This window comes from Apium graveolens, chromosome 9 (assembly GCF_009905375.1).
Source record: "Apium graveolens cultivar Ventura chromosome 9, ASM990537v1, whole genome shotgun sequence".
NCBI classification, from domain to species: Eukaryota; Viridiplantae; Streptophyta; class Magnoliopsida; order Apiales; family Apiaceae; genus Apium; species Apium graveolens.
The window spans coordinates 3,479,069-3,549,304 of NC_133655.1; the positions used below are offsets into that span (position 1 = coordinate 3,479,069).

The 70,236-nt window shown below is 34.2% G+C and overlaps 9 protein-coding genes and 1 long non-coding RNA gene across 12 annotated transcripts; 3 read left to right on the top strand and 7 right to left on the bottom strand.

Moving 5' to 3' along the window:
• Positions 1-6,819: 6,819 nt before the first annotated feature.
• On the bottom strand, positions 6,820-7,623 carry LOC141683731 (uncharacterized). The gene is made up of 2 exons (XM_074488484.1): positions 7,381-7,623; positions 6,820-7,299 (listed from the first exon to the last, which is right to left on the bottom strand). Exons 1-2 carry the CDS (start codon positions 7,621-7,623, stop codon positions 6,820-6,822), a joined length of 723 nt encoding a protein of 240 aa, XP_074344585.1.
• A 3,753-nt stretch (positions 7,624-11,376) lies between these two features.
• On the top strand, positions 11,377-14,258 carry LOC141682800 (uncharacterized). The gene is made up of 6 exons (XM_074487494.1): positions 11,377-11,717; positions 11,827-11,907; positions 12,003-12,123; positions 12,883-13,182; positions 13,557-13,622; positions 13,779-14,258. The coding sequence occupies exons 1-6, from the start codon at positions 11,527-11,529 to the stop codon at positions 13,872-13,874; spliced, it is 855 nt and encodes a 284-aa protein (XP_074343595.1). The 5' UTR covers positions 11,377-11,526; the 3' UTR covers positions 13,875-14,258.
• A 1,857-nt stretch (positions 14,259-16,115) lies between these two features.
• Positions 16,116-20,395, bottom strand: LOC141687242 (ras-related protein Rab7). Its single transcript, XM_074492452.1, has 7 exons — positions 20,214-20,395; positions 19,632-19,658; positions 19,235-19,334; positions 17,609-17,755; positions 17,371-17,451; positions 17,129-17,274; positions 16,116-16,534 (listed from the first exon to the last, which is right to left on the bottom strand). Exons 1-7 carry the CDS (start codon positions 20,264-20,266, stop codon positions 16,468-16,470), a joined length of 621 nt encoding a protein of 206 aa, XP_074348553.1. The 5' UTR covers positions 20,267-20,395; the 3' UTR covers positions 16,116-16,467.
• Positions 20,396-23,793: 3,398 nt separating this feature from the next.
• On the top strand, positions 23,794-27,501 carry LOC141683646 (putative proline-rich receptor-like protein kinase PERK6). The gene is made up of 9 exons (XM_074488395.1): positions 23,794-23,813; positions 24,067-24,682; positions 25,077-25,613; positions 25,737-25,823; positions 25,909-25,979; positions 26,059-26,135; positions 26,249-26,393; positions 26,641-26,802; positions 26,947-27,501. Exons 2-9 carry the CDS (start codon positions 24,172-24,174, stop codon positions 27,178-27,180), a joined length of 1,824 nt encoding a protein of 607 aa, XP_074344496.1. The 5' UTR covers positions 23,794-23,813; positions 24,067-24,171; the 3' UTR covers positions 27,181-27,501.
• A 139-nt stretch (positions 27,502-27,640) lies between these two features.
• LOC141683647 (putative nucleoredoxin 1-2) lies at positions 27,641-30,626 on the bottom strand. Of its 2 annotated transcripts, XM_074488397.1 has the most exons (4): positions 30,147-30,626; positions 29,549-29,576; positions 29,040-29,317; positions 27,641-28,941 (listed from the first exon to the last, which is right to left on the bottom strand). In XM_074488397.1, the coding sequence occupies exons 1-4, from the start codon at positions 30,357-30,359 to the stop codon at positions 27,958-27,960; spliced, it is 1,503 nt and encodes a 500-aa protein (XP_074344498.1). In that variant the 5' UTR covers positions 30,360-30,626; the 3' UTR covers positions 27,641-27,957. The 2 variants fall into 2 exon arrangements, with proteins under 2 accessions (XP_074344498.1, XP_074344497.1); XM_074488396.1 differs by having other exon boundaries at positions 29,040-29,576; positions 30,147-30,625.
• A 675-nt stretch (positions 30,627-31,301) lies between these two features.
• Positions 31,302-32,349, top strand: LOC141683734 (F-box protein At3g07870-like). The gene is made up of 2 exons (XM_074488487.1): positions 31,302-32,201; positions 32,287-32,349. The coding sequence occupies exons 1-2, from the start codon at positions 31,302-31,304 to the stop codon at positions 32,347-32,349; spliced, it is 963 nt and encodes a 320-aa protein (XP_074344588.1).
• A 1,196-nt stretch (positions 32,350-33,545) lies between these two features.
• Positions 33,546-37,991, bottom strand: LOC141683649 (guanine nucleotide-binding protein subunit beta-1-like). Of its 2 annotated transcripts, XR_012560388.1 has the most exons (7): positions 37,691-37,991; positions 37,424-37,518; positions 36,396-36,820; positions 35,231-35,588; positions 34,879-34,992; positions 33,885-33,994; positions 33,546-33,782 (listed from the first exon to the last, which is right to left on the bottom strand). XR_012560388.1 is itself a non-coding variant. In XM_074488398.1 (6 exons), exons 1-6 carry the CDS (start codon positions 37,794-37,796, stop codon positions 33,959-33,961), a joined length of 1,134 nt encoding a protein of 377 aa, XP_074344499.1. In that variant the 5' UTR covers positions 37,797-37,990; the 3' UTR covers positions 33,789-33,958. The 2 variants fall into 2 exon arrangements, 1 of the variants encoding a protein (XP_074344499.1); XM_074488398.1 differs by lacking the exon at positions 33,546-33,782 and having other exon boundaries at positions 33,789-33,994; positions 37,691-37,990.
• A 1,083-nt stretch (positions 37,992-39,074) lies between these two features.
• LOC141683983 (cyclase-associated protein 1-like) lies at positions 39,075-44,707 on the bottom strand. The gene is made up of 10 exons (XM_074488797.1): positions 44,249-44,707; positions 42,702-42,870; positions 42,553-42,617; positions 41,807-42,116; positions 41,569-41,719; positions 41,375-41,484; positions 41,197-41,252; positions 41,061-41,117; positions 40,710-40,853; positions 39,075-39,570 (listed from the first exon to the last, which is right to left on the bottom strand). Exons 1-10 carry the CDS (start codon positions 44,516-44,518, stop codon positions 39,484-39,486), a joined length of 1,419 nt encoding a protein of 472 aa, XP_074344898.1. The 5' UTR covers positions 44,519-44,707; the 3' UTR covers positions 39,075-39,483.
• A 2,411-nt stretch (positions 44,708-47,118) lies between these two features.
• On the bottom strand, positions 47,119-50,937 carry LOC141682508 (putative receptor-like serine/threonine-protein kinase At4g34500). The gene is made up of 7 exons (XM_074487203.1): positions 50,368-50,937; positions 48,896-49,000; positions 48,682-48,804; positions 48,275-48,445; positions 48,045-48,174; positions 47,738-47,947; positions 47,119-47,467 (listed from the first exon to the last, which is right to left on the bottom strand). Exons 1-7 carry the CDS (start codon positions 50,859-50,861, stop codon positions 47,408-47,410), a joined length of 1,293 nt encoding a protein of 430 aa, XP_074343304.1. The 5' UTR covers positions 50,862-50,937; the 3' UTR covers positions 47,119-47,407.
• Positions 50,938-57,662: 6,725 nt separating this feature from the next.
• On the bottom strand, positions 57,663-60,531 carry LOC141687429 (uncharacterized). The gene is made up of 2 exons (XR_012561016.1): positions 60,341-60,531; positions 57,663-59,259 (listed from the first exon to the last, which is right to left on the bottom strand). It is a non-coding gene; the product is annotated as an uncharacterized LOC141687429 (long non-coding RNA).
• Positions 60,532-70,236: the final 9,705 nt, after the last annotated feature.

A 70,236-nucleotide genomic window follows, 5' to 3' on the forward strand; every position in this document is an offset into this window, starting at 1 on the left:
TGGGTTAAGGAAAGGTTTTTGAAGGAACAATATGGAGCTTTAAAGGAACAAGGCTCAACGTAGGTCGAAAGCCGACATTCATCACAAATCAATAAAGGATCAGAATAGATCTTTCAATAGAGGAAAGCAACAGTATTTCAATATATGGAATCAATCATATGATCAACAGATTTAAGAATCAGGGTTCTCGAGCTTTAAGCTTCACATTAACATAATCAACTCTTTTCTAAGCAATATAAACCATTTTCATTTTCAAAAATCAATTTACTGAATAGAAAGTTTCAGTTCCCTTTTTAAATAATCATTTAGAGCCCTTGATTGGATCACTTTATCTTTCCATTTCATATTAATACGGGTGATCAGACCGTACCGACCTCCATCCGGTCTTTAAGGTACCAATCGGCATAATTTCAGCCTTAAGTTGGACTAGCCCCGCTAGCCTCTTACCATGACTGGACTAGTCCCACTAGCCTCTTACGTCCCAATCCAATCCATCAGGAATTCATTTGGAAAACCTTGAGTTGGAAAAACAAATAGGTTTTCTAAAATTCATTTTACCATTACCAAGAATTTGAAATCATTCGGACTTTTTCAAGTCCAAACTCATTCTTAATTCAGATTTTAAGGAAACAAAGTTCAAGGGGGTGATTCAAAGATACGCAAGGAACAATTCATAAGAATTCTGTATCAGGGATAACAAAGCACTTAAGTTAGAAGGATCAACATCTGTTTAGGGATCAATAGGGTGATCAGGAGGAACAGGGTATCATTAAACAAGGTTAACAAGGATAATCAGAGGGTTCAATATATTCCATGGCTCAATACATAATTTGAACAGAAAGGACAGATTATCAAAGGGTTGAATCATTAAGTTTATCAATAACAGTTTAACAAGAACAAAGGCAGGGTACCTCAAATCAATATCAAGGTTTCATAATTAAACAGTTCAATACTCTACATGGTATGAACAACATTCTCTTTATAACCATTTGCACAAGTAATCAGAGTTACTTGCCTGGATTTGCTTTCCTGAAGGTTGAACTACTGCCACCTAGTAAATCATTTTCCTTTCCTAGCCAGAATGCCCTCACGCTCCGAATCTACAATAAAACCAAAACCTTAATCAGATTCTCAACTCTCGTTCCCGGAATGTTTACTATTTACACTAATCCTATCAAACGATTGACCTTAACTATACGAGTATAGTTACACAAATACACATATCATATAATATACTTCACTCTTACCCTTTATACTTTCAAGTATTCAACGAACAACTTATATCTTAAAACACACTTTTAATTCGACTTTAAACCAAATCAAGCAACCACGACTCACATGAGTACACATTTCATTGAAAACTCAATTCCAAAATTCTATAATTCGAACCAAAATTAGCAAATAATCAAACAATTCCTAAAATTTTCACATGCAATCACCTAGTTATCTTCTATAATCAAATCCATCACTTAAATTTGAATTTGACTTCTTAAAAATCATGATCCATTCGGCCCTACTATAAATACCAATCAAAATCAATCAATTTTTCATACCAAACCCACATAAACACATAAACAATCATTTAGACATATAATCCAACTTAATATTCTTATCAAACAATTATACCATTCGAATTTCTCAAGAAATTCAACATACAACTTTAATTTAATCATACAAATGACATGCAAGAGTATTTTCATGGTTTAAACCTAAATTCTAGTTGATTCAAGCAAGAATAACACACCAAGTTGCTATCTTCTTCTATATTAAGCAAGAATTCGAACCAAACATAACACAATCCCACATGCATACTCGAATTTAACCTTTAATTCAATTTAGGCCCTTAGTTAATCCATCAATTTCAAAAACAACTATCAAACAATCATTTTTATCAACCAAAATCAATTTATTCTTTGATAACCCAAAACCCTATTCGGCTTTTACACCAATCAACACATGCATGGACAATTTCGACCCTTTACACTACCTATCACTCTAATCAAACAATAATTTCTAAGATTAAACATTAACAACTTATTTTCATCAACTAACATCAACTTAATTCTTTTAAAAATCAAAACCCATTCGGGTGTTTTCAAGATTAACACATGCAACAATCAAAAGAACAAGTTTTGATTTTAGCAAAAAAAAAGAACAAGTTTTGGTGTAGTAGAGTTCAGTGGTTACATCATTACTCACCACCGGTTCACCGGAGTTCATCACCGGTGGCGGTGGCCTCACGGTGGTGCCCTCATTCGAGGGTATCCTACCATAAAACCTCCGATTATTTTCTAAAATCACAAAACAAACACATACAAGACAAGATCACCACAAGTTTACTTCATCTTATTTTTATAAAGCAACAATTCGGCCTAGCCGAACCTACACACACGCACACAACCCACATGCAAGTATCAAACTATGTATGCAATAAGATTAGAGCTCATATATGGAACAAGAACGAATTTCCATGGAAGAATCCATAAAAATCAAGTGTAGAAGAGTGATATATCGAGTGGAATAGAGAGAGAGAAGAGAGTGAGCTTCGAGAGTGAGAGAGATGAGAGAAAAAGAGAGAATGAAAGTGTGGTCGGGTGGAAAAAGAAAGGAAGGAGGAGGAAATGAGTGTATATATATGCTTAGAGGGCAGGGGCGTTTTAGTACTTAACTAATCCCCACTTATGTTGATTAATCTTTTTCTTTTTTACTCAAATAAGATAAAAACTAAATATAAATTATATCTCTTTCAGAAAGTTGAAAATTATTGCAAATGACAATTTCAAAACGTAGATCTCGAAATTAGCTTTCCAACCATTACTCATAATAAGGTTTTGAGCGTACAGTTGATTTTATATGAATTTCGCAATCTCGCCTTAATAATAACATTTTTCCACATAAAATCAATTTAAAAAGGCAAAGACCTCCAAATAAATCCACTTATTATTTTTAAAAAGTCTCTAGGACTACTAAGAAGATATCAAAACAAATCTCATGTTTTTATCTTACTCAGATAATTTTATAAAAATGCACGAAGGTTAATTAGACCTTTATTTAAATCACATAATTCCTTAAAATTCATAAAAATGTCACAGAACACATAGTCATGCACACAGACAACAATCTCACATATATAATCACATTACGACTCAGGTCTAATTATGGAATTTATCCTTCTTTAATCTTTATCCTTTTATACGCGTACCGGGTCACGTTCAGCCTGACGGCCCGACGCTCAACGTTTCGATTACGCTTCTCATTATCTTTTCCAATCAACACGTCACTTAGGACGAAATACTTTATTTTCTCATTCATTTCATTCAATCACACATAATTCATATTATATATTCTTTAATTCCTTATTAGGACGGGTTCCGTTCTACCTGACGGCCCGACACCACAGCTTAACTTCTAAGCTGACTCTTTAAATTGGAACATTTTTATTTACGCTCATATACTCTAACATACAGTAACGACAATTAATCAACACTTAATCACATAAATATAATCACATCACATAACACACTTTATTGACTTGATTATGTCGCAAAATTCTCAGTCGTCACAACAACACTATGTTACTAATACATATGCTTGAACATAAAAAATACATGAAACATGAAAAATATAGATATAAATTGAGGTCTCGGCTTTATATTTGACAGAAAACGCCCAAAATATGACACAACGTGATGCTTCCAATTTTCAGGCTTAATCATATATGATATTTAATTAGTATATTATAAATACTAATAATTAAAGATATTTTAAAATTAAATAATGAATCTTGCATTTAATAGATATGTGAGACCTTAAATAGTTTCATAGGTTATTTGTCACTAACTTATTATTACTTTTATGGTTGTTGGGAACTTATTGCCTATAAAATCAAAACTTATAGAGTGACACAATATCAAAATCTATATTGCCTTTAAACAATTCATTATAGAACAATGAAGTTTTTCAATTTTCTTTTCGTTTTCATTGTACTTTTTGCAGTAAGTATTTTAAGATTTAAAGTTTAAACTTACTCCCTTTCATCACAGAATTCAAAGACTTCCATTGAAAATGAGATCCAGAAAAAATTCAATACAGACCCTCAATTTTTTAATTGTGAACCTGTAATGAAAACTTAAACTTGTATCGATGTCTTACCTTCACGATCATGGTGTGTTCGAATTTTATATGTAATATATAAAAGTTATTTATTGAAAGAAAATTTTATATGTCATTATTATGCATTGTTTTTCTACCTTAATTGTTTTGCTAGTATGGATAAAAAAGATAGTTTCATATCTATTTTTTCAAAATCTTTTCTGAATAAAATATAAGTATAATTTCATTACGAAAGTTTTTTGAAAAATAAGATGTCACTAGGGGTGTATTCATTCAAATTTTAAACGATTGATAATAAGTTATGAATTTTAAAAGATTCTTCATGAAAGATAAATATTTTTGAAGGTTGTAGATTGATTCTTCATCAAATAAATGATTTGAAGGTTCAACATGTTCGACAACAAGCTAATAAATTCTTCATTTATAACCCTTGTTCCCAAAGGTCCCAATCCCACTACTGTGAAGGACTATCGTCCTATCAGCCTTATCAACTCTAGTATGAAGTTGTTGATGAAGATATTGGCTAAAAGATGTTAGGAGTTGTCTCACATCGTTTGTGGGAGGGGCAGTTTGCTAGAATATTAGCAGCCAGACAACTCCAATTAGTATGAGGCCTTTTGGGAGGTGCCCAAAAACAAACCTGTGCGGGCTCGGCCCAAAACTAATATGGAGTTAGGTCTGCTCAGCAAGCCCAACAAGTGGTATCAGAGCTTCAGGTTGTAACGGTCCAAAATAATCTCAGATGGGCTCCAGAAGTGACCTAGGAAGAGGCAGATGGAATATCATACTAATGTGGAGTTAGGCCTGCTCAGCAAGCCCAACAAGTGGTATCAGAACTTCAGGTTGTAACGGTCCAAAATAATCTCAGATGGGCTCCAAAAGTGACCTAGGAAGAGGCAGATGGGCTTGCCCCAGAATGGGCTCAAGGAAAAAGGTAGACGGGCCTTCCAGTATGGGCCTAGGGGGAGCAGATAGCCAGATGGACTTTCAGTATAGGTCGAGGGGGAGCCAGATCACACAATCAGGTGGCAGAATCGACAGGTGTCGGGCCCGATGTGTGAAAGGGGAGATTGTTAGGAGTTATCCCACATCGTTTGTGGGAGGGGCAGTTTGCTAGAATATTAGCAGCCAGACAACTCCAATTAGTATGAGGCCTTTTGGGAGGTGCCCAAAAATAAACCCATGCGGGCTCGGCCCAAAGCGGACAATATCATACTAATATGGAGTTATGTCTGCTCAGCAAGCCCAACAAGTGGTATCGGAGCTATGGTTAAATCGATCCATAACAATCTCAGATGGGCTCGAGAAGTGACCTAGGAAGAGGCAGATGGGCTTGCCCCAGAATGGGCTCAAGGAAAAGGCCGACGGGCCTTCCAGTATGGGCCTATGGGGAGAAGATAGTCAGATGGACTTTCAGTGGGTCGAGCGGGAGCCTGGTCACACTGAAGGAGGCAAAATCGACAGGTTTCGGGCCCGATGTGTGAAAGGGGAGATTGTTAGGAGTTGTCCCACATCGTTTGTGGGAGGGTAGTTTGCTAGAATATTAGCAGCTAGACAACTCCAATTAGTATGAGGCCTTTTGGGAGGTGCCCAAAAATAAACCCGTGCGGGCTCGGCCCAAAGCGGACAATATCATACTAACATGGAGTTAGGTCTGCTCAGCAAGCCCAACAAAAGACTCAAAAGAATGTTACCCAAGCTGGTTTCTGATGGTAGACACATTTCAGATGGAATTTTGATTGCTAGTGAAGTAGTGGGAAAGTTAAAGGCTAAACAAAATCGAATAAGATCAATAAAAAGCTGGCAACTTGGAAGGCGAGATGCATAAATCAGGCAGGGAGATCAATTCTTTTAAAGGCTGCCCAAGATAGTACTCCGGTCTATTGGTTCAATTCGTACCTTATGCCAAAGGTAATCGAAAATAAAATTGACAGGCTCTGACGTAAATTTTTCTGGGGTACCACAAGTGCTGGTGACACAGAGAGAAGTAAGTTGCATCTGTTTAGTTGGAATTAGACTTGGAAACGTTCCGTGTCGTGTACAAATGTTCCGTGTACTTTCGTGTTTTCGTGTATCAAACCTTAAACCCGAACCCGACCCAGATTTGTATTCGTGTACCGATTTGGTGACACTAACCCGAAACTAATATATTCATGTTTACCCGCTTTAGTACACTAAAGTACACGGATTATATACAAAAAATATTAATTGTTAAAAAATGTAATAGATAATTAAATGGTCAAGTGCTCACTCACGTATTCAAGTAACAATAAAATATATTTTAGTACTTACAATTATATATATGTTATTTAGAATAGGTAAAATTCACATTTAGTATTTAGTATATATATGTATATTATATATTTTTAAAATTTTAATTATTTATTTATTCCATGTACTTTCGTTCTATGTCGTGTACCTATTTTGGAAACCCAAACTCCACACTAATTATATTCGTGTTTTTTCGTGTTCGAGTACTTTCGTGTTTTGTGTACCAAATTTTCGATAATATGGCACAATGACCACCCTGTCAACCTTATATTATTAGTATTTTCATTTGATAGGGTGGAACTAGGTAGAAGTTGAAGCAACTGATGCAGTTGCTGAGGAGATAAAACAACTAGTTGTTGTGAAGAGGTTGGTTTTGAGAAGTCAACAGAGACATTGGCAGCAGATGGACCTCTATGTGGCACATAAGGCTTGGGATTAGGCCATCGAGACGAAGCAGATGCCTATTGTGCAAGAAAAAGGCCTATCAGTGCTAGCAGAACTCTTTGTGAACATAACTGACATTTCATTCTCATAAGGAAAGGAAGACTTTAAAACATCCCTTTGAGATTCTTCTTGTTGAATAGCTGCACAAGCCATCTCAACACTAGGTAGTGGGACAGTCATTAACAATTGACTGCGTTGGGGGCCATACACATCATCTAATCCATTGAGAAATTGAAATAATTTACATTCTTCCTTTTGAGTGTGAATAGCTTTCAACAATTTTGAGACATCATCACTATCAGTAGTAATAGCAGGCAATAAATTCATGGAATCTAGTTCGACCCACAAGCTACTCAAGGAAGTAAAATAATCATTAACAGGACTCCCATTTTGTTTCAAAGCATACACTTCTTTACTCAATTTATACTTCCTAGATCCATGAGTTAAATGAAAACGAGTCTCTAACTGTTTCTATACTTCAGATGCAGACGTAATAAATAGCACATATTGTTTAATAGAGTCTGAAATATTGTTTTGAATCCAAGAGGTTACCATACTATTACAGGTGTCCCACTGCAAGGCTTCAGTTGCATCAGTCACACTTCCGACCTCTAAACCTGTGACGAAACCCAGTTTTCGCTTTGAAGACAGCTGAATCTCCATAGAGCGCTTCCATGTGCGATAATCACCAGCTCCTTGAAGTTTGGTGACACTAATCGACAATGGATTATCAGACGGGTGCAGAAACAACGGGTTCCGCATATCACTAAACGAGAACTTACTCCCAGAAGCCATTACAGTACAGCTCTTAAAGAACACTGCAACACAGCAACACCGAGATACAAAACAATGAGCTTCCAGAAAAGGGAGACACACACACAAAACATGAACCAAAAAGAGACACTCTATTTATTTCACTCTTTAAATCTTCATCAGCGGCTCTGATACCATAATACCTTTTCAGATTAATGCTAAATGAAGAAAATAGAGCACAAAAACATAGAGCAAATACTAGGTTTAATAATTCAAGAAAAGTAGATCTGAAAAACTGTCCTAATCCCCTCTCATCCACCAGCGGTAGCCTGTTCAACTGTAGAGGCGGAATATCGTTCAATGGCGGTGGCCACATGTGAAATAACTTGGTTGTCTTCTCTACCTAAGGACATGGGTTTGCAGGAACTACCTCCAACTGCGTTACACTGTGATAATCAAGCTACTCTTGCCATGGCAGCCAATCCCGCGCTACATGAATGAACAAAGCACGTAGAAGTCGACTGCCATTTCATTCGTGACAAAATCAACTCTGGTACTATCGTCCCCAGACACATTCCTTCTCATTCCCAACTTGCAGATGTCTTCACAAAAGCTTTGTCAACTAAACAGCACTACAAACTTCTAGGCAAGCTTGGGATCGTAGCAGAGCTCCCCTCCCAGCTTGAGGGGGAGTAATATGGCACAATGACCACCCTGTCAACCTTATATTATTAGTATTTTCATTTCTCAGACTTATTACCTGTAATATTCTTAGAAGGGCATTTCTGTCTTTGTAACTAAGGAATATTTTCTGTTATTGGAGCAGTACTATTTTGGGGTGTTATAAGGCTGGTGGTGGATGAGAGGGGATTAGGACAGTTTTTCCAATCTACTTTTCTTGAATTATTGAACCTAGTATTTGCTCTATGTTTCTGTGCTCTATTTTCTTCATTTAGCATCAATCTAAAAAGGTATTAAATCTAAACACTAATTATTCGTATCGTTTCGTACAGTATCCACGTGTCGTATACCAGTATTGCCAAATCTATTTGGAATAAGGTGTGTTTGCCAAAGCAAAAAGGGGGTCTTGGTGTTGTCTCTCCCAAACAGCGTAATTTGGCGTTGTTATATAAATAGTAGTGGCGTATTGTTAATGAGAGAGACAGTTTTTGGGCTTTTGTCTCGAGTTGGTGGAATTGGAATCAATGTGTTTTCAATAACTTCTCTCTGTGTACTGTTATGTTATCCAAACCAACCGATGCTTGTTTTAAGGTATGGCCAGTGTTATAGAAATCGGAAATCGGGATAGATCGGTTGAGCTATCGATTTGCGATTTATCGGAAATCGGGGATTTATCGGTATATAAAATCGGAAAAAAATCGGATGTATTTTAATATTTTTTATAAAATATATATATATATCCAATTAGATTATTATTATCATTATATACATATATATATATTAAAATTTTAGATTAAAAAAAAATTATATAAAAGGATTTATTATTTTGTCATTATAATAGATTTGTTTGATAAAATATTAATTATACTATATCAAAGGACGTGATTGTTCCGTAAAAAAAAGTACATGAATGAATAAATTAATAAAAAGAATTCTATATATATAATTACTTTTATGCCCTTTATGTATATTTGTATACAAAGGCAGAGAGTTCTGGGGAGTTGTGCGTGGCTTCGTCTTCTCCATTCTTTGTCTATTATGTTCGTATCTATATATCTATATGTATAACTTTCCTTCATCTCTTCAAACCTTGTCATCGATACTCTTTCATTGTTATGACTCTCCCGATTTTAACCCGATTTATGACGATTTCCCCCTGATTTTCAGAATACGTTTTTTCCGGCGATTTGAAGATAATAGATCGGTAGTTTACCGATCGTCGATTTATCGGCCGATTTATCGGCAAAATCGCCGATTTCTGGAACAATGGGTATGGCACGTTATTGTTGCTTCATTATTATGGGCAATGCATCAACTCCATTTCTCATCCATATTTGCACAGTTCTTCTATTCATCTTTCTTTTTTTTATGGATAATTAGTGGTTCACTCCTAATAATGAATAATGGACCAAAATGTCATTTCTGAGTGTTAAATAGTCCAAAATATCATTTTTAAAAATAATGTCCCAAAATGTCACTTTATAACGGTACTTCGTGTTACGTTTTGTTATTTTGATGCAAAACGGTACATAGTGTGTCGTTTTGATACTTTATTTTTTTAAAAAAAAAATTATAATGTGCAAAACGTTAGTTGAAGTAGCGTTTTGGCTCAAAACGGTATATCATATAGCGTTTTGTACCAAAACGGTACTTTATCCACCATTTTGCGCATAAAAAAAATCAAAATGTCAAAACTGTACACAAAATTCCGTTTTAGGTCCTTTATATAAACGTTACACGATGTACCATTTTAAAGTGAAATTTAGGGTCATTTTTAACCGCAAGTGACATTTAGGGTCAACACCCTTAATAATGTTATAAATATCAATGTGCATGGGGTGTTCATGATGTCCCATCAGGGATTGGTAATCTTAATAGTGTTGGTATCATTGCTATGGGCAATACACCTTGCAATGAAAATTGCTTTTGTCAAGAATACTCCCCGGGTTTATATTGAATGTGATAACATTTTTGATTTTAGAATGCTGGTTAAGCAGGATATGGATGCTTTAGAGGAGGAAGGCCTTCTACTTGTAGCAAGGTAAGTAGTACTCCCTCCGTCACACTGCATTGTTTACGTTACTTTTCGACACACTTTTCAATACTCGTTTAAAGTATACTTCCATAATATTTTTTTAAAAAAAAACAATTCTGAAAAAAAGTTTCATGTTTAAACTTTAATTCAAAAAAAAAAAAAAACATTATAAAACTATACTTTATTGAAACCTCGAAATACGTGCAAACAGTTTATGTAAATTATCCAGCGGAACGGAGGGAGTAGTATTTATTATGTTGTCCTGCAACTTCTAGTTTCAATGATATCATATGTTTGTCGTTCATGCTTATCTAAAAAAACAAGCTAATAAGGTAGCTCATGATATAGACAAGGCTTCCTTGTAAGTCAGGAACTGTGAACTTTTTTACTTATCCTTCTCCCTGTTTGTTGGAGTCTATATTGTTGAATTATTTCTTGGATTAATGGAATTTTAGTTCAAAAAAAGTTATGATTTTTTTAAAAAAAAATCGTTTATTTTAATTGTTCGCAGATTTTGATGAAGTTTGGGGAAAAAATCTTACACGAAGTCTTGATGATTTTGTGAATTTTTTCAGGAAACCTACAAATTTTAAGAGATTTCAAAATAATAAAAATTGTACCAAAAATCCATCAAAATTCATCACTTTTCAAATAAAAAAAATCCATAAACTTTTGAATATATTCAGATTTTGATGAACTTTTTTAAATTCTAAATAAAATACCACTAAAATTTAATTTGAATACATCCAGATTCTAAAAAACTTTTCACAATTCTTATTAAATGCCATCAGATTTTAAATAATTTTTTAGAATCCAAATATCCCGAAATTTTGAAAATCCATTTTTTTAAAAAAATTTCAATTAGATAAATCCCGCAAACTTACTTTTTTTAAAAAATTTACCTCATAAAAAAACTAAAGTGACAAAGCCTTTTGGACAGGGGAGAATAGAGAAATTATCCACTTGCGTTTTTTAAGAGGGCCATGTTTTGGGCCCTGTTGGGCTTTTGATCTAATGTCTTAAACCCTAGACCCGGCCTGCTTAAACCCAAACACAAATTTTCAAATCCCTAAAACGTACATACATAATCTGTATCTATATCTCTGCTACATCTTTTTCCAATTCAACAAAGCCATAGACTCTGTGCTCGTGTATCTATCTATTCATCAGTTTATGCCTATTAATTTTGTTGAAATTTTTGTGTGTGTGTATGTGTGTGTATTTTACAGATGAGGCTAAAGAGGCAAAAACGTCACCGTAGAACTGTGAGATTTTTCACAGCATGTTTTGGATTTAGAGACCCTTTTAAGGTTCTTTGTGATGGGACTTTTATTCATCATTGTGTAGCTCATGATATTAGTCCTGTTGATACTGTTCTTGCTAATCTTCTTGGTGCTGAAGTTAAGATTTTTACTACTAGGTTTGTTTTTTTACTGTTTTGAGATGATGGGGTGGTTTATATTTGATTCTTAGAGATACCCTTTTGGTGGTTTTTGATTTTGACTGTTTATTATTTTTGGGTTGGTAAGATGTGTTCTTGCAGAATTGGGGAGGCTTGGTGGTGCTTATAGTGGTACTCTTAGCGTAGCTCGGAATATTATGCCTGCGAGGTTAGAGCTGTTATTTTTGGTATTGGGAAAATGTTAAGATTTTGTATAAATGTTTTTTGTTGGTTTTATGATATGATGATGAGGTTTGTTTTTAGGTGTGACCATGATAAGAGAAAGAGTGCGGTGGATTGCATTACGGAACTTATTGGCGAAAACAATGCAGAGCACTTCTTTGTTGCTACGCAGGATGCTGATTTTCGGAAGAACTTACAGGAGGTCTGTGCATTTTTATTTATCTAAATGAAATGTAAAGCGATAATGTGACATGTGAAACATGGATAGAATCTTGGAAAATTGATGATTGAAGCTTGTGATGGTTTTTTTGAAAAAGTTTTCTTGTTAATTGGTATCTCAGTTCACATTTTTTAGACTTTTATAATTTTTTCTTTAAGCGGACGCCATAAATCTAATTGCAGAAGTGTCTTTCTTTAGAGTAGGATTAGCTTTTGCAAGTTAAGAGTACAAGGGCAGTCAAGCCTTTTGGTTTTGGCAACTGTTTTGGTCTGCCTAATATTTTCTTTTATTTAAAAAAATATATAAAACATTTTTAATGTCCAGTAATATAGCTGCAATTTTGTTTATATAATGATGTTAGATGATCATTGGCTTCATGTTGTGTTTTTCTATTGGTTAATGGTATGACTCTTGGGTCTTTACTTGTATGCAAGGGAGTATTCAGGGTAGCAGTACCCACCCGTATTTCTTCTCTTTCCTGGTGTTCCTCTATCCCATTCAGTCATACCAATTATACTAAGCATTCATATCACCTCTTGCGGAAACAATAATCTTTACCTTCCAAGAACATGACAATGCTACAAACTTGTTATTTTGCTGTGGTTCCTTTGTAGTACAATGTACCTTACAGTTTTCTATATTATTATCTCTCTGAAGGGTAATATAGTGCTTAACTATTATCTGTTATCTTGTTCAGTCTGCATACCGTGTCTAATTAATTTGAATGTTTTCTGATTGCAGATACCTGGTGTGCCACTAATTTTTGGCCTGCGAAATGCCCTACTCCTTGATCCGTTGTCAAAATCTCAACGCGATTTTGCAAAATCTGCTGAAGAGGAACGGTTGCATTTAACTGACTTGGAGTTGAAAATGTTAAACATGAAAAAGTATAGCGGACCAGTTATTAAAGCAGCAGATTCCCCTGATATGCCGGAAGGCGTGGAACAGAAATTTCTGGGGTCCAAAACCCTCAAGTTACCTGGCGAGAAAAAGAAAACAGATTTAAAGGATAAAGTCCAGTTTAAGAGAAAAAAAGCTAAGGTTACGTCCTGCTACCAAATCTTGCCTCACTCTGATTTTACTCCTTTATTCTTTGTCCTGAAGTTCGGTTGTTGCTTACTCTGTCTGGTCATAGTCCTTTTTCATATATATGAAAAACCCACTATTATCTAAAATTTGGAATAACCTCCTAATGTGACACTTCACTTGTGTAATACCTCGAGCTGTCTGGTGTGTTGACAGACACACCAAAAGAGTGAACATACTTGGTGATCAGTGTTCTTGGGGATTTACATCTGTGTAGCTAGCTTTGCGGAGTGCTAGCTAATAGCTCCACTATTTGATTTTTTTTTTCTTTTGTGTCCTTTTCTTCTCTATGATGACTTTTCTGATTATTCCTTCCTTGTACTTGCCAGGGTCCCAACCCACTATCATGTAAGAAAAAGAAGACTCAAGGGAACCAGAATAATGCTCCAAAAAAGGTGAGTGTTTATGTATTAATGAAGCGCATGTATCATAAATTTCGCTGCTCGTTAGTGATTATATAGAGACTAAATGATAGTTCAACCTTTATTGTACATACTGTATTACGATTCGAAAGATTACTTGTAAATTTCTGTATCACTGTGGACATGCAGGAAAGTAAGGATGCTGAACAAACAGTGAGAAGCAGGAGTCGGAAAAGAAAAAGATCCCGTAAGAGCAAAACTGCGGAGTCAACTGTTAGTCAATAGGCATAGGTTAATGGCACAGAATCGATGAAGACTGTTATTGGCATGAGGGCCCAAGTCAAATTTTTGTAAGGCACCACAGCACAATTGTATCATTAGTGAACGGATGGAAGTTACCTTTGAAACGGGGTCCCAACTTTTGGTAGCGGGGGGACCGGATGTTTTAATGGCTGAGCTACTTAATTCCTGTAAGATGCAAAAAAGTTTAATCTGCTTAGATAAGGAGCGACGGCCATATTTACGAGATAGTAGCCAAAAGTGTGGTTTTAATTTGTTTTCATTGCAGTTTTTGTAATGGCACGTCCTATTAGTTCAATGGTGAATACTGAACAATTTGCCAATTATCTTGATTTAAATTTATTTGCAACCTATATTTTTCTTTTGACACATTATTTGCAACCTATATTTTTCTTTTGACACATTATTTGCAACTTAGATCCTGTGCAGAATTGTCAATTTGACCTGTAAAGCTGATTAGTGCATGATCTCTGGGTGCTTCTATGTAATTCTGTCAGTAATTCTACTTGTGTGAGCCTATGCAATGAGGTGACGCGCACTGAGGCACTAGGGTTCCTTGGAGCCTAGGTGATGAGGTGAGGCGCTCGCCTTGATGGAGCGCATTTATTAAAAAACTTGGTTATATATTATAGAACTATGCAAAGTCCAAAGACTACAAACAACTATATGAAACTTTAAAAAAACATAATTTAAACTTTAGTTTCAGAAGGAAAATGCTTACTAATAATCAGATAAGACGGATATCGATTCAAAATCTGAAATTTTGCATTTACTGAATCGGATATGTGAAACTTGAATTTGGGTATGGAATTAGTATTAGAACCAAAAAAATTTTGGATTTGCATTTTTTAGAGGTCATGATCTTTGTGAAAACAACTTATATAATCTAGAAAGTAGAAACTCAATCTCTCCATATCCTACCAGATAAGTTTAGTTTGATTTACTTCAATATAGTGTTTTTGTTACAGGGGAGTATGCCCATTTTGATATTTGGAAAATAATAAAAATAAAAAATAAAAAATGGTCTATAAATAGCGCTTGTTATGATCATAATACTTCGATGCAACTTAGAGGCTCTTGTAAGATATTCAGAATTTGTATTCAGTGTATTCAGATAGAAATGCACTCACAATTAGTTTCATTTGCTCTTCTTGCTATCCTCTTTATAAGTAGAAAGAATTCCCTAGCTTCCTAATCTTAAATTTCGAATACTCCCTCCGTCATTTTCATTTGTTATCGTTTGTGAGGGAGTGTTCTTGTGAGGGAGTGTTCGGCACACATTTTAAGATGAATATGAAGTATAGTTTTATAATTTTTTTAAAAAAATTATTTTTGTGAATAAAAATTGAATGTTTAAATCTTTTATACATAAAAAGATTTTTTTTAAATACAGTTGAGAACTATACTTTCCATATCTTAAAATGCATGTTGAACACTCTCACAAAAACAAAAACGTTAACAAATGAAAAGGACGGAGAGAGTAGTTTTTATCAAATTGGGAGTTATTTGTTTCTTTCTCATAAACCTTCTTATTTTAATTCCTATGCAGAATGCAAGCACTGCATATGCAAGGCCTGCTCCAGAACAGTATGATCATGTCACGAAAGGCGAGACGTGGAAGAATCAAAACCTTACCGACGTAAGAAATTCTGGTTCCGACAAGAAAATGAAGAGTGATACAAAGGATGAACTTGTTGAGTATGATCTGCATCTTCCTGTAGATTTTGACGATCCTCTTTTGAAGGGAAAGAAGACAGTAACTAATGAGGAATTCGAGACATTCCCGGATTTTCCCATCTATGATGAGCCTCTTCTGAAGGGTAAGAAGACAGTTGGTGATGAACCTAAACCATAAACAGATAGTACTAATCATAGGTAAGAAGATAGTAGCTCTTGAGATGCTATAGAATGTTCATAATTAGCTGTTAATCACTTAATAACGACATTGCGCAGGAGTAACATATAGCAGGTGATATGATGAGTTGATCTCAAGAACTTGACAAGTAAACAACAGAACACAAGTTTACTGGTGCAACAACATGAAGGATATTGTGACTTGAACAGAAACTCCACAAAGATGACTAGCTGAAACACACCACAAAAACATTACAGATTTAAAGAAATTGCGATTACTGGATTTCGCAGTTCAAGGAATCTCACTGTATCATTATGGACTAGTCGGTGTATTCTGGATTATAGTAGTTTCAGCGGTTTAGATTGTGCAAGTTGATGGAAGAGTGCCACACACTATTAAATTCAATTTTTTTGACACACGATCATTCCCCAAATACGGGGACGATGATGGGAAAATATATTCAGCATGAGATACATGTTACCTTTTGCAATCAAAGATAACATCTCAGCTTTTGGTGCATTGTACAAATTATACAATTAAGTCTACGGGTTTCCCCACTAAATGACCTCCATAGGATTTCAAGGACATACACATACAGATGAAGCAGTATAAACCCACCAAAATACTCCTGGCCAAACTGATACAGATTACACAAACTGATAAAGAATCATAAGCAAACTTGTCTGTAGTTCTTTGACAGATTTTCGATTGCCAAAAAGTGTATCAGCACTCGCATCCAGTAGATCTCTGCTGACTGCTGCTTCCAACATCGATGGTATCTGGCAAGTATCTAAAAGTCGAAAGGAAATAAAAAATGTCACACCATGTCCGTAACCCTATGTTAACAATACAGAATAGCAAGTCTAGTGTAACAACTATGTCAGGGAATCTAATCAAAGTGGGTAAGGAGAGGGTATTTTCAAAAATAACTATGTGCACAAGCACTATAAAAAATTCATTCTTCAGTGAACTTGTCAATGGAACTCCCTCCATACTTTCATACTTGACATTTAACTATTCGCCATACCTTTATAGATAACATACTCCCTCCATCCCTTTCAATTGTTTACATTTTTTAGAGAGTGTCCGACACGCATTTTAAGGTGCATATAAAGTATAGTTTTGTAAAAAAATTTTACAATTTTATTTTTCTGAATAAAAATTAAAACATTCAACTTTTATTCAGAAAAAGAAAATTGTAAAAATAAGTTACATAACTATACTTTTTATGCACCTTAAAATGCGTGTCAGACACTTCCCCAGAAATGTAAACAATTGGAAGGGACTGAGGGAGTAATATTTAACTACTGTTTAACACAAGGTACAACAAGATATCATCAAGATGATACATGGAATACGGAAGATGGGCGTTAACACAACTTACATTTCCTCTTCTTCTCCGCTCTTCAGTGCATTCTTTGCTATACACTGGAATGCTTCTTCCACGTTGATGCCCTCCTTAGCAGAGGTCTCGAAGTATGGAATATTACCCTTCAAGGCACACCACGCCCTCGCTTTTTTCTCAGAAACCTGGAACAGACCAGGACAAGTGAAAACAGAAGAAAATACATTCAATAATCAATCAATTTATTTTGTGGAAAAAAATAGAATTCAAGACACCCATACCACTCTGCTATTTCCGCCATCTACATCTGTCTTGTTACCCAGAACAACAAATGGAAAATTTTCTGGATCAGAAGGACTTGCCTGCAAGAAAAAAAAACTGGACCATCATGTCATATCCTATATACTTCATTTGACATATAGTTAATGGGTGTTTATTAATTTAATGATAACGTTATTCCAATTTCCAAAGAAATGGATTAAGGTTTTTTAGGAAATACAAAGGGTAAGAGAAATGTGCCTGAATAAGAAATTCTTCCCTCCAATTATTTAAATTGTCAAATGACTTCATCACGTTAACATCATATACAAGAACACAACAATCAGCACCACGATAGAAAGCAACACCAAGACTCTGAAAGCGTTCCTGTCCAGCAGTATCCCAAATCTGCCAAATATGAAAATAGCTCAAGCATTCAATCTCACTTCACAATAAAAACGCCCCGTGAGGCCATAACAGAACACAAACTAAGATCAGATTGCCTACATAGATAGTTTAACGCAACCTTCAGGAAAATGGCAAACTAAAAAAAAATCACTCCGTTTTATTGCACGAAACTATCGCGATTTTAGAATATAGCTTCTAGGAAAATATTCTTTTTCCAAAAAAAATTTATGTTTATTTGTTTGGGTATGATTATAAAAATGAGTGGGACAACAATTTGGCAACACAAATGGAGCCAACTGTTTGCAAACTTTATTCCTCCAATGCTACCATTTCCCGCTCCAAGATACGACTTGAATTAGCAGAAAGACAGAGCAGAGAAAATGAGTGAATCTGTTTTGTATGTGAGAGTAAGAGAGACGGAGAAAGTGACAGACGATGCAGGTTTCCGGCAAGGGGCTGTGGTATCGGCAAGGGATTGTGAATTGTCTAAGGAACGAAAAGTAGGAAAACCGGTGGGCAGCATTGATGAGAAAATTGAAGGCTTCCGGCAAGGAAGCAATGCCAGTGGAATTGAGTACTGAGACAGCTTACTGAATGATGAACAGGGATTGTTAAAATGAAAGAAGAGGATTGGGAGTCTAAAAGTTTTGTATCGTTTTGACGATTTGAAAGAAAATTTATTGTCCCTTATATCATAACATTCTCAAAATATTTTTTCTTAAACCAAACAAGCATCAGAAAATTGAGAAAATATTCAGCAAGAAAATGAAGCCAGTGTAGAAAATTAAGTAATAGAAGAAATGTTGAACAAGATAATCTGTCCTCCCAGTCATATGCATTAATGTAAATAAGCAGCATCCAATTCCAATACTTGTCACAAATATTTTTTGAAATAGCCAAAACTTACAGTAATCAATTGTGGAAGGATAACAGATGAACAAAATATTGATCTAGCAGTAGTTTCTATATAAACTGTTAATGTTCAAACAAACTCTCAATCAACTGAAACTGTCTATTTCATAGTCAGAGCTATGATTAAACTACATGGTTGACAAATTCATAGTCAGAGCTACATTCTCTGTCAGAGTATGTGCTCTTCTCTCACAACACCACACTCGGACTGCTAAAAAAACTTAATCTCAAAGACTAGGAAAAGAAAAACAATTCAAGGTCTTGTCAACAAAACTAGACTCTTAATAATTAGTTCTCTCACCAATATTTAAACAATTCGATATCTAAAATAATAGTACAATTAAGAGTTCTTTCCGGAGAACTTTGGCTGTAAACGAACCGAGTCGACTCAATAAGCTTAACGAACATATTTTTTGTTCGAACTCGAGCTCGATTTCTTAACGAGTCGAGTCAAGTCGAGTTAAACGAGTTGACTCAAGTCAGAGTCTGAAGACCAACTCGGTTCGTTTACAGCCCTACGGAGAAGTAACAAACCCAAGGATTAATACAATAACCTGAATGACAAACCTGAAGAGTGAAGAGCCTATCCTCGAACTGAATCTCCTTGGTCAAGAAATCAGCTCCAATAGTAGCCTTATACTGAGTACTAAACTTCTTATTTACATATCTAAAATGAAATCGTTAAAGGCAAACCTCATACATAAAGAGACCATTACTATTCATTTCATCCTAAATATCACATACTCAACATTTACTATCTAAACAAGCTTGATATGAAATAACTTAAATATATCGAACCGATCAAGGCAAACTAAACAAACGACAGCATCTGATTCATGTCATCATAAAAACATCACATACTCAAACCTAACAACGAAACAAATCCTAATTTCATAAAATTACTAATATATATAATTGACAGATCCAGACGAAATTAAAAAACTGGAGTAGCAGGTAAGGATACTGATTCATCAGTGAGGTCTTCCCAACCCTGCAATTACATCGAAAATCACACAAACACGAAATTAACAGTCCACGAACCAAATTGCATAATAATCAAACTAACCGCATTAGTACAATACATTGAATTAAAGAGACGATCATCTGTTGCTCTAAATAATTAAACCAATAAGTAACAAGTAAACAACCAGCTACTGTTTTTTTAGTGTGTTTATGTGTGAGAGAGAGAGAGGGAGTAGAGAGAGATACGAGAGGGAGAGGGATGAGAGAGGGAGTCAGGGAGAGGAGAGAGAGATGAGAGAGGGGGAGGGGGAGGGAGTCAGGGAGAGGAGAGAGAGAGAGAGTCAGGGAGAGGAAGAAAAAGAGATGGGAGAGGGAGGAAGAGAGATGGGAGAGAGATAGAGGGAGTCAGGGAGAGGAAGAGAGATAGATGGGAGAGCTGAGGGAGAGAGATGGGAGAGAGCGAGGGAGAGAGATGGGAGAGGGAGAGAGATGGAGAGAGGGGGCGAGAGAGAGAGAGAGAGATTGGGGGGGCGAGAGAGAGAGAGAGAGAGATGGGGGGGCGAGAGAGAGAGAGAATCGTTACCCGCTATCGCCGAGAATGATGACCTTCAAAAGCGTACGTCTACGGGAAGGCATGATGATGATGATGATGATTGTGCAAATTAACACAGAGTATCTGGATGGATCTACAAGCTTTTTCACCCCTCAATTCAATTGCCTACAGTTCTTTATTTAGGGTCTATGTATGTATGTAATGGTTTAATCATTTGACCGCGATTATATATATCAACAGCGTTAAATGGACCGGATGTATATGATTTTAAGACGGACATTTTTATTTTTATTATTTTTATTATTTTTATTTTTGGTTTTGGAATTTGTGTTTGTCTACATTTATTTACGCTTTTCAGTGCAAGGATCTTTCTGGAAAACTGGTTTGTGACTTTCGATTTCCTTTTGCACACATTCAGCGTAATAAAAATTATTATTTTTACTTTTTTAAAAATGAAAGTTTAAGTTATATATTTTTATTCAGAAAAAAAATTAAAAATTACTCCCTCCCTCCTTTCCAATTATTATTGTTTCTAAGAAAGTGTTCAACACGCATTTTAAGATGAATAAATATTATAGTTCAATAACCTTTTTTTATAAAAATTCTTTTTATGAATCAAAGTCTAAACATTCTATTTTTATACATAATTTTTTTAAAAAAAGTTATAGAACCATAATTTTTATTTACCTTAACATGTGTGTCGGACACTTTTTTAAAAACGATAACAAATAGGAGGAACTGATGGAGTATTATTTTAATTATGCGCTCAAAATATTTTGAAATGGGTGCAGAAAAGTCCATTTCATAATAACTTGTCACTTTTAAAAAAATTGTGTATATTAAGAATTTTAATATTAGTGATAAAATTGTATTAGTCTTCATATTTATTGTCGTGACTACATTAAATACACATTATTTATGATACAATAAAATTAGTTTTGAAAATAATAATTGTATTTGGTGTATACTTCATCTTGGAAATATAAACTGAATTTTATAATTTGAATATTGATATTGGAATTATAAGTGGACAATTATCTTGAAACATTTTTTTTTCAAAATTGGATAGTTATTTTGAATCAGAGAGAGTATTTTTTTTGTGAAAATTAATTAAAATAATATATTAATAAAATTTAGTTAATTTTTAGAGTCTTACTCTTATTTATTATTTATTGTATTACTTTTATTTATACGTGTAGTAAAACAACATTAAAAATAGGGATCGTAACATGTCGAGTTCAAAGTATTATAAAATCTAAATTCAAATGTTTTTCACGTTATCCAAATTCAAATCCGTCAATTTTCGAATCATTTTTTTCGGATATCCAAGTTTATAACTTATGTAATTAAGTTTAATATCAATAGTACATGCAAACATAATTAATTACATTATTACGATAACTAAAATTAGAAATTTTAAATAAATAAGTATTTAAACGTAAAATATTGCATGAAATGAGGTGGTGATAAAAATCTAAGATACGCTAATAAAATAATATTTAGTAATCATCCACAAATAAAATTTGTTGGTAAATATAAAAGAATTTATATTTTAAATAATAAAATTTGAGATCGAGAAAGAGAAAGAGAACTATAATTCAATAGATAAGTATTGATTATTAATCTATTTCTACACAAATAATAAAATAAAATATGTAAATTATATGTCTATCTAAAATATTATATATATATTGAAATATGTAAACATTTATCAGATTTTGGATTGAATTTCGGGTTTCAAATCAATTATCGATTTGTTATCATTGAAATCCAAATTCAAATCAAATCGAAAATTTCGGGTTCGGTAAATTCAAAAATACGATTTTTTATCCATGGAACTGGATTAGTTTGCCATTAATTTGCCATCTCTAATCTAATTGAGAATGATAAAATTAAAGAAAGTATACTTGAAAATTTGTTCATTAAATTGCATTGTTCCTGACTGTCTACTAGACTACTACCATTTGATTCGAGATTGTTTGTAGCAAACTTTATACTCAGAATTCAAATGCAGATGCTCCCTAGATGAACCATCTAAAATAATGTTGAGCTTTCTCTAAATATAATATTATTTAATTGCCTCCTAATAATTTAAGATATAAAATTTCTTATCATATTCAACAATATCTTTATCCCTACTTCCTCTTTCATTTAAATATTGATATTTATTATTTTTCCTCCTTTTTCTACAATTCTCACATACTTTTCCTTAAAATATAGATAAAGAAATATATATAAAATATATAGGAAATAAATTGAGGAGAGTTATTGGAGTAAAATATTAATTTTGTATCTTAAATTTTTAAGAGTCATTTTAATAATATTATTTATGTGGAGAATGTTAAGTAATTGTTGGAATTGCTCTAAAAGCAACTCCAAAGAAACAAAAATTAACACAAATTTAAGATTTTCAAACCCTTCCTCTTTATTGAGGAGCATGTAAGGCCTTCTAAAAAATTTTAAACTTGGATATATTATTGTATCCCTCTAATATGCTACCACCATTCCCTCCGAGACTTGCCTATAGTGTATATAACTATTTTAAAATTAAGTAGAGAGAAGCTGAGAAGGATTGTTGGACTCGAGTCATGTTAAATGACTAAAGAGTCTATATTATAATAATTTTTTTGGGAGTTTGTCAAGTAACTCTTGAAATTACTCTAAGTATTTGAGGAAGAGTTAGGAGTCTTTTGGAGCTTGTTTTTCAAAAATTCTCCTCAGAATTTAACCTAGGAGCTTGGAATGAAGAGTTGTTGAAGATGCTCTAAAGGTCTTGTGAATTCAGCATCCAAAAAACAGACTTCCTGGATTTCCATTACATGCTCAGCCCTTTGGTAAAATTCCAGGACCCAATATTTCTGTTTGTAAAGAAGAATAGTTCCCATGTAAACACTAGACTATTTAGGTCTATGCAGTTGGTGTTCTCCTGATATTTAGGTCTGCACTTTTGTATTTCTGACATTTTTACATGCAAACTGCACAATCTTTCAAGATTTTAAAGTTGCTGACTAGCCTGACTCTAATGCAGATTTAAGGAAATACTGCAGCTTACTGACTCTAATGCAGACCATTTAATCGATCGGATTACTCGAAGGCAAATATTCTTAAAATTGTTCTTTGCTTTTCATTCTATTAGTGATGATTAGTAATTGTTATTGGCAAGAGATGAAATTAGTCGGACTTTGTCTGGCGATTTAGGAACTAAATCTGTTATTCTATTAGTGGCGTACTGGCCTGAGTATTGTTGAAGAGTATAAGATCATGTTGGGGCATTTCTCTACTACCTTGAGGTTTTAGATGAGTTGGTTACTTACGATTGAGGGGGGGTGTTGAAGAGTATAAGATCGTGTTGGGGTCTTCTTCCTCTCCTACCTTAAGGTTTTAGTGTGACCGGTTACTTAACAGGTATAAATAAAAATGCATTCATAATAATGTTAAGAGACTCTTAAGAAATCCGATTTGCTAAAAATATGAACAGAAGGTTGAGACATGCATTGGTTTACTAAAATTGGAATTTACAAAAATTGAGTCGCTTAATTGTAGCTTTCGGTTTCTGTGTGAGAAATTATTACAATGCATCATTTTTTTTCTCTCCTTTCTTTGAGAGTATTCCCTGCCCTTCTCCTACAGGTACCCCCTCAACATTTCTCATTGTCTCTCTCTGTCCTATTTTATTCTCTCTTCCTACCTGACATAGACATCACGTTGCTTCGATGTTAGTTAAATTTGACCATCGGAAAATATGAGGGAAGATGATGATTGAAGCTAACATATTTAATACATGCTGAAGGACATGGCTAGATTGATAAAATGTGATGTGTGCCTGTTTTGTTTGAAAATAATTTGTTTTTTGATAAGTTGATTTTGTGTTATGAATTAGCAGCAGCAGGGGTCATTATTTGGAGGAGTGGCAGGGTCTGCTGAAACGTTTCACATAGATCATAGTCTCGTTTTACTTGGATCATAGTCAGGAAATTTGCCAACAAAAATGGCCTCAGATTCTGACTCGTCGTCTTCCAACAAAAATAATAACAATGGAGGCAATGATAATAGCAACAACAACGGCGGCAGCAGCAGCAACAACAACAACAGCAACAACAACAATAGCAACAACAACAATAATAACAATAATGACGGGAACAATAACAGTGGAAATAACAACAATGGGAGCAATAATAAGTCACCTCCTCCACCGCCACCTCCACCCCCACCACCTTCTCCGTCTGGCAGAAAAACATACAATCCACCGCCACCACATTCAAAAGAGAACCATTCAAAAGAGTCCCATTCAAAAGCTCTTTCACCCCCACATCATCATAAGTCAAAAGCATCAGGTGGAATGGACAATAATACTACTAGGAAAGCAATCATGGGAGGAGTTGTTGGAGGGGCAGCATTGTTGCTTCTATTTACCATAGCATGCATCTGTTGTTGTTGCAGAAAGAAGAAGAGACGGGATCATGATATTGATTACTTCCCAGAACCTCGAAGAAACAAAAGTAATACTGATGCATTTCAATTCTCTTCATCTCATTGACAGAAAGAAAATAGTTAATTTATAATTTTAGTAATTATCTTGATAGTAACTCTACATTTCCAGAGTATACCATGATGCTCCTTCAATATGGTTCTTCAATCTTTTTACTTAATCAAATGTTACGACATCATTCTAGTGCTTTTCTTCTTCTGATGTTGTCATATGTTCGATGTCTATTGGTTCATCTTTATATGATAGTCTTTGAAATGTTTACTGCAACATGTTTGTGTTAAGTAACCAGTCGCTCTAAAACCAAGCCACTTTCTAAGACAGGCTTTTTCGAGTAGTGGTTGTGCATTATGTTTGTTGCCTTTCATTTTATCCATCTAATTACATTTTCACTAATACATGCATAGGTAATGCCTACTACAACAGTGGACCAACTTCATATGGGATAAATCCTCAATCTTCTGAACATCATCTTAAGATGCCTCAGAGTAGTGTAGTTAGTTCTGAATACGGATGGGCAGTTCCACCACCGCCACCACCTATGGGACACAGTAGTGACATGAGCTCCTCTGCTTTCTCCGGTCCACAGCATCCTCCCATGCCACCTCCCCACCCAGCATTAGCCCTTGGATTCAACAAGAGCACGTTCACGTACGATGAATTAGCTGCTGCTACCGGAGGATTTGCACAGTCTAAGATGTTGGGACAGGGTGGTTTTGGATTTGTTCATAAAGGAGTATTACCAAATGGCAAGGAGATTGCTGTGAAAAGTCTCAAATTAAATAGTGGCCAAGGGGAACGTGAATTCCAAGCCGAGGTGGAGATTATTAGTCGTGTCCATCATCGACACCTTGTATCTTTGGTTGGTTATTGTATTGCAGGCTCTCAGAGGTTGCTGGTTTATGAATTTGTTCCCAATCAAACCCTTGAGCACCACCTGCATGGTACACTTTTTCTGTCAAACTGAAATCATAATTTGATACATAGATCTAGATACTAGTATTCCATTTTGTTGTAATGTCTTGATTATATAAAATTTAATCATGAGAACTTTGTCAAATATGCAGGTAAAGATGTTCCAGTCATGGCCTGGTCTACAAGAATGCGAATTGCTATGGGATCAGCCAAAGGCTTCGCATACCTTCACGAAGATTGTTAGTGATAAATATTCCACTATACATTTAGAGAAGATGGTGCTAATCTTTTCGTTATTAATGGTTAATTGTTTGTCATTTACAGGTCATCCTCGCATTATTCATAGAGACATTAAAACTGCAAATATTCTACTTGATGAACATTACGAAGCCAAGGTATTCTGTTGTACAAAAATCCTAATTTGATCATCATACTCTTTAAGTAGTCGATGAGGCTAAAATGCACCTTTTACAGGTAGCAGATTTTGGCCTGGCTAAGCTTTCCAATGAAAACTATACACATGTGTCTACGCGTATCATGGGAACATTTGGGTAAGTATGTACCACAATTGTGATCTTTTTACATGATCTGCAGACTGCAAGTACAAGCTTGCACTTTCTACCTAGATAGTAGTATCGATAAAACAATTTATGTAATGATGCAGATACTTGGCGCCTGAGTATGCATCAAGTGGCAAGCTAACTGAGAAATCTGATATTTATTCATATGGTGTTATGCTCTTGGAACTGATAAGTGGAAAGCGCCCTGTGGATATGGACGATGATGAGAATGATACCTTGATTGACTGGGTAAGAATCACCTTAGTGACCAGTAATTGTTTCAGATGATGAAGGAGATACCGCTAGACCAAGAGATCACTGTAAATTATTTAATAGATGAAATTTAAGTATAAAGATGTGTTTCTTCTCAAACATGTTCAAACAAACTACAAAATAAGAAGCCTTAAATTGGAATATGAATGACTGTGCCATCTAAACTTGTTGTGTCTGTACATGTATTGGTAATTGCTTGATGAATGCTGTTATGGATGTACAGGCTAGGCCTATTCTAATGCGTGCAGTGGAAGGTGGAGATTATAATGACCTCGTGGATCCTCGCCTGCTAGACAACTATGACGCTGATGAGATGCTACGCATGGTGGCATGTGCTGCTGCATGCATTAGACATTCTGCCAGAAGACGTCCAAAGATGAGCCAGGTATGAAATTTCAAGGACAGTTCTGTATGATTCTTGAAAGCGATTCTTTAAGATGGTAGAGGAAGGCCCGAACAGGATCTTATACTCTTTAACAATTAGTTTCAAACTTTTTCTATTGTCTAATAGTTTGAATAAATGAAACAGATTGTTCGTGCATTAGAAGGCGATGTGTCGTTGGAGGACCTGCATGAAGGAGTGAGAACTGGCGGTCCACTGACAGGTTCAAATGCCAGCTCTGATTACGAGGGCTCATACAGTGTTGACATGAAGAAATTCAGAAAGGCAGGAGGAAGCCATGAATACTCTAGCAGTGACTATGGACCTTCTAGTGGTGAGTCACAAGAGATGCGTCCAAACCGGACCAGAATGGGCCTCTGAGTCACTTTAGAAATCCTAAAATAGTGCAGCTGGCGAAAGATTGGCCTTTTGAAGAAGTGTCTTCACCTGTTATACACATGAGGAGTACTAGTGCAGCAAAGATCATACGATCGTCCCAACGAGCACACTCTCATCCGTACACTTACTATAGATGTGCTCGAGCTAAACAGACGAAGGTGAAGGCATCTATGATCTATCTGCGCTGGTGAATTTGGAACATTGATCACAAGTGGACTCAAAATTCGTTGGAATTTATGCTAATCTATGTGAATTTGTATAATGATTCTTTAATATTAACTATTTTATGTGTTCTTTGAAGTAGCTAATATGTTTTGGAGTAATGTTCTGCAATCTGAACCAACAGGAAGATAGAGAGAATTAGGATGACTTTATGTTATTATGATATAGTTTCTTCTTCTAGTCAGTGATCTAAGTTCATGTTGCATTTCATAACCCAGAATTACTTTTAATGCTCTTATGTATTCAATCAAACTTGCGATGAAGTGTTCAACGCGACACATACTACAAAAAATTGGAGTCTAGTGATCGTACTCCCCTGATTAGTAGTCTCTGTTGACAACTAGAAAAACGCCTATTTAACATCGGTTTCAGTACAACCTATCGGGTTTTTTTGGAACTGTTGTAAAAGGGGTGATGTCTATTCCTGTTTTTCTCGTTTTGGTTCTCGAGTATATGCTTCAACTGTCAGATCATTAAAATTTGCAGGGAAGACTACAGAGTACTGCAGAGTACGTCTTTCTTTAGACAAAAATCACGTTACTCATAATCATCAAAGCGCATGTCAGACCCATACACTAACTCTAACCTACCTGCAATTTTCTCCTTCACATCCAGCAAGACCTCGTCTTCCATATTCCCATTGTGATAGAAGGGAAAAGACCTGTTGTCACCAAATTGCGGGAATGCTGTCACTCTGACAACCGACCCGTCAGCATCAAATGCAAGAAGTCCACTTTCATTACCAAAAACAGAACACATAAATTTGTCTGCAAACGTGTTCTTGTCAAAAGGAGGATGCATCAACCATGGCACGGGTGCTTTGATGCGCGTAGAAAACTTCTCATCACAGAAGATGTGGATCACTTCAAACTCGTCATCGGTACCCTTCATCTCTAAATACCTTGCTTTCAGCTCCCTCAATGTATTAGTGGTTACCCATTTGTCAGTCTCATAAGTCTCATATAAGACTATGATTTTCCTTCCAACAAATTGGGAAAATCGAATATGGGACCCAATACTTCGTGTGAATACTGCGTCTAGTTCCCATAACATCTCCGGCTTCACTTTCTTTGCCCTTTCAAGCTCTAAATTGACAGCACTGAGTAAGGTGAATGGGTACGCTGGAGAACCATACGTCGACAATATGTGAGTGCCCAGCGGTTCTAAAAATTCTCCATGAGGACCGATGATCACCATCCTTGCATCTGGCCTCGGCCAGTCCAGACCTTGGGGATATTGGAAGAGTCTCTGCAACTTCTTAATACAATTTGTGTCTTCAAATGGAAGCGCCAGCCATGGCATTGTCTTAAGTTCATGCAAGAAGGAATCTTCATCTATAAGGGAACAAGTTTCCTCATGCTCACACCAGCCATGTGCATAAATGAGAACAATCTCAAACTTTTCCATTTTTTGGGACAACTCGTGATAAACCATCTCCAGCTTCCTAGTGGTTCTTAGTCCATCTAGACATGGACAAAAATATAAACCTACCACCTTATCATCAAGATTATGAAGAGGTACCTGCCGAATGAAGTACAACAATAAGGGAAAGCATATATAAGATTAATTAATGCAAAATGTTGTTGAAATTTACAACATGGTGTCATAGAATTGTATACCTGATTTCCTTTGTTGTTGATGAGATAATCACGGTCAGGAGAGGACAAGAGTTTTTCAACAGAACGAGGCTGAGTTCGTAATAGACTATCTTCAGACTCGAGGAATTTTATTCTTTCATTGGTAAAAGGATAGGCAGCAGCTCCGTAGCTAATAAGCAAAGGGGTGGCATGAGACTGCAAAACCACACCTGAGGGGTCAATGATAAATGAGAGAGGGCCGATATGCCTGGCATCGCGGATACCAAACATTCTTTCCAGGCGTCGAATGGACGTTTGATCTGACAAGGGGATGGCAGGGCATGGCGGCATCAAAGAAAATATATGTCCAAGAATTTGACGAGTTTCAGAAGGAATGGCAAGATTATTTCTAAGTGCAACAAAGACTATCTGAAAATCGCCTTTGGGGTGTAGCTTAATGTACATATCCTTGAGGGTTGCTACTGGTGCTTTCCAACTCCAAGTAAAATCATAATTGTCTAAATGCATAAAATGTAGAAGAATAAACTTACCCCCAAGATCCTTGGCCTTGATCTTGACCTAAAAAAGAGAGAAAAAAATGTAAGGCATAGACCGAAATTTAATAACGGTTTTCTGGTGTGTACCCATGGACACACACTAAGCACAAACTTCTATAATTTTAGTTTGTTTTGATTGGCCAGTACTTCTTAACTTAGTTACCCAAACTCTTCATTTTGTTTCGAGTATCCGTGTCGGACACTCGACACTCGGACATGGGTATGGACACTTGGACACTTATTTTAGGCCAAAAACATGTAAATTTTTCAGAATATTGCCGAGTCCGACACTTAGATACGAACCCGTGTCCGACACCCATAACCGAGTCCGAGTAACATAGCTTCTTAATAATTATGGACCCCCTCCATTTACAACAAATACACCAATCAAAACACTCTAAACTTTATAAGTTTTAGTGCTTAACACGTGCTCGTAGGCACACACTAGACAAACTTATTTATTCAACTATTAATTGCAAAAGATGACTGTATAATAGTATTACATAGGCATATTTTGCTTTTTCTGCAATGAGTTCCAGTGCATGTAGTTAAAAAACACAGACAGGTTGTATGAAAAGAGATACAAACATACCAGTTTGTTGGTATTCCGGTGGTGGCAAGTGATGAGATAATCCCTGTCTTTGGTGAAAAGAAGGTGCGATAAATTAATAATATCACCCGTTTGAAGAACGCTCTCTTTTGCCTCCTTATGGTTTCTCTTCCTCTTATTTGATAATTTATCCTCCTCCAAATCGTTGCCCCTCTCCCTTTTAGATAATAATTTATTTTCCTCAATATAATTCATCTTCTTTCTGTTCTTCGTCTTCTTATTCGTCCTCTGCGTTCTGTTCTTCGTCCTCTAGGAACCTTGCTCTAATACTTGGGTTCTACCCCCTCTGCATACATAGTTAGGAGGGTTGACCATATAGCTAGAATTATTATTTTTAAGATTTTTTTTTTGAATAAAAATATGAGATCAAAACTTTGATTCACAAAAAAAAATTCGAAAAAAATTATTTTAACTATACGGTCAAACATCCTAAACATGTGTGCCAGAAAGTCAAACGTCATATATTGAAAAAACAGAGGGAGTAGAACCCAAGTATTAGAGCACACATACTTACTCCCTCTGTTTTTTATAATATATGACGTTTAACTTTCTGACACATATGTTTAAGAGGTTTGACTTTCGAATTTTTTTTTTTTGTGAATAAAAGTTTTGATCTCATATTTTTATTCAAAAAAAAATCTTAAAAATAATAATTCTAGCTATGTGGTCAACCCTCCTTAATATGTGTGTCAAAAAAGTCAAATGTCATATATTAAAAAACAGATGGAGTAATTCCTAACAATCGTGTGTTGAATAACCCCTATATAACCTACTGCTCCACAACCGTTAGATATCTTTATTTCAAAGGCCCAGATTAAATAAATATTTTTTTACCTTCCGCTGTAAATATCCGCGGAAAGGACTTTTTCTATCCGCGGATATTTATAGCGGAAGGGAAAAGTGCGTTCCACGGATATTTATAGCGGAAGATAAAAAAAATTCTTTGGTCTGAAATATATATCCGACGCTCGTGAAGTAGCGTGTTATTTAAACTGTTCTGATACACAATACTGAGTGTAAATTATCAAATTTGAATCAAACAAAGTTTTAAAACTCAAAATTTTGATTCACATAACCCATACCGCAACCCTAAATCAAATATTCTCTGTAGCTTCTCCTTGGAGAATAATGTACAAGATGGAGAGATCAAAGTCTTTGTCAAGATGCAGTAGTAATTTACCAGAAGAGCTGATAAGGGAAATACTGTCACGGGCTTGTGTTATATCATTGCACCGCTGCAGACTAGTTTGTAAGTCATGGGAATCGATTATTATCAACCCTGAATTTTTGGAAGCTCAGCACCTCCGTTCCCATAAAAACGTACCCTCTGTACTTATGATCACTTCAAGAACAGACGAGGAAGAACGAGGAGGAGAAGAAGGAAGATTTTACGGACATCGTGCTGCCACTATTGTGTACCCTAATTATCCTGAGTATTCAGTGAATCTCCCTATCATGCAACCTTTTGATAATGTGGATTTCGTAAGCTCATGTAATGGCATTGTGTGTGCTTCTGAGAGTTTTCACAGTCGTAATGATTTTCGTGGTAATATATATTTGTTTAATCCTTTAAACTGGTTGTCCAAGACACTTCCTCCTTCCATTGTTTATGAAAACCAACATCTACTCTTCGTTGGTTTTGACGTTGTGTTTGGATTTGATTTTTTGTCGGCTGACTATAAGGTTCTAAAGATAGGGTATCAAAGAATTAATGGGAGACTTGTTAAATTACAGGCAGTGCAATTGTATTCTTTTGATTCCGGTTTGTGGAAGGAGATTGAGGTTGCTATTGAATTACCGAGTCTTTTGTGTTATCCTGCTTGTCCTACTTTAAGTTCCGGTCCTGTTGTTGATGGGGTTTTATATTTGGAAGCTGTGAATACTATAATAACATTCGATTTGCATAATGAATTGTTTGGACTGATTCCGTATCCTAGCTTTATGCACACAAGGAAATCGAATGTTTTGGATTTTGAAGGTTCTGTTGCGGTGGTGCTTGAATCCGTTACTGAGGGATCATCGCCTGATAAAAAGGAGGTCAGTCTATGGACTGTAGAATCTGTTTCTGATGAGGTTTTTTGGAACAAATTATTTACTTTTGATGCTGGTTTGGAGGAGATAGACTGGTTGTTTGTGTACTGTGGTGCTGACAAGTTTGTTGGAAGTAGCAGCGTTGGAACAGTGATGTATGACTACAAGAAGAAAGAGACTGAACGTATCAGACTTCCATCCCAAAGCTTCCCTGTAAAAGTTTTCAAGCACACGGAGAGCTTAATTTGCGTAGAAGATTGAAGATTTGAGGAAGTTAACGACAGCTGATCTGAGGGAGTTATATGAAGAAGAATGGTTCTCTTGCAGGTAACTGTTACCTCTCTCTCTCTCTCTCTCTCTCTCTCTCCCTCCCTCCCTCCCTCCCTCTCTCTCTCTCAATCAATCAATCAACACTTGTTTCATCTTTGTTTCTTGAAGGTATTATCAATTTATATAATAAAGGAATTAGTTCAACATTTGAATTGTGTCTGTAATTTGTTAACTACATCTGGATAGCAGATATTTTTCATAAAATGTAAGACTGTTTGACTTTGACATGCTACATTCGAGTTACCACTTGTAATTTTACAATACAAAGTTTATTTATAAGTTCAACTAATCTTCTTTCACATATCGAGAAATATGCATTCCACATTCAAAAGACTTTGTGATCGATGAGGATGACATAATTTATAGAGATTATGCTGATATCCGGATAGCTGTCAATGGTCAGTTACTGATGGAAGTAAATCTAGTTGTTATGTAGATGGTGATGGATTAAGGAAAGCGTTAATGGTGCCTTCCTTTGATATATACTAACTGCTATATGTGTTCTTTTAAGTAGCTAATATGTTTTGGAGTAATGTTCTGCAATCTGAACCAACAGAAAGATATAGAGAATTAGGGATGACTTTATGTTATTATTATATAGTTTCTTCTGCTAGTCAGTGTTCTAAGTGCATATTGCATTTCATAACCCAGAATTACTTTTAATGCTCATATATATTAAATCAAACTTGCAATGAAGTTCTGTAAAAAACACTTTCTGTTTGGACATTATAACGTCAAGGAACATAATACAAGTATAATAATAACGTCAAGGAATAATAAGAGAAAGAACATAATATAAGTATGATAATAACGTCAAGGAATAGTATGATATGAGTAAAGAACTATGACAATAAAGTTTTGTTAATTATCACACTATTCCTTAACGTTATTCTCATTCTTGTATTATATTGTTTCTCTTATTAAGCTAAAAAATACTTTAGTTTTTGGACATATCTTATAAGCTACAGTAATATCTGAAGTAAACGAAAATCAAATTTAATACATGGAACAACATAATATAAAGCCTTAAACACTCAGTTTTATAATTTTATGCTTTCAGAATCTACAGTTATATGTTGCTTACTCCTTAGATAAACAACGACGGGCCAATGATCTTGTACTCGATAAATTAAATAAAATTGAAGAGCACCTGTGAGTTGTAAACTTCTGCTACCGCACTAGCTTCATTTTCATTCAATCATATGTATAAGCCGGGTTCAATGGTAAGCTTGCAAGCTTATGCTAGGGAGCTTATTTCTGATCAAAATAAATATTTTTTATATTTCCATAAATAAATTGTTGGCATTGCAAACAGTGTCTACTATAGCTTTCTCAACCAAAATTACAAATTACATTTACCGGGAATACAAGGAATGCACAATGAAGCCCTTTCTACACTGGCTTAGAGTGAGGGACTCGAATATAGCTGATGCTCATGTCATTTTTCTATGCCCTCCAAATGCCCAAATCTGTGATTGCAAAGGAGTTGTAGGATGTCATATTAGGATCGATTTCTTCATATAATCACATATTAAATAAAACAACAATGTAGCATATGCAATCATTACCGAGTACAATTTATATGTGGTAGAACTGAAACTAATTATCTCGATGTAAGATTTCTGCATGTTTCAAAGGGGAAACCAAGCTAAATTGAATCCATCCTCTATACATGATATTTAAATTTGTTGAAACTATTTTTCCGTCTTAATCAACCATTATTTGCTTCAAGGAAATTTTGATTTTTGACTGATAGTTTCGTTCTATAGTAGAAATTTAGAATTCAAGTGCAGATGCTACTCATATTATAATATTTGATGCATGAATTTATCATAGAATTTTTAAAAAATGTTGCATGAGCCTAAATAATCGAGTCTGCTCACAAATTGTTCACGAGCCTATAAACAAGCTTGCTTGCAGGCTTTTGAGTGGAGCTTTGACGTCCTCAAGCTCAGCACGTTAGTAAATTGTGTTGCTTGGATAGTTTTTGAAGAACCAAAGCGGGCCAAACTTTTATCGAGCTCATGCCGAACCGCATGAGTGACAGGCGTCATTTACAGCCTTAGATGTGAGGTACATATTTTTTCGGACTTCTTTTAATTTGTACTCTTTATCGAACAAAACTCAGTATTATCCTCACATGCAAATTTAAGTATGTACCATTGCTTTGCTTTTGATGATTTATAAGTTACAAATTATCCGTTTTGACATGCAACTGAACTAACAAAATAGAAATAATTCATTCAAAAGAAAAAACTACTTGTAAGATATAAGCCAAGCAAGTCTTTGGAAACGCACAAAAACTTCTAATTCTAATATTTTAGCCAAGGAAGCCCTTTGAGTTTTAACTAACCTTTAGGTTCGAATCCCAACTTCCGGTGCATAAAGCGCTCCCATCAGCAGACAAGCCCAAACAGCTGATCCGGCCCTCGTGCGAGTTGTGGAGAGAGCCTAAGTTCAAAACCACCTACAATACAAAAACTGAATAAGATAGCAGCCTACCACAATCATCAGACCATAAAAACTGGGCATATATAGACACACACGAATATTTACAACAAAAAAAAAAGGAAACAGCAGTGAGAAGGTGCGATTCCAAATTATCAATCCACAGCATTTTGTTTTTAATTTTACATATTTCAACCAATCCAGCTACCATGTTCTTAATATTAATTTTTCTGCTTAGACTTCATCTACTTATATACCTGTGCCAACAAAGTATCCCATACGTAACAATCGCCATTGGCGTAACCCGCAAAGAGAAGTCGGCCTGATACGGAGAAAGCAATTGAAGTTACTTGTGCAAAATCGGAATCTGAATTTGGCTGATTATATACTTGGAGTTGATGACCCGTTCTAATGTCAAATAATCTGCAAGTTCCATCTTCTGAACCGGTTCCAAACCTGTTGCCATCTGGAAAATACTTTACAGAACTAACATCACCCTCGTGCCCATAAAATGTACGGACTGCTCGACTTGCAACACGAGTATCCCACAGGCGCGCAGTTGCGTCACAAGAACCAGAAACGAACAATCTTGAGTTTGACCCATTGATAGAAACGCTGAGGAACATAATACATTAGTAAGAAAGTCAAAGGATTTAAGATGTGTCATACACAGTCCCGATGCTTTTACAAAATGCATCTATACATCTAAAAGAGCTATTAATTTTGAATAGACATCTGACTGCATAGACTAAAATTAACACTTTTGTAACATGACACAAGAGGTGAAGTCCTGGTATAATGCCTATCACCATTATTACCAAAAAGAGGTTAGACCTACTGGCTATTTGAGCAAATTTCATTTCAACTAAGCCAGCACCTTCAACTAGATTGGACAGTGAGCAATGGATGAAACTGTTACAAATGTCAATATCTGACTTTATCTCACTATAAAGTTCAGTGATATATTATTATTACCTAGGATAAAATATTGAACTAACACCTATGAAGATCCTTGAACTTGCCACATGCAAACCTCTTTGGTATATGCCATTTCTGGTCTAGGGAACTAAGATACGATCACCTAGTTTATTACTAAGATAATATTAAACTAACAATTTAAACGCGGGGAGTGAGAATAACATTATAGACTGTAATAGGAATGCCATCATTGGAGCCAAAATTTGGCCCGGATACGACTGAGATTTGAAAGAACCTCTGGGAAATAATAAGATTATACCTAACATGGACAAGTTCAAAATATTTCAATGAATGAATAACTAACAGAAATTGTTTTCCATACTACTCATTACATATGATACTATAAGCAAAAGAAGGGTTTTACTACTATCTCTGTCGTTATGAACAAATTGAAAAACCAGAGTTGAAAGCTTTAGCTAGCACGTTGAAATACAGGGAACGCACCTCAATACATCAGCAGTGTGCCCAGATTGAAATTCACCACCAAAAACTGAAGTTCTCAGGCCTGTGGTAATGTCCCATAAAATGCATGTATGATCCCCTGAACTTGTTATTAGGTGAGTATCTTCATCTGGAACATACTGACATGAAGATACATATCCCTTATGACCACTTAGCATTCTTGATACCGGCACATTCCCATCCTTGTCCATGGAAGAATTTAGGTTAAAGATGGAGCAAATGCTATCAAGGCCACCACATGCAACAGATTGCCCACTAGGAGAGAAGGCACACGTCATGACCCACGGACAGGGCAACTTAATGGCATGAGTTTTCTGGCTGGTGAGAGCATTCCAAACTATCAACCTCCCATCTTGAGAGGCACTGACGATACGATTCTTTTCGGGTGTCCAGTCTAATGAGTACACCTGAATAATCATTCATTTATAAAACCTTATTCCTTACACAAATTTAAACCTTGTCTTTTTAGAGAAAAAAAGTATGAATTCCAAATTTACTTGAAAATAGTAAATAAAAAAAACAGCCTAATCAATAATGTTCTACTTTGTTGTAAAGGTATAAAATCGGGTGGAAATTGAACACTTTTTGAAATACAGTACGGAAAATATACATAATTTCCATTCCGTACACATTCCCTCATATAAACGTAAACTAGAATTCAATCATACTACCAGATTTGAGAATGAATGATCACTCTTACTCTCAAACCATTTAACTCAAAAACTCCATCCTACTAAGCACTCGTGTGTGCAAAGCATTTTAATAGCAATTAACTATTAGATAGGAAAAAATTACACAACATCACGACAAATATTCAATTCAACGTCACAAATAGAACTGCATCAGCGCGAATTAATAAAATCACACACAACACAACAATTACAAACTATATGAGATAACCTTTACGATTCAATTATAGTAGCAATCGAAACTACATGTACAAAAACATACATAAACAGTCTAAAATTAAAGAACAAATATATCGAAATCGAGGCAGGAATAAAAATAACCTTGCCAGAGTGTCCTTGCAGAGTCCTGCAACAAACTAGATCCGTCGGTGTAAATGTAACAGGGAGCTTGTTTTGTGCCCTGGAATATCCTGCAACTGAAATTGAACAAGTAGATATCTAATTAAGCACCGCAAATAACAAAAACAATTTAAATTGTTAACTAAACTGAGAGAGAGAGAGAGAGAGAGCGAGAGAGCGAGAGCGAGAGCGAGAGCGAGAGAGAGAGAGAGAGAGAGAGAGAGAGAGAGAGAGAGAGAGAGATGAGACCATCAGTGTCGAGGAGGAGTAAGCGCTTCTGGTTTAATTGTTGACGGAGTGAATTGACGGTTTGTGTAGCTGCTAAGTGTCGTTCTTTCAGCTCCGTTACTGACATTTCTTATACTTTTTTATTTTTATTAGGACTTGTGTGTGTGTTGAGTGTGTTTCGAAGATTATTGGAGACTTTAATTGATAATCGGAGAGACACGAGAGAGAGAGAGAGAGAGAGAGAGAGAGAGAGAGAGAGAGAGAGAGAGAGAGATGACTTTGGGAAAGAGTGTTCAGAGATTAGAGAGAGAGAGAGAGAGATGACTTTGGGAAAGTGTTCAGAGATTAGAGAGAGAGAGACAGTGACGTGTGTTGACATTTAAAAATGTAGGAGAAGTATTATTATAATTACTAAATATTTTTAAAAAAAAATTATATCTCTGCCATTAAAAATTACATGTAAATGTAGGAGAATTATTATTATAAGTACAGAATTTATTTTAAAAAATTATATCTCTGCCATTAAAAATTATAAGTTCCCTAAATACGTATTTTGGAGCATTTTTTCTCGAACTTTAAATATCATTTTATATTTTATCCATTTATTGCAATAACTAATACAGAAAAAATAAAATAAGTCTAATTTCAGAAATTGCTAGTAGTTTTAACTTTATCAAAAACTAAATAACTATTAAGATCAAATATTTTCCAAAAAACTTTCATTTGAAACGTAAAAACTAAGATACAAAAAACCATTATATTCATTAACTTTACGACATTGGTTTATCGAATGGTTGCAAATTTATATTTAAAAGGATAATAGAATAACAAGTACCCCTCCGTCCTTTTAATTTCTTATCAAAATGATTGGATACGGAATTTAAGAAATATGTATAAAGTGGTGGAAAAAGTGTGTGAAGTGGTGAGACCTATTAATTTTTAATGTATAAAGGGAGATAGTGAGGGTAAAAATAGTGTGAAAAGGGAACAAAAATGGGAAAATGGTAGGACATATTGACTATTTTTTATAAGTTTTGAAATGTAAAGAAATGAATGGGACATCTCAAAAAAAAAAATGTAAAGAAATAAAAAGGACGGAGGAAGTAGAAATTTTGAACGACAATGTCAATGATAGAATAAATTATCAATGTTTATTACGAGCATCTACCTCTTAAAAATTTAGCAAATAAGATTTATGAATTATAAAATATTTATATTCAGAATTGGAAAAAATTGAAAAGCATTCACACTATTTTCATACATATGGCAAGAAAACTTGGTGATAATGTCTTATAATATCAAGCTATCAACAATTCAACATTAGCAGTTAGATAATGATCGCAATAGTTTATCAAAGCCGCCGGAGACGACAGCAGGAGTCAAAAGGATATATAAAACTTCGATGAATATTCTAATGGATGCTTCCTTATTTTATATCAAACAAACATATATCATAATAGTAATTCAACATAAACAAGTAGCAATAGGTGCAAATTTCAATATATGCAAGTGTTCGTCCGAAAAGGAATCAACTCCAAAATTTCTGATCACGATCATCGCAACAAACCGTAACTGATTCAACCCAAACTTCCGACCACATTCCAAAGACAATCTATGCTAACATCATGTAGATTCTTATAACAATTTTGTAAAACATGACAATCAAATCAACACAATCGTTATTCATTCAAAATGACAAGGGGGTAAATAGGCGACAGGAAAACCATATTCGACCATTTCAAGCAAATCCAGAGGGGAAAGGAAAAAATGAAAGAATAAAAATGGAAGATGGAAGATGGAAAAGGCCACCCACATTAACCGCCAGAGTGCGATACAGGAGTCGTTACAAACTGGCCATCCTTGTATGCATGGACAAACTGCTGCGGTAAAGCATGCTCCCCCTGTAACAAATGCACTGTTTAAATACCAAACAAATTTCACAAGTAATTGTCGAAGAGCAACAACCAGATTTCGCCTAAAGGAAATAAGATACATGGTGAACTCAAATTTAAAGCAGGAATATTGCCATATAGGCATAGGAGGCGTCTGGAGAACTATTAACCACTATAATAAAGCTTGCAGATGTGCTTTCTCGGGGCCATTTTGCAGGAATGGAGCAATGTTGGTAGCAATTCAGCACTGTACTATTAATGAAGAAAGAAAAGAAAAGACCTGCCAAGTGGTTAGCTTTTGCCTCCCATTACTACTTACTAGTGCCCATCTCAAACAGTCAAGTTTTCTATTCTGAAATAATTTCAGTGTCCTGATGTTCTACCAACTCGAACCAGTGTTTCAAATTCCATAATTCGTTTTATCAAACTTTCTGGTTCACAAACTACCTATCAAAGTTTCCCTTAGCTAACAATATTTTTTTAGATCCTCTCTGCAAGTCGAGGTTGCTTTAGTACAAAACAAAGGGTCTTGGGCGTATAATAGTACGATTAGGCATCTGATTTCAGAATTAGCGATTGTGATTTTCATAATACAAGAATGAAATAGGAAGATATGCAATCAACCCCAGAGTCCCAGACATTCTTAACCAACATCTAAGTATTTTGGTTTTAGCAACTGGGACCTTTCCCTTGGTCAACAACAAAAGCATGAATGCAAAGACCTTACTGCCAGAGATCAAGACAGGCTCGACCAAAAATCTACTTTTAATAACATTTACAGTCATGAAACACTAAAAATAACACTCTTTCTTATACAGCTTACAACTAGATCATTAGTACGAAAGCATCTCACTGTTTTACACTTTTACTAGATTTCACTCGTGTTTTGTACTTCGTAATACCAAGTAATTTGAACAATTTTAAAATAATAACTGAAAAGATATAAAATATGTTAACAGGAACCTTAACTGAGAGTTGAGACCCTTGTAACCTTACACAACATATTTTATATATTCCTCATTGTGGCTCTTAAGCCCATCACTAAATGTTTGTCATAGCATTCTCTTTGTCGAGGAGATACTTGGCTAAGATGCCAATACTGTAACATGATTAATAATAGAAAGACAAAAAAGGACAAGAAAAAATACCCAGTCATCTCCAGCGTCAACACCAGGAACCAATACATTAATCTCACTTGACTTGGCTGTCGTTATAGAAGCACCCAAAGAATCTTTGCTCAGATATAATTGGCATCCTCCTGTATTGTCTACTGAAATTGTAGGTGCTGAACCCTAAATTTCGACCAACAATTGAAGAAAGGTTTTAGTACATAATGCTGCGGCTAATCCAATATACTCTGACTACTTGAACTTTTAAAGCATCATGTGACCGTATATCAATTGAAAAAGTCTGCATTACAATGCATTACAAAATTTCGGCAACCAACATTCATCATTCCACATGCAGCAAATAATAGTAACACTAGCAAGAGGAGATACCTGGCATTGCACCTCAACACCACTGCAGTTAACAATCTCACAAGCAGCCACTACATCCTGTTACAAAATTGTCACAAAAAGTGAGCCTTTATATTAACAATTAAGCTACAAATTTTCAGAGATAAACTGCACTGACCTTAAATACAACCCCCATCTTAGTGCACTTGTCTATGGTTATGTTGTTTACTTTTCCTGCATGTTGTCACCAGTAAAGGTAAGCTCATCAAGATACCTTAAAACAGTAACTAAGCGGACAATTTGAGAACAGAATTTTTTCACAATATATATAAATGGATGTGATAAGATAACTAGACCTTGTATCTGAAGAACAGAGTCTTTACATCCAAATATATATACGGTTTGCTTTGCGTCACAGTCATCAATTACTAAATTCTTCTTACCAATCTGGTACTCAACAACCCACCTGCAAATTATGCAGCATGAATCACCACACCATGAACCTTCATATAATTTACAAGCCAAATTCTAACATTGATACAGTACTCACTTACGACCCATTTGGAGCTCTAACTTTGGAGGTGCAGTTTTGGAGAACGACGACGACGTAGTTCCACGGCTGCTTTTTTCACTAGCAGCAACAACACCAGCTCTATCTGCACGGTTCTTTGTCTTCATATCATCTGTTACCTTCCTTAATCCTGAAAAGCAAAAAATTAGATTTTTAAAATATTAAAAAAAAGTGTACTAGCAAATAGTAACTATTAATACAACAGAAAGAGGAGTACCAGAAGTAACAGGCGTCCCAGAACTGATTTCTTGAAAAACAGCTGACATCCCCACCTTTGGTCGAGATGAAGAAGGCTGGGGAGTTTCGGAAGTGAAGAGAGAAGCTGGGGGAGGAGGCGGAGGAGCAGGAGCTTTAGATGTAGGAGCTTTTGGTGGAGCACTAGCAACTATCTTTCCTGTGGCACTCCAAACAGGACCTAAAGGATAGTGTGCCTTCACATAATCCCTCAAACCCGGTACATAGAGCTCCTTCAAAGCTTTCGCCCATTCCACATGGTTTGGGTCTTTATTTCTGTACTCAACAAGAACCTTAAACAATGCAATACAGAAATACTGGCATTAACCACCTGATTAACTTGTAAAATGAGCATTGTTAAGTATTAACTATATATAACCATACAGTTGGGAGATATACTATAGTAAAAATCACTTGCTTGTTAATTCCACAAAAAGATAAAGTGCGGAAGGTAAAAAATAAGGTCGCTGATTGCTTGTTGTTTCCAAAACAACAAGCTGTATTTAATTGAGATTCTAATTTGGAGTAGACTTAAAAAGAATCTCTCCTAATCTATGATTACATGAGTATGCGAATTCATCATTTGTTAATCATGTACGAACAGCATTTTTTCTCAAGAAGCAGACATTTTTAATTGTTACTAAAACCATTTTCACAAATATATAAAGAGTTAATCGGCAGGAACAAATAATAGGTGGAAAATCATGAGCCTCGGCATAAATTCTGCACCTTGTTGTTATAAAATTCGGCCATTTGCCAACTTTCTTCCACATGCGCAATAGGCATGCTCATGCCTACAAAAAGGGGAGAAGCATAATGCAAAAGGAAGAGAAAATTACAAATTAGTTACAGCCTGAACATAATTGTCCTTTTCTCACCGCAATCTTTCCCTGTGTATGCTATCCATGCAAGTGCCGATATACTGTCAGCAACACTCTTCAAGTGATTAAAGGAATCTGATCGCCTCCCTTCTGTCATTGCATTTGCTTTTATTATCACTTCATTTAATGGTTTGAGGAATTCAACCAATCCCGCCATGTCAGGTTTCTGCACCAGGCAATATGATCATATAAAAACGTGAACATCATCCAAAAATGTTCCATGCAGCCAAAAAAATTTGAACACATTTATCACAAGGGTTTCTAATACAGCCAAAATCGAATAAGCATCCTAAATAAAAACCGTTAAGAATTTTGCTTTTCACCATATTAGGTGGCAACTCTCCCTACTACAATTGAGTGGATGGATTATCATTAATTTTAATTTTATCTTTTTTAAAAATATCATAAACCTTCAAAACATTCCAAGTATTTTTTTTGTAGACTTCACAAAAACAATCTCTTTGGTCGCAGACGTAAACATACTCATTAATTTTAACCTTGATAAAGATGGTAACAGATTAACATAAATAAACGACAAACTCCCATATATTTTAACTCTAGTAATATAATACTACAAAAACAGATTGATTATCCATACCATCTTTTGCATATTTACGCCTTTTGGTTGTTTGAATAAACGTTAGCTTTAAAAACATTCATAAATATTCCAAAAGATATAGAAGTTTTATTATACTTCACGGAAATGATATTTCCGGTGGCAAATGTAAAGGAGATTAAATGTTTCTATGCATTTCACCCTTCAAAACCCTTCACAAAGGGAGACCCTTTTTCCGAGTGGGATAGGTCGGTTTGATTTCAATTTTATAGAAAAATTATTCATCTTCCTTTAAAATGATTAAAATAAATATTAAACTTCCCTAAAAATGTGGACTATGATCCAATAAAATTTCCTACAACAAAGATTATATACAAATAATCATAACATATTATATACAATCTCTCTCTCTATCTATCTATCCACATGAGTCATTTCACTTGCAAACATTACAAATAACCATATCATATCAGCAATCTCTCTCTCTCTCTCTCTCTCTCTCTCTCTCTCTCTCTCTCTCTTCACAGGTCATTTCACTTGCAAACATTAGAAATAACTATATCATATCAACAATCTCTCCCCCCCCCCTTCTCTCTCTCTTAAAAAGTCATTTCACTTGCAAACATTAGAAATAACCATATTATATCAACAATCTCTCTATCCCCCCTCTCTCTAAGTGAAATTTGCAAACATTAGGAATAACTATATCATTTAATAATCTCTCCCTCAACATTAGTCATTTCATTTTCAAACATTACAAATTACAATATCATATCAACAACCTCTCTCTATCTCTACAAACATTACAAATAACCATAGCATATCAACAATCTCTCAATCTCTCTCTCCGCCAGTCATTTAACTTACAAACACTATAACTAACCTAGCCGTACTCTACAAACTCCTTATAAATTAAAATTCCAACACAAAACTTAATTCAACTCGAATCAAACAAACAAACACATACAAAAACAAATACAAAAATAACCTGAGATTGCTTAATTTTCACCAAAAGCTCCTTCTGAACACAAAAAGCTTGTTCTAGAACCTTCGTAACATCCTCAACTTGTCCTCCAATCTTCTTAGCACCACTCATAACCCTACCTACATACTGCTCCATAAACTCCTCAAACGCAATCACCGACGGATCAACCGCCTCCGCCGCCGCATCTCCGCCTCCTCCGCCAGAACCACCGGCGAGCAACTCCAGCCGCGCCACCGCCGACTCCAATCTCTGTACCAGCTTCTCGTCCATCATATCGAACACAGTGCTTCTCTCTCTAAAATCTCTCTCTCTCTAGAAAAACAGTAGATCTGGTGTGTAAATGTATAGATATAAGCTTTGTAACATGAAATGGAGAGATGCGCTGGTGCTTGGTTTGTATACACCGAAAGGTATCACCCGCATAACATAAAAACCGCTTTTTGAGCGTTTTGTCGGATAAATTATTATTATTTCCAGTCTATTCTATATATCAGTCCAACGACAATTTTGACACTTTTTTTTTCCTTTTTATGTACGTTTTCGTTTTCGTTTTCGTTTTCGTTTATGAACAGTATCGAAATATAATTTCGGAGTAAATAGGTTATAGGAGGGGATAAAGTTTTTTATTTAAGATATATGAAATATTAGGACAATATTAATTTCTCAAATTATTAGATTTATGAAATATTACTTTTTGATTTCTTTTACTATGTCAATAATGTGAAATATTATGACTTTTTAACATTTAAAAAAGATTGAAAATTTATCTGCAGCATGATATTTGGATTTTGTTATTATTATTTTAGTCAATAATTTTATATGGGATAATTTCGATGCCGAAAACTAAAGAAAGAATGCTCAAAATACATCAATTTCCAGCTTCAAGTGCCCAAAATACCCACCGGCGGGAAAATTGCTCAAAATACCCCTAATACGCATGTTACAAATGCGTATTCTATTTTTTAAAAAAACTAAAAAAAATGACATGCGTGCGTATTCTCTGAGTGAATACGCAATGCCACGTGCGTATTCTTTGTAGTTTTTTTAAAAAATAGAATGCGCATGACGGTAATGCGTATTTAGCGTCTATTTTGGGAGGTTTTCCCGGTGACTATTTTGGACAAATCTCCCCTGGTGGCTATTTTGGTTTTTCACCCCGACAGGCAAAAATATCATACATAGATGAAATTGAGCTCTAAATTGTTTTGAATAAAATTATGTTAACCAGAATTATTCAAAATTCATCATGTCCATCTATACTTGGCTGAATCAGAGAGCTCAATTTTGTGTGGATAATACAATTAAACACAAATGTTCATTTGCATTTTGCAACTGTGCGGACTGAAAATTAGTTTTACATATAAATTTTAATTTAATTTAGAAAGAGTAAAGACTACCTCTTTCTCACTGAATATCATAAATTGGGGAACGGGGACTCGACACTTATTTTAACGAGAAAATCGTCGATTAAACTTTGCAGTCTGCACCAGTGCGATGTTAGAAAATTTCTTTGAATATTTTTGGCAGTGTGGCATTGCCATTCAACTGTCTTAGGCCAGGCCCATCATATAGAATAGAATACACTTTACTGTTGGTAGCTGCAGGCCCAGCATATAGGTCACCAACTCACTGTACTAAACAGGCCCATCATACAAAATACTCTTTAATTTTGCCGGTGACTTGGTGAGGTCCAGCATGGAGGTCACCAACTTCCTGTACTAATTGATAATCCCAAATCACCCCGGGCTTCTCCTTGCCGGACCCGGACTCAAACTCCTTTTGCACGGAAACGGCGGCGGCGTGCGGTGTAGCTGTAGGGTGGGAGCCTACAAAACAGAACCGGAGGGGGGTGGCGTCATCGCGGCACCTCCGGCGTGAGGATGAGAAAGGGTTTTAAGGAGAAGAGGGGCAAAACGGAAATTATGCGAGTATATTTATGTTGTGTACGTGTGTGTATACAAGTATAGGTGAGAAAAAGAGCATGTGAGATTGTAACCTGTAACCTTCCTTTTGTTCTACCTTTTATAGGCCTCCTACTAGGGTTTAGGGGTTTGTATCTTTTAATCTGGACCGTAGGTTTGCCTTTGGGACTGTAGGGCATCTGGACGTCTAGGATGCGTCAGAGTACTACCAGATCCGGACCGTAGGAACGTTCTGGATCCCGCGTGCCTGGACGATGGTGATGTTGGCACATGTCCGGGTCATTCAAGGTTAAAGCTAAATACCCCTGAGCTCTTGTAATTGGACCCTGGCCTTTGTTGTTCGGCCTATATTATTATAGGCCATCACTAATATTCTTTTAGTTTTTTATCTAAGCATTAAGTTTTACTACGAACAAAGCGATGGTAATCTGCTCAACTAGCAATTTGTCTAGCAAGTGTGTAACCAATTAGCAAAAAAAAAGTTCTACCTTTATTATGTATGAAATAAATTTAAAAGTCAAGCGCAGCCATGCTAGAGGTGACAGATTGAATGCACTGGCAATCTGACATCAAGCCATCAACATACATGGGTCATACTGATACAGAAGAGGTGCACAAGCACAATCCTGCTATAATTATGAACAGATCGCACAAAGAAAAGAATTGTACACTATGAATGAAGGGGGAGGGTCCTTGGCAACGGTTTGTCAGGGAGCCCTTATACAACAAAGTGATTGTTGCTGCAGGCTGCAGAAGTGGAATAAGTTGCAAGTTGCTGCAACAGAGCATGCCTAGTACCTAGACTCTCTAACGGAATCATTTCGATCCATTTTCCCTTGTTTTATCGGTATCTTCTTCCTCAAGGTGAACTCGAATACATGTTTTAATTATCAACCGAAAGAAAGACGACCATACCACTTGAGCACAAATAATACTCGATGTAAGCACCAGTAACTAGTAAGGTCTAAATTTCATTACATTCACAGTGATCCAGATAACATCAAAGACGGAGTATAGTTGTAACAAGTATTTACAAGGCGCCATTAGATGAACGCGTTCATCAAACTATGTATGTTGAGCGGGGAATGTTTTATATTCTACTGTTTAATTGGATTGAAATATGGATGAGCCGAATTATGTACACTACAAAAACTTGTTTACCTTGCTTACACTAGTATCTTCATCGCCATTCTGACATCTGTTCATAACCTTATAATTATTACTTGGAGTTTGATGAATCTTATACTGCATCAGTGGTGCGTGAATTGAGTGGAGCTGACTCTCTAGTTGAACGATGTTCCTGTGGATACAAAAGAAAATCTGTCAGAGGAGTTTATAATAAATAAGACATGCTTATGACCGCGGCAATTTATCAATGTTCATAAGAAAAGTATATTCACCAGAAACCGAAACTGAAGTTTTCCATATAACAAACAATCTTTCGTCATCAAACTAAGCAATTTGGTTGCATTTTTACCTCAGATACAATTATCTATGGCCTTGGGAGATTCTTATGTACAACATGCGTTTAGAAACTATATTAATCAAAGCAATGAGAAGTGGGGCTTACACTACGGAAAGGATATTCATCTGCCTCTAGCATATGAACGATCTGCCCCATCTTTGGACGTTTATGAGGATCCAAATCTATACAGCGGAGACAAACCAGCAATGCACGCTTTAAAGATCTGGGAGGAGGCTGTACTTCAATAAGACTATCCACCAACTCCTCTCCACGACGACTTGCTACCATTCCTTTAAACCAGTCAACCAAGTTCATCTGAAATTGAACAATCAATAGATAAATCGAAGAGATAGATGTGGCAATCAAAACTTATAAGGGGGAGAGAACAAAAAGAAAAGAAAATTTTTTTTACCTCTCCAGGTGCTCTAGTATAATCAACAGGGCTCCTTCCTGTAATTATTTCCATTAGCAGAACTCCAAAACTATACACATCACTCGCTTCGTTTAGCATACCCGTACTTGCATAATCAGGGGAGACATATCTGCAACACAATGCAATAATTGAAACTCAAATAAAAAAAGACTTCTTCCTTGAACAACCTCAATGAAAATATATAACAAGATGTCAAATTTGGAACAAACCCAAATGTGCCCATCACTCGTGTAGTCACGTAGCTTTTCTCAGAACCTAACAATTTGGCAAGTCCGAAGTCTGATACTTTTGCATTCCAATTTCTATCCAGAAGAATGTTGCTGGACTTTACATCACGATGCACAACTTTAGGTTCTAGTCCTTCGTGCAAATAGGCCAGCCTGCAAACAAATTAAGGAATAATTCATTGAGGAAAATTTAGCTTTATAATCTGTAACTCCCAAAACTCATGTCCAAAATCCAATGTTTACATGTTAGCCACATAGATATGCCAATGACTTGCCCAAAAGATGGTTAAAAAGGGCGTTTTGAAATCAAAAAACTACATATTCGAGGTTTTAAAATAGTGCAGCAATACAGAAATATATTTTTAAGAAAGTAACCATAAATACCGCACCCTTTAGCAGTTCCGATAGCTATTTTAATTCTGATCTCCCAGCTTAAAGGACTGATAGGGCCTATATCACCATGTAGCCACTGCTCCAAATTGCCATTATTGACGAACTCATAAACAAGCAGCCTGAAACGAGAATTTGAGTTTAGTTGATTCAGAAACCACAATTACAGTTGATTAGACAATACAGTGATTCCGATATTGAAGGGAAAAGTACCTCTGAGCACCTTCAGCACAATATCCGATAAGACCCACAAGGTTCTTGTGTCTAACTTTTCCAATCGCTTCAACTTCAACCTTGAACTCCCTCTCTGCCTGGCCCCTACCAACAAAAATCTAAATGAAGCCACTAATCGTAACACTTCAAGCACTAACGCTCCTATGTAAAACATAGGTAAGGAAAGGAACATGATTTTAACGCAACTTTGCTAAAATAATACTCATAAATGCAAAGGTACAACGAGTCTGTTTAACATTCAAAGCGTGATCTCTACGCATTTTAACATCTGTTTATCAAATTCAATTTTGTAGTTAGATCGACATGATTGTCTCAAGAAATAAATTAATCACTCTCGAGATTTTTTAGTCTTTCTTGGTTCTTATGCCAATTCACCATAGAATAAAGGTCCAAAGTTTTAACATGCCAAAGATGAGAGAGATATAACAATGCAAGTCAAGAAAGTAAAAGTACATGACCTGAGGAAAAGCTAATATGAGATCATGTTGAGCATAAGAGGAAGCACAAAAGCATGTAGAAGATAATGTGAATTAACATAAAGTAAAGAACAACCTGCATTTCGAAAAATTGAACAAACACATGGATAAAGAAGAAAGTAATAGGCTACTCATTTTATCTTCCCTTCTCTGATGGAAAGTTAAAGAAGATAAAATCACCGGCACAAACAACTTAATCGAGATCTAATTAGCTTTCATAAAACCAACCAAAACTGAATTGCAGACCTGTTCAAACACAATTTTGAATCATACTAACATATACTACGATAAATATAAGGAAATGTTCCGACGATTAATGCAAACCCTTTTAGCCTCCAAAATGACTACAAATCAGCAATCATTTTAGTGCTATTCATCAGTTAAAGTACTACAAATCACACATTCAATAGCCCAATTAATAGTAATTAGTGATATGAGAAAATAAAGAACAGTTTGCATTCTAAATTTTAAACTCACATACACAAAAGAAGACAGTAACAATCAAAGTAGTGCCCAAATTCAACACACAAATGATATAGAAATATGTTCTACATGCCCAAAAATCAAATATTGTTCATTCTTTTTCAATCTCATCTCAAATGTTAAAGAAAACAAACCAAACCACCCGCACAAATAACATAAATCCAGATCTCAGAAGCTTCACAAGAGTGAAGAAAACACAGTTGCAGACACATTCAAACAGCAATTATAAAACGTAGTACTAAGACGCTTGTTAAGATTTTAGGAAAATCGGTAACTTAACAATGCAGATATTCTCAATTTCTATTTCTCGTTACTCTGAAATCTCAATATTCTCGTAATTTATCATGAACATGAATCTAAATTAACAAAATAAAAAGAATGAAAAAGACTCACTTCTTCTTATAAATTTCGACTCTCTGCTACCCTCAATATTCTCGTAACTTATCGTAAAAACGAATCTTAAGTAAAACCGTAAAAAAATGAAAAACTCACTTGTTATTGAGGAGATTTTTAACAGCAACAACAGAGCCATCAAGCAAAACACCTCGATAAACAATCCCATAGCCACCTTCTCCGATCACATTTCCCGATGCAAATCCATTAGTAGCCATTTCAAGCTCTTTCAAACTATACCACCTTCCCCACCCCACATCAATCCCTTCAAAATTACTCCCCTGATCACTTTTATTACTGCTGTAACTTTCTTTTTTACCGTCAACACAAACCACTTTCTCAACTTCCTCATTATGGTTTTGCTTGATTTCAATGACTTGTTGTTTTACAGGCGAGGAGCTTGAGATGTGGGTTATGCGAATACGGCGGCGTTTTGATTTCATGCATAGGAAGAAAATGATGAAGATGGTGAGGAGAAGAGCCAGTGTGAGGAGTATTATGGAGTAGAGTTTGAGGTTTAAGATTGGTGTTGTTGAGTTGAGTGAGAAGCTTGATGAGGTCTTGTCGCCGGAGGTGTTTCCGGTGACCGCCATTTTTTCCGGTGAGTGGGAGAGCTTGTGAGTTGTGAGAGTGCATGCAAGTGAGATATGTCTGAACTGAAACAAGAGTCAAATGTATGTGTAGCTTTATATACCCATTTTAATTGTCATATTTCAACCCGTTAAATTCACTAAAATTTGACTGAAATTTAAAAATATTTTATAAAAAATTAAAATAAAATAATTATGTCATCGGAAAATAGATTTAATCTATTTTTATATATAACTTTTAGTTTACCAAAATAATATAAGAGTGATGTTTAATCTTAGTCAAAAAATAGTTAATTTGACTTTCATAAAACGAAATATGACAAGGGAGAAACGAAATATGACAAGGGTTTATCAAGTGCATATCCGAACGGTAGCGGCTGCGGGTTATTTATCATAAAAAAAAAATACGACAAGGGAGTATTATTGTCTGCCCCTGTCATTAATAGTATTTACAAAAGATTTAAAAGTATTATTATTTGATAAAGGAATTCATGTTGTGACATGATAGGTTAATGGTTTACATGAGTTGTGATGTCCTTAAGTGATTTATTAAGTTTAAAAAAAATTATTTATTTGTAAAAAATATATTTATACATATATATTTGTCTTGTTATTATGAAGAACTACACGAAGAATTTGAATGAAAATTCTAATTTGAAATAAATAATTAATTGTCTAATAAATTATTAGGTTGTTTCTAACAATGAAAATCAGAATTGATATAAAAATGGGAAAATAGACATAACTGTGTAGATAATTAATAATTACTTAATAAAAGTTAAATAATTTAAAATTTTAATTATAATACATGAATGATAATTAATTAATAATAAAGTCATTAACACACCTTTATCTTTTAAATCTTTACTTTAAATAACCAAACATACAATTAAAATTTGGATAAGGATTGAAATTCTGAAACAGAACGCCGTATGGTACAAACAAGCTGAGAAGTGAGGACACAACTGACCAAAATGATTCTGAGTTTTGTCAAAATGCCTTATCCATTTTGCCTTGTGAAGTTGTAACATAATGGAATACCATAAAACAATTAGATGGTTTAGCCAAAATATTTGTAGAATTTAGATCCAAAGTTAATTGGCTTTGATTGGAATGCTTATATTATTGTGTTTGGAGTAAAAAAAAAAATCAATGCAAAACTCAAACAATTTTTTATCGTAGTTAATCCGCAGCCGCTTTCATTCGGGTGCGCAATGGTTAATCATATGAGCTCACACAATAACCTCCAAATCACGTGAACTACGATAAACTGCATTTAAATGACAGACTCTGATTCATGAGAAATAATCATAAATTATCATTTCGTGAGATTCGAAACTGTAATAAAAAAGATAGTTATCTCCTCCAATAATTTTAGAATTGTTTAACTTGAATTTTCAATTTACAAAATTCTATTTCCATGCCACACATATAGCATGGTTAATTCTTGGTTGATGCACCAATTATTTACCACAACACTTAACAAAAACATCTTTACATCTAAAAGACAAGAAATATATATCTTGGTCTATATAAATTTGATTTGATAATCATATTAAAACTTGGGTTATTCCGCTAATATATTAACTTCTCAAATTTTTGCTTGCTTGAACTAATATGCTCCCAAGTTTGAAAATGGAGAGAAAAGAAAAGAAAAGATAATTTTGAAATTTTCTTTCGTAAACGTGTTCCCGAGTTTTTTGACGAGAGAAAAGAAGTGATCAGGATAGAAAATTTTCTATAATTTTTCCTCAAAACTTTCTTCCCAAAAATGGGAAGATTTGGAAAGATCCTCTCACATTATCTTCTTCATGATCACTTTCTCTCCTTTTTACACAAACTCGGGAATACGCTACTGATTTATTTTCTTATACTATTTCTCTTCTCTTCTTTTCTCCTCACATCTCTTCTATTCTTTTCTCTCCTAAAAAATTTCTGGAACACAGCGTAATTGAAATGGAAAAATGAATTTTTTTTCATCTCTCTAAATAGAGCTTAGTACGCTACTCAGCATTTAAAAACTCAATTTAACTATCAATAAATAAATAAATATTTTGTGTTTTGCATTTCACAAAGATGTAATATTTGATCACATGAGTATAATTTTTGGTGTAAACTTGTTTGGATGAGTATACCCATTTTTTTGTGCATTTTGTATTTTCAAATTTTAATAAGAAAAAAGTTGGTAGAACATCATAATCAAAAATGGGGCACAAAAGGCCATTAAGAGGAGACCATAGTATCGTGCTGGGGAATTGAGATGGCATTAACTGAAAAAAACAAAGTGCGTGGTCATGTAGACATGATTCATTTTTATGGTAGAATCTTCATACTACTGATTGGCATATTTAGGTAGAAATCTCAACAACTAAAATCTCGCTAATAGTTGAGAAAATATTAATATATATTGCAGGTTATTGCATGACCGTAGGATTTACCCAGTGCGCACCCGAAGGATAGCGGCTGCGGATTATCTATGATAAAAAAAACTCTTATTTTATTAGATATCTCGAAAATCATTTATGTTCTGCAATTAAAATATTATAAAATATATAATTTTGTGAATTATATTTTACGAATATCACTAATTCATGAAAATTATTTAAATTTAATAGGTACATAGTGTATGTTCTGCAAACTGAACAAATGTTCTGCAAACTAAACATGTTTCGTAAAATAATTTTTTTTTAGTGTTATGCATGCAATATATATATATATATATATATATATATATGATATTTAAAGTTTTAAATATAATAATGATCTTTGCAGAACATGATTCTCAAAATAATATATTTTGTAATATTTTTATATAAAATTTTATTTTCAGAATATAAGTGATTTTCAATAAAATAATGATTTTCATAGAATTTTTCTCTACGTATATATTTTATACTGGTATGTCGTTTATAAACTGATTTCGACTAAGATGTAGTAAATTCGAGGACATGAACTTAAGGTTTATAAAAACAAAACAGGCTCTACATGAGAGAATGTAACCGGTCACGTCCAACTCCAGTTACCTAAAGAAACACACACTAACCTGATTCTAACAACTCAAAATACAATATGTTTGCTGAATTAAAGGAGTTTCACATGCGATTTTATTTAAACCAATTTACTCCTTTTTAGCTCTGCCTTTGTATTTGTTAAATTCTCCCTCGTAGACCTTGGTCCAAACACACCCGATAATTGATTTCTCTTCGACATTTTTAATCGATGTAATGTTTATTAAAGCCACTTAGAGTAAGTCCAACATCTATCTTAAACATGCTTTTAAATTCAAATATAAGGAAGATGACATAAAATTAAACTTTAACAGTGTCTTAGTGGTTACTTATATTACTAAAACACTTCTCTCATATCTTATTTTTAAGTAATCACAAGTCATCCCTTATATTATTTTTATCAATAAAAAATTGATTTCTCTCTTTTCTTTTTAGTTCTTTTCTCTCTTTTCCTTTCATATCTCATTTAAATTTATTATTATTATAATAATAAGGATTGAGGATAAGGAACATTGTTGGAGTTGAAATTCAAAATTATGTTTTAAATCACTAAGAGTTAATATTTTATAATATTTATAAAGAATCTATTAAGAGACTGTTGGACTTGCTCTTATGACCTATATTCTAAAAATTATCAATTTTATTGATTAATCATTCGATTAATCATTTCAACATAATCTGTCAATTCGCTTTTATAGTCCAATTAATCATTGGACTTTTTTCTTCAACTTTATACATAACTATATTTTTTATGTACCTTAAAATATGTGCTGGACACTTACTCAGAAATGTAAACAATTGAAAATGACTGAGGGAGTAATTTTTTAATTTTTAATATAATATATGAGTAATGTTTAATTTTTTTATCAAAAATTGGACAATTTAACTTTTATAAAAAGAATGTGACAACTAAAATGAAACGAAGGGAGTGAATCATTTTTATTTAAATCAAAAAATTTGCGTTACACGTATCACAAAATTAGATGACGTGGCATATGTTTATTGTAGATAAACTCTTTAATGTCAGGTTACACCTCATTCATTTAGACGACAACTCTAATAGGAGTATTTAAATACTAGACCCGCTTGCTTATATCACAATTTATGCGTTCAGTTTGACTTTTGCACGTAATTTAAGGTATATTGACTGCATAGTTTCGTTGATATTTTTTTAAATTTTCTTTTTGTGAATAAAAATTTAAGATTTGAATATTTATTCACAAAAAAAGTTAAAAAATAATCAACGGAACTATGCGGTCAATGTACCTTAAACTACGTGCAAAAGTCAAACTGAACACATAAATTGTAACGGGGAAGTATAAACAAAAGTTTGTCATATCAAAATGAGCTAAAATTATACTCCCTCTTCTTTTTCTTTTTTATATATGACGTTTGATTTTTTGACACACATATTTAGAAGGGTTGACCGTGTTAATTAGAATTATTATTTTTAAGAAATTCTTTTTTTGAATAAAAGTATGTGATCAAACTTTTATTCATAAAAAGAATTTTTTGAAAAAAATTATTTTAACTATATTGTCAAACTTCCTAAATATGTGCCAGAAAGTCAAACGTCGTATATTAAAAAATAGAGGGAGTAGTTTCGTAATGAATTTTACGAGCAGTGAAGTAATAGTCCAGGCTCAAGTACATGGAATGGACAGTATAATTGAATTGAATTTGAATGAGCGAGACCCGTGCCTATTTAACTCTTCTTATTTATGACACTGCGCTCCATTTGAGGCATACATTGAGCACCGCGACAAGTCAACTAGAACTCGTCTATATTTGTTTTCTTAAAATAAATAAATATAAATCCATAAAAAGTTACTATAGCCAAGCGTTATTATGATCTCATTAATGAAAGTTTCAGAGAAGTAAGCACCGACATTCATGGGGATCTGAGAGTTTGAATTTTACATTTCAGTCGACAAATTTTATTATTAAAAAAAAAATCGATTTTTTTTATTGTATGTTTATGTGTATATTATAAACGTGAAATTTTACAATTTTAGGTTAACTTAAATGGTGGAGTCGGTTATATAGCTCAAGTAGTTAAGAGTTTATTCTCTGTCGATTCAAGTCATGTGTTTGATCCTCGCTTATCCCGAAAATTTATGAAAACGGATATTCGTGTAGTCATGTATAAAGTTATAAATCATATTTCTCAAAACAAAAGGTCAATCACAATTAGGGATGGGCATTTCCCCCGGGCGGAGATTAGTGACTCCCCGCCCCGATCCCCGAACCTGAATCGTATATAATATATATATATATATATATATATATATATATATAGACTTTATTTAATTTTTGGCTTAATAACTTTGGGCTGGGTAAGAACTTAATGGGCCCAAAAGATATGTAAAGCCGTTTTCTCGGCCCATTTTAACAACTACTCGAGTACTCTTGGTCTTGCATATAATTTCGAGTCATTAGTCCACATAATATAGCCAATCCATTGTTCCCCATTTATTTTTTGGAGTCTGGGTTCCAATTAATATATGAAATAAAATTTTATCAAAAATACAATTACCTATATATAAATGAAATACATAAAAAATTTCAACTTGCGAGGATAAATTAAAGAATATTAGATAACATTGAAAAAATACACAAGCCTTTATATATATGAACTAGTTTATTAAACCGCGTTTCACAACGACCTTCTAAAAGAATATTTTGTTTTTAGTTTTTTATTTTTGAAATTTTGAACCATAAATAAATATAAAAAATCAAAAAAATCAAGAAGTTTAAAAATTCGTTCTCTCGTTAAACATGTTTACTCCAATGAGTCGCTACCTCGTTATTCACAAATCTATTATCGTAAAATTTTATTTTTTATTAGTCAATAATCAATGTAATATTTTTTTTCAATTTAATAATATAAATTTGAAAAATAACACCAAAATAGATTGAAACGATATGAGAGGTGCTACCTTAGTGCCCTCGTCTCCTCCTTTACATAGGTATAATAAAATGATACAGTGATTTTAAAAAATTTTGAGAAAACATATTTATAATACTAATCTTTGTAATATTTCACTGGCTAAAATTTTTAGGAAAATATAAATAATAAGCTGATTTTAGGAGAAATATGAAAAATAATACTAATAAAATAAATTTAGGAGAATACTAAGATTGCAAGTTGATTTAAAAGGAAAGTAAAGGTTTTAGGAATCGATTGTGATATATGAATAATAAACCAATCAGACGACGTGTATAAACAAAAAACGCCCAAACATATAAATACAAATACATCTATACAAGGTGAAAATATATATTCATAGACATACAATAACTAAGAAGAAAAAATGAAATGATTATTGAGAATCAATTTTTTAATAGATGTAATGATAGTGACAAAATACACACAAAAACCTGAACTAACACTTTCGAAACAATTGGTGTATGATCAGCTATAGTTTCATTGCGCACAAATCAAACAAATCATACATAAATATACAAATATATATAAAAAAAAGACTACAAAAGATGAAGGAGAAGAAAAAATAATGTTTTGTGTGTATAGCCATTCTTGGGAGAGATATCAAAGAATATATACAATCAGTTACGATTTTGAATTCAAAAAATTTAAAACTTAATATTCAATTGCTACAGTATCTGTAACGCCCCCAAATCCGGGGTCAGAGAATTTGGTCGTCACTATAAAATTTCAATCCAAATTAACCTGTTTAATCAATAAATGAATGCTAGCGGAAGATATTTATCATAAATGACCCCAAACTAATCCAAGATCTTTTAAGGTTACAGTTCTAGAAACAAGAAATCCAAATTCCACAAATATAATTTTCACTTTCTTTTAAAACTCTTTTCAATAAATTCCAATTCAATGCTAAGCCGCTAGTATGACTTCGAAAAGAAGTATACTAGGCCCAACTATAAAATAACACAATTATAATATAATATAATATAATCAAATTTATACAATAAAACTTACACTAGTCCGCAAATCCTGGACCAACCACCTTCCAAAAGCTTCTTCTTTGTTTCCTCGAATTACGCAGCTAAACAGCGCAATCTAATCCTCACTGGAGGTTAAATTTAAAAACAGGCAATTATGAGCGAAAGAAATGCTCAACAAGTTCATTATAGTAAATATCGGGTCATTTTGATATAAAACCGACATCTGCAATAGCGCAGAACATTTTAAAATCATAATTGTTGAAACAGAAAAATTTAGTTGAGGAATCCCATAATTGATTCCTTAATTGTATTCAAACAATTTTGATATTTTTGAGCGAAATGCTTCAGCAATACTTTGAATCTTGACGAGAATAAAATTCGTAAAGAAGTGTTTACGGAAATATCGTAAACCACAATAACATTAAACAATAATTATGGATTGAATCACAAACTTTATTCAAAATTGAACTCTTGAATTAATACTTATTTCGCTGTCATATCAAATTAGATATTGATATGAAATTTGATGCTCACAACCTACCTGCGCTAAAATAGGGAAGTCAACATCAACCACCTGCATTAATACCACCTTTGATATTTAACAACAACTTAAATATCAACATTAATCAGAATCTGAATCAAAACTGCATTTTACTATTATTCCAAAACAGAAACAGTTGATAAATAATTTATTCTATGAATATCAAAAAATATATGATAATTTAGATTGGGATCATTCTTCGACGGACGTACTATCACATGCTGATCAGCCCGTGTGATAGCACAAGGTCATTATTCATAGAAACGTGACCCCAAAAATACGAGTACTCAAACAAAAGGCAATATACCTGCCTGTGGCAAAAATGGTGTCATAATATTCCATATGGCACTTAGAAATAGCCCTCCGCTGGACCGTCCGTCCCGGTCACTTACGCAATTATGATCCAATCTTAAAACCTTTTATTGAAATGGGGTCATAATAATCGACACCCGGAATAATTTTATTCCCCCAATTCTTAGGTAGGAATATTCGCAACCAAATCACTTTTCTCAAAATCCAAAACATTTATAAATCCGATAATTGGATAAGTAAAATCACTTGACTATTCTGAACATAGAATAGCTGATGAGTATTTGCATAAACAGAATTATTTAATTCAACGATATGTAAAACATTTATCGATTCTAAACTGAGAATAGGGAAAGCAATACTTGCATCAAAAGATTTAAAATAAATATCACTTGAACAATAAGTGATGATAGGGATACTTGCCTTTGGGTTTTAGCAGTTAGTCACACTCGCAATGACACATATATTCTGACATTCTGTCTCAAAACATCATCGTCTTTCTTTTCAACACTTCACCGATATGCTGCTCCTGCGATTGCTAGAAGCCAGATATCCAATGTCATTTCATCTCATTCTTTATCCAACACCCTGTCCTGATCACTCGAACGATCCGTATCTATAATTAAAAGATACAACTTTAATCGTCTAAACGATAATAACTCGACGAACTGCGTGTCAAAATCCTATCGTCTACCCATACGATAGCCCACACATAAAGAAGACAGTCAAACACAAGACCATTGACCCACGCAAGCACGTAATCATATAATCCACGTATCACATAATTTATATCACATATGACTCAAACATTCGATTATGCTTCACATATCCTCACTAATAACTTACCCCTACGATAACATATCCCGACTCGTAATTACTCATATTATAATAACACACAACAACAATTAGGGTTCACGTTCCCAGAAATCGGTTCGGTGTTCGTTTCCAGAAAATACGTATACTCGTCTTTTATGAAATTAGGGTTATTCGTTTTTGGCAAAATATTTCATCACATCATACAACCAAGTCTCGTATAAAATACATATGTATTTATATATCTGCTCGACGTCCCGATAATCACCGGATACGCTCCCGTATTTCCGTAGTTCGATTTCCCGGAAATCGGGCAGCACCTCCTTTATTTATCGGCCTGCCTATCGAAACAATTCTACGTCAAATCAACAACAAACAACTCAACAATTAATTCAACCGATATCACAACCGAAATTCACAAATCCCAACCACCGATTCAAACTAATTAATTATTACTATTCGCGTTTTTATATTTATTTATTTATTTATAAATGTTAGGACTCAGAATAAATGATCACAGTCCACCGTCGACTCGCCGAGGCTCATCGCAGACGGTGACAAAATTTATTGGTGCCCGATGATTTTCGGGTTTCCAAATATATTTTATCGATTAATTATTATTATTATTATACAAAAATTATATTTATAACACGAATATTCACTCAATTAATTTCCTGCATAAAAATATAAAAACCCAATCAATAATTACGGAACTAATTTGCACAACAATCGACTCACACCAACACAGCACAAACGCGCCTCACGCGCTAACACACAACCATACAAATTGAAACAAACGCACACACACACTGCAACCAAGAATCAGGAAGGAACAAAGACCAAAACAAAGCAGTAAACAGAGTACAGGACAGCCGGATAATTACCGGAGTAAACCAGAAGACGGCGGGGAAAGAAAACAGAAGGAAACGGAAAAGAAAAAGGATAAGTAACAGGGAAAATTGTTGGGGAACACAGGAAGATTAGAAGAAAAAGAATGGGGAAGAGAAGAGAGGGGATCGAAGGGGAGAGATCGAAAAGAGACGAGAGAGAGAAGATGAGACTGTAAGATAGAGAGAGAGACTGCCAAAGAATGATACAGGGGAGGGAGTAGTTAAAGGAATAAAATAATTAAAAGCAATGACAATGTAACACATAACAATTAACCCCTAAAAACCAAACACGTATACTATCTTCCTGTTATCGGCCTGATGTTCCGCTTTCTGCGCATTTAACGAACAACCGCACACATAAAAATAACCCGTAAAATTACCAAATTAATTTCAAAATTCTCGGGTCAATTAAAAACTAATAAAATTGAATTTTCGTAAATTTTTAAATCATTTTTAAGCCGCACTAACATACCCACAATTCACAATTAACGAACCGAGTTGCACTTAAAACCAATTCAGAAAATCACGAAAATAATCTTAAAATGTTATAAATATAACGAAGTTTATAAAAACATAAATTTCGTAATTTTAAAATAATATCCGAAACACAGTTTATACCCGCTTTTATCAAAAAACGAACCAACGCGCGGGTTAAATTAATCCAAAAAATTCCTAAAATAATTTTAAAATTCTCGGAATATTCCAAACTTAAATAAGTATGAGTTTCATAATTTTTAAAGAATTCTGGAATTAAATACGGATTTTACAAATAAATGAAATCTGAAAATCATACAGGGCTACAGGGCTAAATAACACCCAAGTTTTTGTTGCAGGAGAAGCGGTATAAAATATTGATTTTTAAATTTTATAAAATCCCAAAAATAATTATTGTAATTATAAAGTCATAAAAATAATTTTAAAGATAATTTAAATATTTATGAAATTAAATTTTTAATAAAAATCACTTTTAAAGACAAAAACAAAACGATACGACTCCGTAATTAATAATACAAATAATCCTCAATCACATCTGAGTCCCACACAATTAATATTACATACAACACATAGCAGACAGAATATCCATCCAATCCCTAATATTACTAAACAAACTCAATTTACCGATATCAATAAAATGATCGGTTTCCAAATAAACTTTTGAAAATAATACATTTAAGTGAATATTTTCAGAAATCAACAAGGATCGATATAACACTTAACAGTTAGCACATTACCATTTAATAACACCAACTCGTCAAACAGTAATAAAATATCCACCATTTTATTCCTTCTAAATCATAAAAGCACATATATATATTCAAATAATAATTATAATAATTCTAAAAATACGAGATATTACAATCTACCCTCCTTATAAGGATTCCGTCCTCGAAATCAGCAGAAGAGAACACTAGGGGTCTTCTTGACAATTTTCAATTTCCCATAACATCACTTCTTCCGAAATATCAAATAAAAACTCAGATTCCTTGTATAACATAATTATCACGGGAGTTTCACTCTGACCAATTCCTCAATAGAATCACTTGCACTAATTGCGAGAGAGAAGAATAGAGAGAAAGATAGAGAGAAAGAAAAGAAAGAGAGATAAAGAGAGAAATAAAGAAACATATCGACTTCGGTATATGCCACTAATATTATATCTGCATCGCAGTTCACTGTTGCTCTTGGTAAATCAATCACATAACCCTGCTTTGACTTGACCAGGATAACTCAGCTTAACTTGATTGGCATACCTTCGAATATTTGCGATAATAAAATAATGGAATTTCAAAGAGAAAAGAATTTCATATCAAAACGGGACAAAAATCTGAACTTGAGAAAAAAAGTATTTTTGAAATAAAAGAATAACTGAGAGATCAATATGAACAAACGAACTTGGTATTGCGTGCCCAAATTAAGACACTACTAAAGGTTGTTAACCTTCATGTATACACAACACACACAAGTGATGGCGTCCCATCTACGTTTGTCAGCTTTTGGTCTTTAATTTGTGTAGTCTATAATGAATCTATTGCCTAATAAAAAAATATGTTACAGAACTATCGAATCCATGCTTATGTTAACGCCAAATGTTGTGAAGATATTAAGGAGGATATAAAGGAAGGCCAGATTTACATCTTGAGCAACTTTAAGGTGAAAGACTTTTTGGGAGATGAAACATATCGTCCAGTGAGGAACACTAATCATATATATTTCACTAAAGATACGAAGATAGTAAAGGCTGCAAATGATGATGGAATTCAAATTGAGAGGTATGCATTTGATCTGTTTCACATGAAAGAACTGAAGAAGCTAGCGGCTGATAATCGCTTCTTAGTAGGTATACTACCCATTATAATTGTTTCTCGAATAGGCTTTGTGTAATGACGTTTTGTTATTATGTGCTAGGAAAAACTGATCCCTGGTTCCATGACAAACTTATATTATTTTATTGTTTTGTTCAATGTAGACATGGTTGGCGTGCTGAAAAACAGGCGCCAAATTGTGCGCACTGTTAAGAATGAGCAACAAAAGTACAGGCTTAAATTTGACTTGCTTGATGGAAGGTTTGTTCACTAAAATTGTTATTGAAGCTGGTTATGTATTTGTAAATAAGATAGGTTACGCATTTTGGTTAACTATTTATTAGGTGCACTGTGAATGTAACACTCTTCGACAAATTTGATGTTGATGTTGACAAATCTTTAGATAAGGCTCCTGGTGGTGATGTTATAGTCATAGTTGCATGTGAAAAGGTTAACTTATTTGAAGGTCAAAAATCAGATAAGCCTTCATAGTTACCAGTAATATATTATGTGATATAGATAATATATTTTTATCTTTATATGCATGTGTACATATAAGTGTTGCACAAACTCAAATTTATCGTCTTAATTTTTTATGCAGGCAAGCCTCAGCTCACAAATTATCCTGCAACCAGAGTATATGTCCAGCCATATCACTACAGTGTGGACATTCTGAATAAAAAGTAATAGCATGATCGTAGACCCTTTTTACGGGGTATAAATAACTTAAAAATGTGTTTGTCTGGACTTGCAGATTAATTGACATGCTGGAGATATCGAGCGTAGAGGAGGAAGTAGAAAAAATGGTGCTGAATTTAGGCCAGATTACAGAATTAGAACATGACGACAATGATGTTGGTGCTATCATTTTATAGCTTTAAGACTTTAACACTCTCATCTATATATTACATTATAATTTTATGTGCTTTTTTTTACAGAGAAAGGTTGTATGCGAAGTCACAGTGGATGATGTGGTTAATCGAAATCAATGGTATCTAATTTTTTGTTCCAGTTGTTCTGCTGAGTTGGTGGTGTCTGCCAAACACCTGAAATGCAACAATTGCAACCGCTTGATTCCATATCCACGACGGAGGTGACTTTTTAAGTGCCAACAGCTTGAGGCACCTCTTTGTGCAATTAATATATTTTATTTTTCAATACAGTTTCCAGCTGCAGGGTACATGCTCTGATAAGACTGGTTCGCTTTTAATAATGGTGGGAGATGTCGAGATTAGCCGAATCATACAGAAAATGGTTGATGATCATTATGACCCTGACAAGGAGGTAAAGATTTTATAAAATGTGGTACTAGGTTTTTGCATTTCTTTCCCACTTCAGTCTCATTTCCTATTACAGCTTTCAGGAGAAAAGCCATTTCCTCCCGATCTGCTACAATTATTGGGAAAAAATTATGTTCTCACAATCAAAGTCCAAAAATAGAAAGGCTTGCATAATACAACATTGTATGAGGCAACAGAAATAGAAGATGCATCCGAATTATTAACAAACTTCACACCGGGACAAGAATCTTCCTTTCCAGAACCAATGTTTATTTCAAGGGTTAGCAATATATTAGGAATTGTTTTTTTTATCATAGACAATGTTGACATGAACTTGTGATTTCTTTTTAAGGCCCAGACCCCATGGGGGAGACTTGACTCCTCAACACAAACCTTCATTTCCTGAAGATATGTCTATATCTATGGTTAGTGTTGTATCATAAATTGCCCATTTTTGGTATGAACTAGAGTTGCATGAACGAATATTTTTTTATTAGGAGCCAAAAACATTTCAGTATGGTGACAAGGGAACTCCTGACACAGCAAGATCCACCAACACCAAAACACGGACTAAAAAAGTCGATGTTGTTGTGCCTTTGAAACTTGGATCCAAATCATCAGGCCATCCCTCTGTGAGTAGCTTCTTCTTTGGAACTATGATAATGTTAATGTACGCATCATTGAGACTGTCCTTTTTCTGCAGAAGAGGAAGGTAAAATAAAGGGAAGATAACACAGATTATGGTCATGCAGGTTGATGAAGCTCTCATCTTTTGACTGTTACCTTTTGGTGGACAAATTGTAATATTTTGATGACAAATATGTCTGTAATATGGTGCTTACCACCTGACTCACTTAAATTCCTGTTTTGGGTTATTTTTATTAGATGCCAAGCACTTGCTATAAAATATAAACTACATAAAGATCCATAAAAAAACTGAACAAGATTTGTAGATTATATTAACTAAAAAAAGGTACATTAAAAGTGATGAGTTGGTTATCAGGGATTCTAGATTGGTTTGGTTCATAAGTAGTTGGTTTTGGTTGTACATGTATTCAAGTATATTTTTATGAGGTTGTAATAATGCTTAGATTAAAATTTTAAAAAACAAGTTTCCAAAATGTGAAAACAGAGAGTAACTTGGGAAGTAATTCTGAAACGCTAATAATTTGTTGTGGATTATATTTAAAAAATTATCTTTTGGTGCACGTACAAGATTTTTACTCCCCAAGTACTTATGGCATAGAAGGCTGTTAAATCATTATTTATTTTTTTGTGGTGGTTGGTTAGAGTATTGTTATGCCCCCAAATCCGGGGTCAGAGGATTTGGTCGTCACTATGAAACCTCAATCCAAATCAACCTGTTTAATCAATAAACAAATGCCAGCGGAAGATATTTAACATAAATGACCCCAACTAATCCAAGATCTTTTAAGGTTACAGTTCTAGAAACAAGATATCCAAATTCCACAATAATTTTTTTCACTTTCTTTTAAAACTCTTTTCAATAATTCTCAATATCCAAACTTAACCCGCTAGTATAACTTCGAAATGAAGTATACTAGGCCTAAATAAAATACACAACTATAATATAATATAATATAAATAACTTTACATAATAAAACTTACACTAGTCCGCAAACCCTGGACCAACCACCTTCGAAAAGCTTCTTCTTTGCTTCCTCGAATTACGCGGCTAAACAGCAAGCTAATCTTCACTGGAGGTTAAATTTAAAAACAGGCAAGTATGAGCGGAAGAAATGCTCAGCAAGATCATTATAGTAAATATAGGGTCGTTTGATATAAAACCGACATCTGTATCAGAGCAACACATTTAAAATCATAATTGCTGAATCATAAAACCTTAGTTGAGGAATCCCAGATTTAATTCCTTAATTATATTCAAAACCATTTTGATATTTTTGAGCGAAATGCTTCAGCAATACTTTGAATCTTGACGAGAGCAAAGCTCGTAAAATAGTGTTTACGGAAATATCGTAAATAACAATAACATGAAACAATGATTATGGATTGAATCATAAACTTTATTCAAAACCGAACTCTGGAAATTAATACTTATTTTGCTGTCATATCAAATTAGATATCAATACGAACTTTGATGCTCACAACATTCCATACTGAAGTCAACATCATTCATCTATACTAATACCACCTTTGATATTTAACAACAACGTAAGTATCAGCATAAATCACAGTCTGAATCAAAACCGCACTTTACCATTATTCCAAAACAGAAACAGTTGATAAATCATTTATTCTATGAATATCAAAAATGATATGATAATTTAGATTAGGATCATTTTCCGACGGACGTACTATCACATGCTGATCAGCCCGTGTGATAGCACAAGGTCATGATTCGTAGAAACGTGACCCCAAAATCACTAGTACTCAAATAAAAGGCATAACTAGCCTGTGGCAAAATGGTGTCATAATATTTCATATGGCACTTGAAATAGCCCTCCGCTGGACCGTCCGTCCCGGTCACTTATGCAATTATAATCCAATCTTAAAACCTTTTATTGAAATGGGGTCATAATAACCGACACCTGAAATAATTTTATTCCCCCAATTCTTGGGTAGGAATATTCGCAACCAAATCACTTTTATCAAAATCCAAAACATTTATAAATCCGATAATTGGATAAGTAAAATCACTTGACTATTCTGAACATAGAATAGCAGATGAGTATTTGCATGAACATAATTATTTCATTCAGCGATATGTAAAACATCTATCTATCTTGAACTGAGAATAGAGAAAGCAATACTTGCATGATACGATTTAAAATAAATATCACTTGAACAATAAGTGATGATAGGGATACTTGCCTTTGGGTTTTAGCAGTTAGTCACACTCGCAATGACACATCTATTCTGACATTCTGTCTTAAAATATCACCGTCTTTCTTTTCAACACTTTACTGATATGCTGCTCCTGCGATTGCTAGAAGCCAGCTACCCAATATCATTCCATTTGGTCCTGATCATCTTGAAAGACTCGCATCTATAATTAGAAAATAACCTTTTAATCGTCTAATCGATAATCACTCAACGAATTGCGCGTTAAAACCCTATCGTCTACCCATACGATAGCCCACACATAAATATAACAGACAATCACAGGACTCTTGATCCACATACACACATAATTCATATAACACGTAATCACATAACTCACGTATCACATAATTCATATAACACAGGACTGGGTACGTTTAAAATTGAAATTGGGTCAAAATACGATTTATCGATCAATAATCGACTTAGAATGACTTTTAAAACAAGTAATCTTTCGAAACAAAATGATTTGGGTCTCGAAAGTATTTTTAATGAAAGCGGAATATTTTTCTGAGTCTGTACGCGTTCGTTTCGTATTAAACAGACGCACGGTTGATTTTCTACGAATAAAATACGAATAATTCAATTAATAATAGTATTAATTGAATATTTAATACTCTATAGATATTTTTAAAAGCCCAAAATAATTATTAGGAATTATTTGGCTTAATTATAAATAATTATATTTTCTTTAACCATTTATAAATAAAATTAATTGATTAAATGAATTAATCAATCAATCAAATCCATAAATAATTAACTAAAATAAATTATAAATAATTAAATCAAATTTGAATTTTTTTGAAAATAATAAAAGAAAATAATTTTTGGAATTAAAATAATTCAGTTAACTATTTAAAATAATTAACTAAATTAATTTTTTGAATTTAAAAACAATTTTTGGAATTTCAAATGAATTTTGAATTATTTTCTAAAAATAATTCCCAGAAACATGTTTTGGAAAGGGGTCATCTTCTTAGATGGATCAAATATCAGCAAGGCACAAGAACACAGCCGGGAAGCTTGAAGAACTCGCCGGAATTTTCCGGAATCCGGCAAGCTTCAACACCTCCGACGAACCCCCGAATCCCACCAAAACATCACGAAAACTTCTGTTTTTCACACCAAACTCGACCAAAATCATTCCAGAAATTGAATGGAAGCAACTACAACATCAAACAATCAAACCCACACAAAAATTGATCAAAACCATCAAGAACAACAAACTTTCCGTCCAAAAATCGATTTACTTCGTTTCTCAACCATAATCGACGTACTATATATCAAAACGATGCTAGAAACACGTACAATCTAATCATATCATCACAATCAACAACCAATTAACGTATAACCCAAAATATTGAAAAATACAAACTAATAAAACCAAAAACTCGACTATAGCCCTCCGGCAATAGAACGAACACAAAAATGGTATGAATCGACTCTAAATAACATGTTAAAGCTAATCCTAACATCAAAAACAACCAAAAACTTCTGAAAATCAAGAACCCAATTCGTACTAAAATGATGAACTACGTTTTTTGAGCATTACTCCACCTGAGTTGATGATTCTGGTATCAAAATAACGGGCTCGAAGAGAGCTTCGATTCGACTACTAGATCGTCAAAAACGGAGCAACGGATCTCCAGATATCGCAAGATTAAGATCAAGAATGGATTGAAACCTCCAAGAACAAGTTCTTGATTTTTGTTTTTAATAAAAATAAAAATGAAATAAAAGAATAAATGGGCTATTTATATTTTCTGAAAAATAAATACCCCAAAATCAATTTAGGGTGTTTTTATTCCCTAATTAAAATAATTAAGTCCCAAAATTATAATTACGGGTAATAATTTTAAAAACAGTAAAATGTAAAATTCGTATCAAAATTCCCCAAAAATTGCGAATATTTCAAAATTGTAGAAATACTGGGTATTTGAAATACGATTGATTTTATAAAAATAAAAACACAAATTTTGTAGGCTTTGACGTCCCGGTGGGGTCCCGGTCCGTTTATTTTCGAAAAAATAGAAACGATTTCTAAATTAACAGAAAATCCCGAAAATACATAAAATACATTCAACACACATAAAACGAATAACGCAAATAAACACGCGTCCAAATTACAGATCGATTCATATAAATGCATTTTAAAACAAGTAACGAGTATCTTATTGGATCATATCGGATCCAAAAATAGGTTACTTAGCCGCTAAGTAAATATAAAACGATACAATTTAATACCAGAATTGAATAATTATCAACACCGAGCTTTTTATAAAACACCATATACGAAAATAATGTAACAATATCTCGTCTCTCGAGAATACGGGTATTGTTGATGTATCGAAATGCGTATCGTATCGAAAATATTGCGCCGGGCCGCGCACGGGTCAAACCGTAATCCGGATCGAAAAAGTTAAAACACGAAAAAGGTCCGGAATTACCAGATTAGGTTAGGAAGGAGTTTTCGGAAGAGTTTCGGGTTGTAAAAACGTAAAAACGGTTGAAGTCAGATGATTCCCGGCTTTATAAAATAATTTTGGTAATTATTCAGAAAATAATTAATAATTCATAAATTAATATAAAATCATCTAACAGTCCAAAAATTACCAGAAAAATATCACAATTATCTATATTTTATTCTGGACATATAATAATTCAAATACTCAAATAATATCACATATAAACACCCAAACATCAATTCCAATTACCAGATAATTCACCAAAATTCACATAAAATTCACATAAATAATTCCAAATAGTTATAATAATAATATTTGAAAATATGGGATATTACAATCTACCCCCCTTATAAGGATTCCGTCCTCGGAATCAGCAGAAGAGAGCACTAGGGATCTTATCACAAATTTTCCATTTCCAAATAAACTCAATTTTCCATAATCTCAAATAAATCTTGTATTCCTTGTATAATAAAACTTTTACAGGAGCTTTACTGTGCACCACTGTTCCATTCACACCCTTTGACCAATTCTTCAATATAATCACTTTTTACCGATCGCGAGAAAGAAGAACAGAATGAAAGATAGAGAGAAGAAAATAAAGATAGATAAAGAGAGAAATAAAGAAACAGATTGACTTCGGTATATGCCACTAATATTTTAATCGCATTGCAGTCCACTGTCGTCCTTCGTAATTTCATCACATCGCCTTACTTTGACTTGAACAGGATACTCAACTTAACTTGATTGGCATACCTTCGAATATTTGGAATGATAAAATCATAGAATTTCAAAAAGAAGAGACTTTGACACCATGACGGAACCAAAATCTGAATTTGAGAAAAAGTATTGTTGAAATAAAAGAATAACTGAGAGATCAATATGATCAAACGAACTTGGTATTGCGTGTCCAAATTAAGACACTACTAAAGGTTGTTAACCTTCATGTATTCACAACACACACAAGTGATGGCGTCCCATCC

Bases quoted from the DNA above. Each gene is read 5' to 3' on its own strand.
- LOC141683731 (XM_074488484.1), bottom strand. From the start codon at position 7,623: ATGGCTTCTGGGAGTAAGTTCTCGTTTAGTGATATGCGGAACCCGTTG. The intron at 7,300-7,380 runs GTAACCTCTTGG...TCTGAAGTATAG, and splicing joins GGGACACCTGTAATAGTATG to AAACAGTTAGAGACTCGTTT.
- LOC141682800 (XM_074487494.1), top strand. From the start codon at position 11,527: ATGAGGCTAAAGAGGCAAAAACGTCACCGTAGAACTGTGAGATTTTTC. The intron at 11,718-11,826 runs GTTTGTTTTTTT...TGGGTTGGTAAG, and splicing joins GTTAAGATTTTTACTACTAG to ATGTGTTCTTGCAGAATTGG. The intron at 13,183-13,556 runs GTTACGTCCTGC...TGTACTTGCCAG, and splicing joins TTAAGAGAAAAAAAGCTAAG to GGTCCCAACCCACTATCATG.
- LOC141687242 (XM_074492452.1), bottom strand. From the start codon at position 20,266: ATGCCTTCCCGTAGACGTACGCTTTTGAAGGTCATCATTCTCGGCGAT. The intron at 19,335-19,631 runs GTATCCTTACCT...ATTTCATTTTAG, and splicing joins AAGACCTCACTGATGAATCA to ATATGTAAATAAGAAGTTTA. The intron at 17,275-17,370 runs GTATGGGTGTCT...GGTCTGTTCCAG, and splicing joins ATGGCGGAAATAGCAGAGTG to GTTTCTGAGAAAAAAGCGAG.
- LOC141683646 (XM_074488395.1), top strand. From the start codon at position 24,172: ATGGCCTCAGATTCTGACTCGTCGTCTTCCAACAAAAATAATAACAAT. The intron at 25,980-26,058 runs GTATTCTGTTGT...CACCTTTTACAG, and splicing joins ATGAACATTACGAAGCCAAG to GTAGCAGATTTTGGCCTGGC. The intron at 26,803-26,946 runs GTATGAAATTTC...TAAATGAAACAG, and splicing joins GACGTCCAAAGATGAGCCAG to ATTGTTCGTGCATTAGAAGG.
- LOC141683647 (XM_074488396.1), bottom strand. From the start codon at position 30,359: ATGAATTATATTGAGGAAAATAAATTATTATCTAAAAGGGAGAGGGGC. The intron at 29,577-30,146 runs GTATGTTTGTAT...TCTCTTTTTTAG, and splicing joins ACCGGAATACCAACAAACTG to GTCAAGATCAAGGCCAAGGA. The intron at 28,942-29,039 runs GTATACAATTCT...TTCATTCGGCAG, and splicing joins TCAACAACAAAGGAAATCAG to GTACCTCTTCATAATCTTGA.
- LOC141683734 (XM_074488487.1), top strand. From the start codon at position 31,302: ATGGAGAGATCAAAGTCTTTGTCAAGATGCAGTAGTAATTTACCAGAA. The intron at 32,202-32,286 runs GTCAGTCTATGG...TGGAGGAGATAG, and splicing joins CATCGCCTGATAAAAAGGAG to ACTGGTTGTTTGTGTACTGT.
- LOC141683649 (XM_074488398.1), bottom strand. From the start codon at position 37,796: ATGTCAGTAACGGAGCTGAAAGAACGACACTTAGCAGCTACACAAACC. The intron at 37,519-37,690 runs GTCTCATCTCTC...GTTCAATTTCAG, and splicing joins ACTCCTCCTCGACACTGATG to TTGCAGGATATTCCAGGGCA. The intron at 34,993-35,230 runs GTATATAAGTAG...TTTGTATTGTAG, and splicing joins GGGATACTTTGTTGGCACAG to GTGGTTTTGAACTTAGGCTC.
- LOC141683983 (XM_074488797.1), bottom strand. From the start codon at position 44,518: ATGATGGACGAGAAGCTGGTACAGAGATTGGAGTCGGCGGTGGCGCGG. The intron at 41,485-41,568 runs GTGAGTACTGTA...CATAATTTGCAG, and splicing joins GAGCTCCAAATGGGTCGTAA to GTGGGTTGTTGAGTACCAGA. The intron at 41,118-41,196 runs GTCAGTGCAGTT...ATTTTGTAACAG, and splicing joins AGATGGGGGTTGTATTTAAG to GATGTAGTGGCTGCTTGTGA.
- LOC141682508 (XM_074487203.1), bottom strand. From the start codon at position 50,861: ATGGCGGTCACCGGAAACACCTCCGGCGACAAGACCTCATCAAGCTTC. The intron at 47,948-48,044 runs GTAAAAAAAATT...GTTCAATTTCAG, and splicing joins ATACTAGAGCACCTGGAGAG to ATGAACTTGGTTGACTGGTT. The intron at 47,468-47,737 runs GTAAGCCCCACT...TTGTATCCACAG, and splicing joins ATGAATATCCTTTCCGTAGT to GAACATCGTTCAACTAGAGA.